This window comes from Nicotiana tabacum, chromosome 13 (assembly GCF_000715075.1).
Source record: "Nicotiana tabacum cultivar K326 chromosome 13, ASM71507v2, whole genome shotgun sequence".
NCBI lineage: Eukaryota > Viridiplantae > Streptophyta > Magnoliopsida > Solanales > Solanaceae > Nicotiana > Nicotiana tabacum.
The window spans coordinates 29,474,396-29,546,133 of NC_134092.1; the positions used below are offsets into that span (position 1 = coordinate 29,474,396).

General features: G+C 35.4%; 6 protein-coding genes across 7 annotated transcripts; 2 read left to right on the forward strand and 4 right to left on the reverse strand.

Moving 5' to 3' along the window:
* The first annotated feature begins 3,715 nt into the window (after positions 1–3,715).
* Positions 3,716–5,330, forward strand: LOC107804443 (10 kDa chaperonin, mitochondrial). The gene is made up of 3 exons (XM_016628338.2): positions 3,716–3,909; positions 4,829–4,968; positions 5,057–5,330. The coding sequence occupies exons 1-3, from the start codon at positions 3,805–3,807 to the stop codon at positions 5,103–5,105; spliced, it is 294 nt and encodes a 97-aa protein (XP_016483824.1). The 5' UTR covers positions 3,716–3,804; the 3' UTR covers positions 5,106–5,330.
* A 12,420-nt stretch (positions 5,331–17,750) lies between these two features.
* Positions 17,751–21,657, forward strand: LOC107804440 (protein disulfide-isomerase-like). The gene is made up of 11 exons (XM_016628334.2): positions 17,751–17,943; positions 18,689–18,719; positions 18,933–19,220; positions 19,318–19,503; positions 19,593–19,718; positions 19,827–19,970; positions 20,059–20,178; positions 20,492–20,609; positions 20,910–21,022; positions 21,118–21,349; positions 21,453–21,657. Exons 1-10 carry the CDS (start codon positions 17,789–17,791, stop codon positions 21,343–21,345), a joined length of 1,509 nt encoding a protein of 502 aa, XP_016483820.1. The 5' UTR covers positions 17,751–17,788; the 3' UTR covers positions 21,346–21,349; positions 21,453–21,657.
* A 1,299-nt stretch (positions 21,658–22,956) lies between these two features.
* On the reverse strand, positions 22,957–24,559 carry LOC107804444 (protein ZW2). The gene is made up of 2 exons (XM_016628339.2): positions 24,192–24,559; positions 22,957–24,092 (listed from the first exon to the last, which is right to left on the reverse strand). The coding sequence occupies exon 2, from the start codon at positions 24,080–24,082 to the stop codon at positions 23,222–23,224; it is 861 nt and encodes a 286-aa protein (XP_016483825.1). The 5' UTR covers positions 24,083–24,092; positions 24,192–24,559; the 3' UTR covers positions 22,957–23,221.
* A 5,545-nt stretch (positions 24,560–30,104) lies between these two features.
* LOC107804439 (diacylglycerol kinase 2) lies at positions 30,105–40,097 on the reverse strand. Of its 2 annotated transcripts, none has more exons than XM_075227872.1 (8): positions 40,060–40,097; positions 37,292–38,498; positions 34,604–34,979; positions 34,252–34,328; positions 33,805–33,924; positions 33,550–33,714; positions 32,178–32,315; positions 30,105–30,715 (listed from the first exon to the last, which is right to left on the reverse strand). In XM_075227872.1, exons 2-8 carry the CDS (start codon positions 38,402–38,404, stop codon positions 30,560–30,562), a joined length of 2,145 nt encoding a protein of 714 aa, XP_075083973.1. In that variant the 5' UTR covers positions 38,405–38,498; positions 40,060–40,097; the 3' UTR covers positions 30,105–30,559. The 2 variants fall into 2 exon arrangements, with proteins under 2 accessions (XP_075083973.1, XP_075083972.1); XM_075227871.1 differs by lacking the exon at positions 40,060–40,097 and adding an exon at positions 39,826–39,954.
* A 4,149-nt stretch (positions 40,098–44,246) lies between these two features.
* LOC142168053 (uncharacterized) lies at positions 44,247–49,752 on the reverse strand. The gene is made up of 9 exons (XM_075228707.1): positions 49,683–49,752; positions 49,546–49,578; positions 49,253–49,444; positions 48,918–49,164; positions 48,728–48,824; positions 47,901–48,630; positions 46,573–47,784; positions 45,042–45,914; positions 44,247–44,953 (listed from the first exon to the last, which is right to left on the reverse strand). Exons 1-9 carry the CDS (start codon positions 49,750–49,752, stop codon positions 44,247–44,249), a joined length of 4,161 nt encoding a protein of 1,386 aa, XP_075084808.1.
* A 4,837-nt stretch (positions 49,753–54,589) lies between these two features.
* Positions 54,590–57,899, reverse strand: LOC107801457 (replication protein A 70 kDa DNA-binding subunit B-like). Its single transcript, XM_075228708.1, has 11 exons — positions 57,750–57,899; positions 56,731–56,813; positions 56,524–56,648; positions 56,350–56,434; positions 56,131–56,266; positions 55,889–56,046; positions 55,690–55,810; positions 55,435–55,629; positions 55,282–55,332; positions 54,945–55,157; positions 54,590–54,727 (listed from the first exon to the last, which is right to left on the reverse strand). Exons 1-11 carry the CDS (start codon positions 57,897–57,899, stop codon positions 54,590–54,592), a joined length of 1,455 nt encoding a protein of 484 aa, XP_075084809.1.
* Positions 57,900–71,738: the final 13,839 nt, after the last annotated feature.

Genomic DNA, 71,738 nt, shown 5'->3' on the forward strand with positions numbered 1-71,738 from the left:
AAAGGGTTTAATTTATTATTGTACTATCCCAAATTGAGCAACTTTGCCTTCAGTTCAACTTTTGATCTACTAATATTACCCTCGCTTTTTAAAAAAAGTTTCAATTTGCCCTTGATCTTAACTGAGCTCCAACTTGAGGTTAATTTCAAACTATAGCCAAAAGTTGAGGATAAATACTTTTTAAATCTCAATTTTTTTTTATATGTGTAATCCGTTCATGTTGTAACTGCATTAGTGACAAGCGCAAATACAAGATAATTTGCAAGTAATAAAAATATTAATGAACTAAAAGTGCACGAAAGCAAGTTTCGAGCAATACAACAACAACAACATACCCAGTATTATCCCACACCGTAGGGTTTGGGGAGGGTAGTATGTACGCAGACCTTATCCCTACCTTGTGAGGATATGGATGTTGTTTCCAATTGACCATCGACTCAGGAAAGTATAAGCACTACATTAATAAAAATATAGACAAGAAGGGACAATACCAAAAAGCCATATAAAAGCAGAATAAAAACAACAAGATAGTAAGGCGATCAACAATGAAAGAAAATAACATAAACATATTACCAACACAAAGCGAGACTGCGTACCAATATTACTATTATGAACACTCTAGACTACCTAATCTACTACCCTAATTCTCGACCTCCATACCTTCCTATCAAGGGTCATGTCCTCGGTCAGCTGAAGTTGCGCTATGTCTTGCCTAATCACCTCTCCCTACCTTTTCTTTGGCCTACCTCTACCTCTCCGTAGGCCCTCCAATGTCAATCTCTCACACCTCCTCACCGGGGAGTCTGTGCTCCCCCTCCTCTCATGACCAAACAACATAAGCCGCGCTTCCCACATCTTGTCTTCAATAGGGGTCACGCCCACCTTGTCGCGAATAACCTCATTTCCGATCCTATCTAACCTGGTGTGCCCGCACATCCATCTCAACATCCTCATCTCTGCTACCTTCATCTTCTGGACATAAGCGATCTTGACTGGACAACACTCAGGCCCATACAACATCATTGGTCTGACCACTACTCTGTAGAACTTACCCTTAAGTTTCGGTGGCACCTTCTTGTCACACAAAAAAACGGAAGTGAGTCTCCATTTCATCCATCCCTCCCCAATACGATGTGTGACATCTTCATCAATCTCCCCATCTCCCTGAATAATCAACCTAAGGTACTTAAAAGTCCCTATCCTAGGGTTGACTTGCGAGTCCAGCCTCACCTCCCCTTCCCCTCCTTGAGTCTTGCAACTGAACTTACACTCCAAGTATTCTGTCTTGGTCCTACTCAACTTGAAACCTTTAGATTCTAGGGTCTGCCTCCATACCTCTAATTGCGCATTCGCACCGTCTCGCATCTCGCCAATCAACACAATATAATCTGCAAATAGCATGCACCACGACACCTCCCCTTGGATGTGGCGCGTCAGTATGTCCATCACCAGAGCAAACAAAAAAGGGCTGAGTGCTGACCCCTAATGCGACCCCCATCATAATCGAAAAATGGTCCGAGTCCCCACCCACCGTCCTCACTTGGGTCTTTACTCCATAATACATGTCCTTAATCAACCTAACGTAGGCAATGGGTACACCTCTAGCCTCCAAACATCTCCACAAAACCTCTCTCGGAACTTTACCGTACTCCTTTTCTAAGTTGATGAACACCATATGCAAGTCCTTCTTTTTCTCCTCATACTGCTCTATCAATTTCCTAACAAGGTGGATAGCTTCTGTAGTCGAACGCACTGGCATAAACCCAAACTGGTTCTCGAAAATAGACACACTCCTCTTCACCCTTAGCTTTACCACTCGCTCCCAGACTTTCATAGTATGGCTAAGAAGCTTGATACCCCGATAGTTATTGCAATTTTGGATATCACCCTTGTTCTTGTATACAGAAACCATCATAATCTACCTCCACTCTTCGGGAATCTTCTTCGTTCTAAAAATGACATTAAATATCCTAGTGAGTCACTCCAAGTCCGCCTTACCTGCACTCTTCCAAAACTCTACCGGAATTTCATCTGGCCAGGTTGCTTTACCCCTACTCACCTTATGCATAGCCCCCTCAATTTCATCAACTCTAATCTACCTACAATACCCAAAGTCACAACGACTCCCGGAGAGTTCCAAATCACCAACAATTTTCGAGCAATACAAGACAAATTTGGACACTTTCCCATTAAATTTTATCCTCCACAAAATGATCAATTTAAAATAATATAAAGCAAGTTCTGACATTTTCCCATTATATGGCTAGAAGATATAATTTATACCGACTATTCTTTTTTAGAGTGGCTATACAGTATAATTTTTTCTTACGTTTTATCATCTCACATCTTACAACAAAACCCAATATCAATATCATACAGTAATACACTGAGCTAAATAGGGGAGTTTTTAAAAAATGACTATTGCTTGGAGGCTTATTGCAAAGCGTAGCTATAATTTAGCTAATTATATTTTGTAGCTACTAATTGCTTGTCATAGGATGTATGTTGTTGTATTCAATTTGTTTGTATTCACTGTATTGAATTCAGATGTATTTGTTCTTATATATTTTATATTGTATTGAATTCATTTGTATTCAAACAACAAAAAATTAAGAAATAAGGTGTATGTCGTTGTATTCAATTTGGTTGTATACACTGTATTCAATTCGGCTATATTTATTCTTAACTATTTTACATTATATTCAATTTCACTCTATTCAATTCAGCTGTATTTAAACAATAAAAAATCAAAGTTACAATGATATTCGACATTATTCAATTCACTGTGTTCATTCGTAGCTACTTTTACACTCCATTCAATTTACTGTATTTAATTCTCTTGTACTTAAACAACAAAAAATCAAAAAATACTGGCATCTGCCTAAAAAAACACCTTCGGAATACATAAATATAAGCAAAAATACAAAAAAAATAAAATTGTATTTGCATTGAAACATACAGAATACACTCAAATTTGAGTGTGTATGTACATAATACAATATATTTGTATCATTATATATATGCGACTCAATAGCAAAGAAGAAAAGAAAGTTCGCCGGAGATGGAGTCTTCTGACCAAGCAAAACACAATATATATTGTATTAAAACTAAAAATGGTAACGAACAAAAATTCGGCCAGATTTGAGAATACACTATCACATTATATCTATCAAAATCCAGTTAGATATGAGAATGAGGCTTCGAGGCTTTTCGTCACCAGAGACAAACGAAAATCCGACAAGATCTAAGAGTATACTAATTCGAAAATCCGACCAGATGTGAGAGATCCTTCACTGTAGCCAAACATTAGCCAGCGATGACCGTTCACTGGAGAGGACAAAGCTTTGCCGGCGTAGCAGCAGAGACGAACGAGATCGGTGGAGCAGCGATGACGGATCAACGGTGACTGATCAGCGGCGACATACGAGATTGAATCTTTTGGGAAGCAATGAAAAAAAGGCGCTTGTGTGTAGTTGAGATAGGATTTGAAAGAAGGTATTTGCTATAAAACTCAAAAAGTAGCTATGTATTATAATTACTTTAATTTAAAGTGTATGTATTTATGATAAATATAGTGTATAACTTAGTTATGGGGTGTAAATTTCCCAACTATATAGAAACTGGGCCAGGCAAGGCCCAATATCAGAAATACGGTTCTGCTAAACCCAGTCCATTTGGAAATACCCTGTTAAAACCCTAAACCCCAAGGAGGAGACTAGAACCTTCTACTCAATTCGTGAACCCTTTTCGCATATAAACCTTTGGTCTGCTCTTTCACCACCACACAAAAAAACAAAAGCAGAAATGGCGAAGCGTTTGCTCCCAACACTCAACAGGGTTTTGATCGAGAAAATCACCGCCCCTGCTAAAACTAATGCCGGTATTCTTCTCCCTGAGAAATCCTCTAAGGTGAGTCACTTTTTCAGAAAACATATAGTTAGAGACACTTCTAATTTGTTGAGTAATCGAATGATTACTTCGCTCTGTGTGTTATTATACTATTGAATATTCATCATTGCTTTATTATTGCTACCGTTTTCCATTTTTGGGGACATAATTTGGTTGTCGGTTCTATAGGTAGAATAAATTTAAGATTAGAGAACATTTAGTTTTGAAAATTTCTGATTTGCAAGTGTTCGAACGAAATGGGTTCGAATAGGGAAAAGAGTAAAATTAGGGTTCACATAGCATAGCCAAGAACTCAACTAGTTTGGTTTGGGATTGGGGATATTCTGGGGGTATTGTGTGTTATTTAAGTGTTAAATTTGGAGAACCTGTAAAGTGTCTTGAGGCATTTGACTGAAATGGATCCAAATTAACGGAACTGGTGTTTTTAAAAGTGGAAGATGCAAAGAGGCTCAAGGCCTGGGGCTTGAAGCGAAAAGTGAGAAGTGTAGAGCTCACAATTTATGACATTAAGAGATGCTAAACATATGTAGATTCAGTATTATAACGGATACTTTCAGTATCCAATATACATAATGCCTATGTTAATTCAACTCCTTGAAGTTGTGATACAGTATTATGTATCAATTGCGATTAAAGAACTAATTTCAATATCCAATAAATGATAATGCCCATATTAATTCAACTCCTCAAAGTTGTGATTAAGAGAACTGACTGCATCTCGTCAAGATCAGTATGTGCTTCATTAGTTGAAGCACATGGCTTCAGAAGTACTCGTTTTGCATTTTAATAACAGTGGCCGAACAAATACAGGGGATATATTTGATTGATACATAGTTGATTGGTGATCAATCTGTTACTAGTGTTCTATTGTTTTGAATTTTACCTAAAGTTGGGATATGTTGGTGTTTGTGAATTTCAGCTGAATTCCGGTAAAGTGGTGGCTGTTGGGCCAGGGCTGCGTGACAAGGCAGGAAACTTGATTCCCACTGCTGTCAAGGAGGGTGACACTGTCTTGTTGCCTGAGTATGGTGGTACACAAGTCAAGTTGGGGGAGAAAGAGTGAGTGTACTTTGTTACTTGACCTTGAATTGCTGTTAAGTTTTCAATTTCGTTGATTTTCTTAACATTCTTGATGATTTTCTGGCAGGTTTCATTTGTACCGGGATGAGGATATTTTGGGGACGCTTCATGACTGAGATCATCTATATATTTGAGTTCATTCAAACCTTGAGGTTAAACTTAAGGGGAAGTGGGGTTTATTTTGGATGAATTTGGTTGAGTATTGGAATTGTTGAATTGTGTTTGATCTCTAATGCAGTAATAGTTGAATAACCTTTGCAATTCTGTTCTTTTAGTATTTAGTGACTCGGAAACTTTTTGTATCTGCAACTGAAAATGATGAATCTCCCAAGTTAGACTGATATTTCTGCTTTTATCTTCTGAATGCAGCTTTAACATAGTTGTCTAGAGAGAGAATCCTCATAAACATTTGCTTACACCTAAGTTGCGCGGCCTTTTTGTCTTTGGTGCCGCACCCGTCTAGACACGGGAGCGTGAGCGGGATACGTCCCAGATTCGGTCAACTAACTTTGCATACTTTGACCTGTGTCCATCGACAAATTTTGGGGGAAATTGAGATTTTGATTTCTCAAAATTAAAAATAAAACAGATTTAAGACATGCGAAATGACATACCTTCAATATTGTAGTACTTGTCTTATATTTTGCTGCTTTGTGTTCAGAAAAATCAAGAATTTAAGGGGTCGTGTTCTGAGCTCGGACTTATAGTTCTATTTTTTATTATTTTGAATTTTTTAGCTGAATTCTCTCACCCGTATCCATACTTGGATTCGCACCCTGAATCTTAAAATTCAAATTTTACCGAATCCGACACTCGGATCCGTGCCTATATCGGATGACCGCACCGGAGTCCGAACAACTTAGGCTTAGACCTTTATTTTTGGGCGTGCTTGAATCGTTTCTTGTTTTTTCTCTCTTCCTAGTTTTGTGTTTTTGTATGAAATACTTGGTTTAAGAAATATGGAGCTAAGAGAGGAAAAAGGACTGAATTACTACGGAGTTGATATTGGTTGTGTGGGAAGTTCTTTCTTTCGCTTCATTTTGCTTCTTTGTAAATGACCTGTTAAGTAATACTATTAAATGTGATAACTGGAAAGGCTATCTTCAGCCTGTTTTGCTTCTTGTTATGGTAGCATTGGGTGAAGATCAAACATCTGAACAGCGTTGTGATATCTCTGCTATAGAAACTAACAATAATAACTAGAGATAGGTGCTTGTAGCTGTCTTTTATGTTGGCTGCCGGAATTCGGTCTGCGCTTTATGAAGCTCTATTGTTATTTGATTATTGGTGTCTATCATTGTGTATATAGGCTCTGTGGCTGTATGTAGGCTTTATTGTTATTTGATTACTGGCGTCTATTATCGTTTTTGGATGGTTCGTTGGTAGTATAAATTTGGTACAGAGTTAGGTAAGCTGCCGAACATGAAACAGCCGGCAACTTTAAAGTTATAGTAATTGTTGGTAGTAATTGTTTTCTTGAGCCGGACGTCTTTCGGAAACAGCCTCTCTACCCTTCGGGGTAGGGGTAAGGTCTGCGTACATATCCTCAGACCTCATTAGTGAGATTTTACTGGGTTGTTAATTATTGGTAGTATAGAGTTTAATGGTTTGCTATCTTTTGTAATTTGTCTGCATCTGTTTCCCGAATCAAAGTTGGTTTAAAGAGAACTTTCAGAATTGTGGTTTCAAGAGTGACATAGCTTGTTTGGCCAAGCTTTCGAAGATTATTTTTGTTGATAGGCATTTTATTCAAAGTAGTAGTTTTCAGATAATCGCTTTAGAGTATAGTAATATGTATCTAGTCAATTCATTTAAAAAGTGTTTTTTTCATATTTGATAAATATATATAACTTTTTTTCTACTCTTCTGTAGACGATGGACTTGGTTAACATTGTTGTGCTTCTTTTATGCGCGAAATAAAATAGCAGGATTCGAGTTATCATTCATTCAGATGATAAAATACTTTGCCTATAATTAAAGGAAAATGATAATTTATAGACGTTCTCAAAATGAAAGCTGGAAAAATATATATTTTTGGTATATATATATATATATATATATATATATATATATATATATATATATATATATATGAACTAGTGAATAACTTCTATAAAAGCACAAAAGGAGTAAAATAACAACTCTTCGAATGCATTATTAGACCTTTTTGCTTCATTGCAAAATTGTACCAGTCGAAACTCTATCATAGTCTGGTCTATTATAATCTTTTGTTGATAACAACATTTGAAATTTATGTCTTATATGACTGTTATAAACATAATATTCAAAAACTCACGTTTTCAATTTGTTTATGCTACGAAAGGTACTAGAATTATTTAATTTAAAAATTTAAAACAATTAAAATGGTGAAAGATGCGGTAAAATAGCAAAATACCAAGAGTTTCCGACTACATCTTTTAGTTTCTCATGTTCCAAGTTATCTTATTTTTGGTACATACATGTTCCAAGCTATAAGAGTGTTTAATATTCTAGATTCCTTGTTGGAACTTACAAAATGTATTAAAGTCATGTCTTCAATAAAATATAATTTATAGATTGTATTTTGGTTATTATTATAAATAATAAATATATAGATATTTGAGTAAAAGTGAATGAAGAAGGGGATCGGGATATTGTGCTAGGCGAATTGGAGCATTCCGAGAGTCACCGTGACTTTGGGTATTGCAGGCGTATCGAGGTTGATGAGGTCGTGGGAGCTATGCGTAAGATGAGTAGGGGCAGAGCGACCGGGCCAGACGAGATTCCGGTGGAATTTTGAAAGTGTGTGGGGAGAGCAGGTTTGGAGTGGTTGACTAGGTTGTTTAATGTTATTTTAAAGGCGAAGAGAATGCCGAATGAGTGGAGGTGGAGTACGGTGGTCCCATTGTATAAGAACAAAGGTGATATCCAGAGTTGTAACAATTATAGGGGTATCAAATTACTGAATCATACCATGAAAGTGTGGGAGAGGGTAGTTGAAGTGAGGGAGAGGATGACAGTGTCTGTATCCGATAACTAGTTCGGGTTCATACCGGGTCGCTCGACTACAGAAGCTATACACCTTGTTAGGAGGTTGGTGGAACTGTACAGAGAGAGGAAGAAGGATCTGCACATGGTTTTTATTGACCTAGAGAAAGCGTATGACAAGGTTCCTAGAGAAGTTCTCTGGAGATGCCTGGAGGTAAAAGGTGTGTCGGTTTCCTACATTATGGCGATTAAGGACATGTATGATGGGGCTAAGACTCGGGTTAGGACAGTAGGAGGCGACTCTGAGCATTTTCCGGTTGTAATGGGGTTACACTAAGGTTCTGCGCTCAGTCCGTTCTTATTCGCCCTAGTGATCAATGTGTTAACACACCATATTCAAGGGGAGGTGCCATGGTGCATGCTATTCGCCGATGACATAGTTCTGATTGATGAGTCGCGAGCCGGTGTTAACGAGAGGCTAGAGGTTTGGAGACAGGCTCTTGAGTCTAAGGGTTTCAAGCTGAGCAGGACGAAGACGGAATACCTGGAGTATAAATTCAGCGCTGAGCCAGGGGAAGTGGGCGTGAATATGAGGCTTGAATCACATGTCATCCCGAGTAGAGGCAACTTCAAGTACCTTGGTTCAGTTATCCAGGGGGAGGGGAGATCGACGAGGATGTCACACACCGTATTGGGGTAGGATGGATGAAGTGGAGGTTAGCATTTGGAGTCTTGTGTGATAAGAGAGTGCCACCAATACTCAAAGGTAAGTTCTATAAAGTGGTGGTTAGACCGGCCATGTTGTATGGGGCTGAGTGTTGACCCGTTAAGAACTCACATATCTAGAAGATGAAAGTAGCAGAAATGAGGATGTTGAGGTGGATGTGCAGGCACACTAGAATAGATAAGATTAGGAATGATGTTATTTGGGAGAAAGTGCACGTGGCTCCCATTGATGACAAGATGCGGGAAGTGAGGCTTAGATGGTTTGGACATGTTCAAAGGAGAAGCCCAGATGCTCCGGTACGGAGGTGTGAGCGGCTGGTTGTGGAGGGTACGAGAAGAGGTAGAGGGTGGCCTAAGAAGTATTGGGGAGAGGTGATCAGACAGGATATGGCGAGGCTCCAGATTTCCGAGGACATGACACTTGATAGGAAGATGTGGAGGTCGAGTATTAGAGTTGTAGGTTAGGATGTAGTTGAGTCTTGACTTACTTCGTACCATTGTGAGACTAGTCAGGTAGGGTTTTTGTCTAAGATATCTAGTGACAATGTTGTGTTTTACTACTTCGCTTTTCAGTGCATGTCCTATTTACTAGCTATCGCTTTTGCTTTGCATCTTTCTTTTGCATTTCATGGTGTTCCTATTTTTCCTATGATTGTTGTGATGATACTAATATTGTCTCCTTTTGTCCTTTTGTCTTTTTGTTTTCTTGAGCCGAGGGTCTTTCGGAAACAGCCTCTCTACTCCTTTGGGGTAGGGGTAAGGTCTGCGTACACACTACCCTCCCCAGACCCCATTAGTAGAATTTTACTAGGTTGTTGTTGTTGTTGTTATAGAGAGTAATTTTATAAAGCATATAGTGTTGGATTTATGTTATAGGTAAAATGTTGTAGTATAGGGTGAAATATAACAAAAAAGTCGGTTCCAACAAAATGTATATGTTACATTGATATGATGTTATCATCGCAAACATCAGTTATAATCCGCGGCAAAAATTATTTATATTCGGTAGCTGCAAAAATATATAAAATTTATATATATATATATGTATGTAAGAAAATTTTTTCCGGCTATTATTTTGATAGCGGCTATGCAATATCATTTTCCCTTATAATTATCTATGTGTGAGAGATTTGCTCCTCAATAAATTATACTTATTTCCCCCTTCATTAATCTAACTACAAATTTATGTTCATATATATACTTTCAAGCCAAACCCCACTAATGAGGTTAGGGGTGCACATGAATCAGGTTGGTTCGGTTTTTATCAAAACCAAACCAACTATATCGGTTTGGATTGGTTCGATTTTGTCGGATTTTTCGGATTTTTTGTTACTTAAATATTATTTCAATCTTACTTTGTTAAATTTTTTATAAGTAAGTATATGTTTAGTAAAAATTTAAAAACTTGACAAACATATTATCTATTAAAATATTCTTATAGGAGAATTTTCTTAGTAACACATGATAGCTAATTTTTTAGTCGTCTGACAATAATTTTCGTTGATGTATACTTTCAAGGTTAACAAAATTTAGTAACTAAACATAAAAATCAAGATGATACCTAAATAATAATAACCACTTCAAATTCGAAAAGATATAAGAATTTAATAGATCTTAACATATGAATATGGAAGAACAAAGAGATTGATGCATTTCAGTAACACTTGATAAGAAAGTGATCATACAACCCATTATTTAAGGTTAATAAATATGGAGCACTTCATATTCTATTTAATATTATATCCCGTAAGAGAATCCCAAATATTTCTAGATATTTTTTAAAGAAAATTCTATATAAAATCTTAAAAGTATATATAAAAATTATATATTTATATGTCGGTTTAGTTCGGGTTTTTTAACTCAATACCAAACCAAATCAAACCAAACCTAGTCGGGTTTTTTAATCGGTTTGATTTGACTTTTCGGTTTGGTGCAATTTTCCGGTTTGGTTTATACACCGCTGAGTGAGATTATACTGGATTGTTGTATATATACTTTCAAGCTTAACCAAACCTATGAAAAGAATAAAATAATTCCTAATAATTTTCAATATAAAATGCAAAACTGATTACGAAACCTAAAATAATGATATTGTAATGGATCCATATTTCTATTATATAGAAATGAAAAGATGGTCGACCACGAGCATATATGTCATTTCATAAAAACTCATGTATTCTTTGCATTTTTTAAAGGCAGAATACATAAGTTACCCCCTGAGGCCTAAACTATGGACCAAATCTCTGTTACATACTTTTTGCGAATAAAAATTACCTTACACACTCAACCTTTCTATAATGTAACTAAGACACACCTTTTTTTTCATGACAAATTTACTAAATTATGTTTAATGTCACGCACCAACTAGGTCATGACACGTGTCATTAACTTAAAATAATAATAAAAAATATAAAATTATACATATACCCTCGTCTTCTTCAACCACATCTCTTCCACCTCCATCTTCCCCTCCGACCACCACAAAAATCATAACCACAATTCAAACCAAAATTTGTCAGATCTAACATTTCAGAAGTAACACTATGCGGCGATGGTCATAAGAGATAATGCACAGATAATGAGACCTTTAACATATAGTACAAAGTCTAAAACAAATTCGAATTCACTGAGCAAGATAATTCGAAGACAACGAACTAAAATTCGAATTTATTGACCAAGATAATTCAAAGACAAAGAAATAAAATCTCAGTCAAGAGAAAGCAAAGCAAAAGTGAGTCATATATCTTGACGTCTCTGCTATGAGATTAACACCAAAAAGTTCTATATTTTCAATCTCCTTTTACCTGAATATGGTGGAACCCAAATTGAGGGAACATCGGTCCTTAGAAGCCTCGACTCGTTTTATACTCTTTAATAGCATCTCCGGCAACATATTCGACCACGACGATGTCGCATCACTGGAATCCAAATTGACGGCACCGTCATTTTCAGCTGTTAATTTGTTCGAATCTCTAAGAACATCGAATTTGCTACTAATTTTCTGAAAGTTTCTGAAAGTTAGGAGCCCAAGTGATATGATATTTGGATTGTAAAATCATGGAGAAGAGAAAAGGGGATGGCGGGTCCAACGAAGAAGACAACATGGATGACAAAAAAAGAAGATAAAATATAATTTTTGACATATGCCACTTAGATATACACTTTTAAAAGTGTTTTATAGTGTTAACGCATTCTTTTTGCATGTAAATCACGCGTGTGCCACGTAATAAAAAGGTATGTCCTAGTTACACTATAGAAAAGTTGAGTGTGTAAGGTAATTTTTGTCCGCAAAAAGTGTATAACATGAATTTGGTCCATAATTCAGGGGTAACTTATGTATTTTGCCTTTTTAAAATAACACCCCTCATTACATTTCTTAACAGGTAATGTTTGATACACGTGGACCCCACATTCCCCTAGCTAGTAGCCACAACTCTCTTTTTTCCATGAAGTACTGTAAACCTCTTTTCTTAAATGCACTGTATGTCAGTGTCAATTAGACAATTTTTGCAGGAAGTACTTGATAAGTAGGGATTTTAACCTGTTATTTTGTTCTCTTTTACTTGTGTTTAGGGCCAAAAATGCGTGAAGGTATTCCTGAAAACTAATGTAACATGATTGCTTGCGGGGATTGTTCAAAATGAGCCAAATGAGTCATAATCAACTCATAAAGGAGTCAAAACTTGAACAAAAACCAAGACTGGGCCAAAAGATGTGAAACGCGGACCACACAAATATTGTGCTGCCACGAAAGCTATAATGCGGTCGCGAACACTATTTCGAGGTCCGCGAAAGAAAGATTCAGAGAGATGAATTTTTGGGTTAAAACATGAACGCGAACCGCGTCAAAAAGGTGCGGTCGCGAAAGTCCCTGCGCGGCGGCGATTGGAATTATGCGGACCGCGGTTGTTGAAGTTCAGAGAGCTTATATTTTAAGCAAAAATAAGAAGTGCGGTCCGCGTCAAGATTATGCAGCCGCGGAAGTCTCCTACGCGACCGTGATGAAAATTACGCGGTCCGCGAAACCCAGATCCAGAAGTGAAAAACGTGGACCGCGATCAGAATTACGCGGCCGCTAAAGCAGGAGTGCTGTCGCGGTCAAAATTATGCGGCCGCGTAAACTCGGCAGGGGTATTTTTGTTCGGAAATTTCAGCTTAGTATAAATAGAACTTTTTGTTATATTTAGGTTATGTTGTGTATTTGTTGAGCACGTGAGACGTCTGGAACTTCCCTTTTGGGCAATTTTGTATTAGATTCACCTTTTAACATTAGATTTTCATCTTTTAATCTAGTATTATGAATTTTATCTTCTTTTCATCTTTGATTTCTGCTATTTCTATGAGTAGCTAGACCCATAGTTATGGTTGTGACCCAACCCTAGGGTGGGTATTTGATGGATACTGAATTTTAGGGCTTGAATGTTTATGAGTTAGTGATATTTAGCCTAGTTCTTGCTAGAATTGTAGAATTAGTGGTTGCAAGCACTGGTTCATGCCTTTATAACTTAGTCTCTTCTTGAGAAAGAGGTACTAAGTCTAGTAAAATTAGGCTAACAAGGAATTGGGGTGAACTTAAGAGATTGATAGCCCCAATTAAAGGGTTAAACCTAGAGATAGTAATACCCGACTTGAGTTAATATCACGTGACTTGCATGAATACCCATTTGGACTTGAGAAAGCGAAATTTGGCAAAATCACTCAAACTATCGAGAGGTATAGAGTGAGTACTTGGGTGAGATAACTATATCACGACCCCAAATTAATCAAGCTTGCCCTAGATTATTACTACCCGTTAGATGCCCACCCAGGTGAAAGTCACTATCCTAGTCCTTTTATACACTTGAAAACCAACATAAAAAATATTGTACTTAGCTTTAATCATTGCATATAATAGAATAGAATTAGAAGTAGAATCAAAACTAAAATGCATGGAAGCGTAATTAGGAACAAAACACGCATCTAAACTTAGATATAAACCTAATTCCAAATCAATTAACTCCCTATGGATTCGATCCCGACCTTGTTGGGTAAAACTGCATCGACCATCCTCGCTACTCAATAGTAGTGTAGGCTTGGATTCAATCAGTACTGTGAACTTTTTTTTATGTAAAATTATTAATTTTGTTTTAGTCAAATAGAAGTTTCCATAGAGAGCGTAAAATTAATTTTTAAATAATAGGGCAACAAAAATTTACAAAATTTTCATATTTACCCATACTATTTTAAAGCAGTTTAAAAATAGAATTAAATGGTTTAATATATCCACACTATTTGAAAGCGATTTCAAACTAAAATTTTTTATATTCAAAAGTAATTTTAAAAAGTATAGTTTGTTAAACCTCAAAAGTTAATTTAAGTAATGAAATTTGTTCCTACTGTACTGGGAGTCTATCTCTTATATACTGAATTGATGTAAAAATATAATCTAGGGGTTACACATTACCTTCCCCAAACCTCACTTGTGGGATTACATTACACTGGAATTTTTATTGTTATTGTTGTTGTTGTTGTTATTGTTGTTGTCCATTCTTCCATGATAAGTTTTCAATTGTCAATAAATTGTCTTAGATATTTCTTGTTATAATTTTTATATTATTTCATTATGAAAATTAAAATGCGATAATTCTATAAAAAAAAATAGAAACATTTCTCCCACCTCCTTAAATTGAGGAAAAATTAAAATCTGTATAATTTATGTAGACTTCTATCAAATATTTATTATTTTATCACCAGTTAACATCATTTTAAATGAGTTATAATAAAATATAATTTAAACTACTATATTGAATTCCTACAATTTATATCATGTAAAAAATATAATAATAAAAAGGCAATGTATATCATGTTAATATTTGTTTTAGTGCTATTGTTCTCTTTGTTTGAAGTAGTAAATTGCTTCATTAGGAATGCAAATCCCCTTGGAAGTTCTCTTTGCTTATTGAACTAAAAAAAAAATCTTAATTTTGATGTATACAAGATATGAAGTAAAATCATAGTTTTTTTCCGTCTTTTATCGTATTATAAAGAATGAGATTTCTTTCATCAAGTAGCTAATCGGTCCCACTGTCGAAACACTTGCAAGACCAATTTGGATGTATTTCAGATTAGTTTATGTAAGATAGATTGGTATTCTTTTGATTCTAGAAAATTATATTAATATAGACGACACTTGCTACTTTTTAATGTATTCTCTTTTAAAAAATATATATATTCAAATACAATGGGGAAATAATATCATTGATATCAATTTTTTAATTTGATGTTTGTGTTTGACACTAATCAGAGGTTAAAATGAGTATTATAGCACGTAATCTTTTTATGTTAATTGAAACAACTTAAACAAGTTATAATTTGTAGCTTAATTTTATGTAAATTATTAAAATAAATTAATTGTAAATTGTGACCCCAATATCATTTTCAATCCATAATATGATAATGATAATTTATTTATCAAAAATTTAACTGAGCACCAACAAATAACATTTTTAAAATGAGAATATTACATAAATGTCTCAAATAAGTTCCAACTTACCAACCTCTAACCATTAATCATAGACTTATCAACACTAGCCAAAACACATATAAAAATTAAAAATCTAAATAATTAAGGTTCTTTCTCTCCAAGAATCACACACAAAGATCTCTTTCCATATTTTTAAGCGTGATCAGTAACATTAGATGCAAGACGAAAAGAAATAAGGTTCTTTCTAAGTAAAAGGGGACCTTTTTCAATGGGTATGGTTGAAATTCATTGAAAACATATAGATGAGTCAAATATACGATTTTTGAGGAAGATTGGAGGTGATTTGGTATCAAAAATCGTAGTTAGAATTCAAAAAATTCTTCTGCGACACATGTATCAAACATGTATCACACATACAAATATATATGGATATACATGTGATACACCTTTTATACAAATATGATACACAAATGATACACAGTATGATACACATCTCATTTTTATCAGGTTTCATCTTCTATTTAAGATTTTCAATTCAAACCTCAGTCAAATCATCCCATAACTGAGATTCAAACCCCTTAAGATGTACTCAATCTAATCTACTAACACTCACTCAAAAGAAAACAGAAATTTAATATTTTTTTGGCTACAAATAACTAATTGGTAACATTTCTCTAATATTAATAATATTTAATAAATTGGTCAATTTTTATAATAAGCTACTTATAAAAGCACATAGCTGGTAATTTTCCAAAGAAATTGCAATATTGAGCCCGTATACGGGCCTTTCCTCATCTAGTTTACCAAATGAAAAGATAATCTGATATTCAACCAAACTGAGGAATTACAACTGATTTATGGAACAAAAAAAAAAAAGAAAAATAAGAAAAGGGAGGTTCCAGATTGCTATTACAAAATAGCTAATGAAAAGAAAAGACCAAGTTCTAGCTTAGCCTAACAACTACATACTCATGCTATTTGTATCTCCTCTATTTCCTTCAGTACTCTAAGAGGTCGTTTGGTTGGAAAGATGTTATCCCAGGATTAATTATCCTGGGATTAGTTATTCCATCTTTTGATGGGGATAAAAAATACTACAATCCCGGGATTAATTATACACAATTTTCTCTCAATCAAACATGTGATAAACTCTTCTTAAATTTAGTCCCGAGATTAATTATTCCTTGTCCCTCATACCAAACGAGCCCTAATATTTTAATGGATTTTCTCAACCCGAATCCCACATCACATATTGGTATTTTCTCATTTTAACAACTAATCCAAATACCAGCCCAATAAAATAATCGGTAAAGAGCCTGTTCATAACAGATATGCCCTGTTTAGTTTTAAAAATTGCCAATAAAATAATACTAAAATTTTGAAAAGATATATGAGCTTATTAAATCTTGTGCTAGTAAGAGAAAGAATAAGGAGATCGCAATATTTAAACAAACACTTGTTAAGTAAGTGAAAATACACGTTAGAATTAAGTTTTTAAATTAAAAAAAATGGATCATCTATAATAGCCATATTAAATATTTAAATTTTAAGCAAGATCACATATATGTCTAGTTCAAGAAAAAGTTAAACAATTTTTAATATAACTTAAGTGTATTTATATGTTGATTTGGTTGGATTGTTTATTGATATTTGATTTTTTGGTTCTTTTTGGTTTTTAGTTTTTCTTAAAAACTCATACACAGAAGAGCATAATTGTTCAATCTTGAATAAATCGATAAAATTAGTTAATCAATTGGTCAAACATTTGACTAATGTCTTATTAACTGATTGATTTGTGTTCTTGTTTGTTGAATATAAATATATGACTAATTATCATGACAATAAGCAGTTAACTATTAATTAATTAATAATAATATAATACTAAAATTGTTAAGCAATTTTTAGTTTCAATTTAAAATAATTGTTTGGGCTTACGCTCCAAAGAGAGTCGCGCCTTATGCTTAAGGGATTATGCCCGGAATATTGGGACTTACACCTTGTAATACTTACGCCTCCTTTCCCACTTCAGAGAGTTTTAGCTCACTACATTTGAGTCTCGTTCAAAAAACGCATTTAAAAACACTTATAGTATAGCTTTAAAAATATCATGTAAAGTCAATCATGGGATGAAAATACATAATCCACAACTTAGGTAATAGAATAACAATATCATGTATTCCAATCTAAGTTTGGAAGTTAATTGAATTACACTTTTATATTAACTAAATAATGAATAATTATTTTGCCAAATTTACGTTAAGCAAGTTATTAAACGTCACAGGAAACAAAAAGAAGCAAAAAAGGAAAATTTTTTGACATAATCACCATGACCGCACACAGAAAAGGAAAAGAATTAAAAGACTTGAATTTATATCCTATTTAGTGCTATGTAGTATTTAATTTAAATCAGAAAAATAGTAAATATGACAAAACTTAGAATCAGATTCTCCTTTCAAACCGTTAAATTCTTTTGACACATGCCAAGACCAATCAAAACTTTACACGTCATTTACCAAGCTGACATGGCCATCCTCCCCTGTGAATTTTTAACATTATAAAAGACAGCTTTTTTCTCAGTTTGTCACATCCTCCTTTTGTTATTAGATATACACATAAAAATACATATATTAGAGAGAGTGAAAAATGGCTTGGAGAAGCATTTTGGTAGTTGTATCAGTTGTTTTTGCAGTTTGTGTAGCAGTAGAAGAAGAAGAGCATGTGTTAACATTAGACCATACAAACTTCACTGACGTTGTATCCAACCACAACTTTATTGTCGTTGAATTCTATGCCCCCTGGTAATTTCTCACCCCGCTCGTTGACTTTTATGATTTGTATGTAGAGACGTATTTAGGGCAGAGTCGAAAAAATATATTAAAATGCATAACTTTAAATTCTGAATTTGACTCTAGTTTTATAAGTAGAAAATGATCTGTGTTTAAGTTTGTTTTTGAATATGTTTCTGTTGATTACTGTATATAATATGTCGTTTTAGTTTTTACATTATGTGTTATAATTTAACGAATTTTTTCTGTTCTATGAAAGTCACGATTTTAGTCTTTTTATAATAATAATTATTTTTTAGTTAATTCTTAATTTATGGAGTATTTTAATTTGTGTTTCAAACCGAATAAAGGGACTTGTTTTTAGCCATCTTGATGTGTGAAATGACATGATATAAGTCCGTGTGACATAGATGGTGAATCTTTAATAGACTCCAACCATAGATGATGGGAGACTTCAAACCAAACATACATATTATATAACCACCTTATTTAAACGTTCACATGTTCGAGATGTGACACCTTTATTTATTTATTTAGGTCTATAACAGCTTAAATACTGTGGATTAACTCTAATGTTCTTTAGGACTCTGTAGATGGCTTATTTAGGATATCTACTCGTGGATATTCTTCTATGTTAAATATTTGAACTTATTCGAAATTGATTCTTAATCTCTTCAAGAACTGTATTCATTTTATTTCTATATTAGTTCCTTTTTCAATTTTCTGGAAATCTGATAGTCCCTTTTTAATATAACAGGTGTGGACACTGCCAAAAACTTGCCCCTGAGGTACTAGCTTTCTTCTCTGAAAAGAGGGACATCATTCTATTAGAATATATTTATTTGACATTTTCCACATTCTTGATAGGCGAGTAAGGTCTGTGTACATACTACCCAACCCAAACCCCACTTGTCGGATTCAGTGATTGTTGTTGTTGTTTCCACATTCTTGTAAGCCATTTGATTCTTAATAAAACATTTTCTTCTCTTTTTGTTTTCCAGTATGAAAAAGCTGCTTCAGTTTTGAGTAGTCATGACCCTCCAATTGTTCTAGCTAAAATTGATGCGAGTGATGAGGCAAATAGAGGACTCGCAACGCAATATCAGCTCAAGGGCTTCCCAACTATTAAGATTTTTAGGGATGGAGGAAAGAATATTCAAGAATATAATGGTCCTCGCGAAGCAGATGGTATAGTAACTTATATAAAGAAACAATCAGGTCCTGCATCTCCTGAAATCAAGTCGAAAGAAGATGCTGCAAATGTCATCGATGAGAAAAAGATCATTGTTGTAAGTGCTGTTTCTTTTTATCACTTACTCATTTCTCATTGTTTAGCTTCTTTCTCAGCATTCCATTTGTTCCTAAAATGCATGGATTTTCTTTTAGGTTGGTATATTTCAAGAACTCTCAGGGGAGAAATTTGAAAACTATACAACATTAGCTGAAAAACTACGAGCTGACTATGACTTTGCTCACACCCTTGATGCTAAACTCCTCCCTCGGGGCGAGCCAGTTGATAAGCCCACTCTTCGTCTCCTTAAGCCATTCGATGAATTCTTCGTTGATTTTGAGGTTGTATTTGTTGTTCCTTTAACGATTATGTGGTTTGATATTGACCTGTTTCTTCTGGTTAGACTGGCACTTAACCTGTACTTATGCAGGATTTTGAAGTCGAAGTAATGGAGAAGTTAATTGCAGAATCTAGTATTCCTATTGTCACTTATTTTGACAAAGATCCAGAAAACTCAATTTATGTTAGCAAGTTCTTTAATGGTATCGGCGCAAAGGTACTTTAGTCTTTGCTGCTTTAATATTGTGAAATCTACACTTTCTGATACAAGAAGCTATATCCATTCTATTTCAATGACTAACTACTTAAAATTTGTTATATGCAGGCAATGCTTTTCGTGAACTTTAGCACTGAGCTCGACACATTTCAATCCAAGTATAAGGATGTTGCTGTGCTCTACAAGGAGAATGGTCTGAAGGGATTGAGCTTTCTCTTGGGAGATGTTGAGGCTGGTGAAGGTGCATTCAATGTTAGTAACATGCTTTAAGCCTATCTGATAATTAGTATATTGGCTTTCCAAATGACCATATAAACACATGTTAATTATTCGTTTGCAGTACTTTGGGCTGAAGCCAGAACAGGCACCTCTGATCATAATAATGGAGAATGATGGACAAAAGTATCTCAAAGCACATGTAGAACCCGATGCCCTTGCTTCTTGGTTGAAGGATTACAAGGTGATGAATCTGCATTTTTTACTTGGGATAATTACTTTATTGAGCCACCCTCCAAAATAATAGCCACCAAATGTATATATTTTGTATATTAAGTATAAATATACATATAATATACACATGATATACAAAATCATTAATCAGTGTATATGTTGGCTAGCGCCTGTAATGGGCGACGGGACAAAAATGAAAAAAGCCCTTTTGTGTTTATCAATAGAGCAGTATGTCTTTTCATTTGGAGTTCTCTACTGTCAATTGATGGCTTGCTAATTTCCTGTTTTTACTCAATATTTCTTTCCTTTTTGCGTTGTTGCAGGACGGAAAATTGAAGCCATACGTAAAATCACAACCTATCCCTGAGGTTAACGACGAGCCTGTGAAGGTGGTTGTTAGAGATACTCTCGAAAAAATGGTTCTCAACTCCGGGAAAAATGGTGTGTTAGTGTTTCTTGATTATGTATTTCTACTGCAGCTGCTTAAGGGGCGGAGGCACAAGCCGAAATACGGGTTCGGCCGAACTCAATAGTTTTTGCTCAAACAATGTATTTAGTGTTTAAAATTCATTAAATATGTACAAATATTAAATTTAGAACCCAGTCACTAACACTTGGAAACATCGTTCTAAAATCCAGAACCCATATGGTTGAAATCCTGGCTCCGCCTCTAGGCCTGCTTATCTAAGAACTAATAATGTTTTCCTTTTGTTTTGACTATTATTTTTTCCTTTGTTACAGTACTACTAGAGTTCTATGCACCTTGGTGTGGCCACTGCAAGGCGCTCGCTCCAATCTTGGATGAAGTAGCTGTCTCGTTCGAAAACGATCCAAATGTTCTGATAGCAAAATTAGTAAGAATCTTTTACTTATTCCTTCATTCTTTCTATGATCATTAAATAGTCTAAACTATGATCATTATGTTAATTGTGTTGTTCTTCTTAATCAGGATGCAACTGCAAATGATATCCGTACAAATGAATTTGACGTTAAAGGATTTCCAACATTGTACTTCAAATCTGCTTCTGGTAAATTGTCTCAGTATAATGGCGAAAGAACAAAAGAGGCCATCATTGAATTTATTCAGCAGAATCGCGACGATAAAACTGCTCAGTCAGAAGCTGATTCCACCACATCAGAATCAGTAAAAACAGATTCAGCAAAAGATGAGCTATAAAGAGGTAATAAATTCTTGTTTTTTTTTTTCCAACCGATGATTATAAATATTACTACAGTTTATTGATCAAGGGAAGTTCTAATATGTTTCTATTTTCTTATGTTCAGGTTTTTGGCATTCTTCTGTCTCAATAGAGAGTACTCAAGTTTTGTTGTGGATTTGCTGCTTTTTTTTCTCTTTTATTTGAGTTTAGGTGTTTTTTTTTTATTACAGTAAAATGGTTGTATCATGTGCACCATTTTATTATGTATGAGGTGCAACTGAATCTAAATTATTATTATTATTATTATCAATTCACAAATTCCCAACTTAGCATTAATAGTCTTCACTTCTCTTTGCTCAATGCTCCAGTGAAATTCAGTTCTCTGGTGAATAATTACTTATTTCAACTAAAAACATAGATTTTAAATTGGTATTGTTGGTCATGAAATTATGACACTATTAAATATCGCACTTTAGTAAAACCATATTTTAAAAAGTACTCAATTACATCTTAATAAAAGAAAAAGACATTTAATTTCAAAATAAAGTCTATACAGTTTTCCATATCTTCTTATCTAAGTGGGTGTTTGGACATAAGAATTGTAAAATTCCAAAAAAGTGATTTTTTTAGTTGAAAATGGTATTTGAAAATTAGAGTTGTGTTTAGACATGAATACACTTTAGAGTTATTTTTGAATTTTGTGAGTGATTTGAAGTGAAAATTTTAAAAATAACTTGGAGTTTTTTAAATTTTCGAAAAAATTCAAAATTCAACTTTAAGTGAAATTTGAAATTTTTATGAGAAATTTTGACATGCTAACTTTGAACTTAATTCTAGATCTACCTTTACTTCAGATTTGTTACGCATTTCTTTTTTTGGCTGAAGTCATTTGGTTGTTATTTAAGATTATCTCACTGACAATTCCTTTTTTTCTCTTTTATCTTTTTGCTTGATGTCAATGAGCTGGTTTTATATGCATCACCTCATTTATGCATGCAACTGACTCGCAATTTGCAATTAGAGTAGCAATTTTTAACAATCCTTTCTCTAACATTTTTACTTCTTATCCGATACCCGACATTAACTCAAATTCACACCAAGTAAGGTCTATTGAAACTGATTTTTTTAAATAAATATTTACGTGTTTAGATAGACGTACTGAAATTGATAATAAACAGTTGATGTGTTTGGTAAAAAAAGCTGATAAATAATTTTTTTATTAAAATGACTAAAACATCCTTAAAAACTTTATAAAAGATTATAAATTTAAAAAAAAATTTTGTAAAGAAAAAAATGAACAACGAATATGGAATGAAAAGTATGTTAGAAAATTTATTTTGAGAAAAATATTTTATGAATTAAAAAATATTATTAAGGATAAACTAATAAAAATCTTAATTAAAATAAAAATGCTTATAAGATAAAAATCCATAAGTTGAGGGGACCAACTTATGACACTGATTTTAGCTTATAAACACTTGACTTATAAGCACTTTGAGTATTTATCAAATGTGTAGATAAACCAAAAAATATTTATAAGTCAATTTGACCAGCTTATAAGCTTAGCCAAACACCCTCGTAATCTTTTACTTTCTTAAACTCTCAGTTCAATTTAATATGCTGTCATATAAATACCCAATAAAACATAATATCATATATAACGAAACAAATAGAGTACATGGTTTGACGGAGACTTCCTACCCTACTTTATGCAAAAACAACAATAACATAAATGAAATTAAAAGGACCTAAAGACTAAAGTTCTTCATTCTACATCAAAATCTTAGCTTATCATGTTTCTGCAACACTAATAGAACTGAAGAAAATCCACATAAACAGAAATGAATAAAAAGGATATGGCGGGTGCAGCGGTAAGTTCAGAACCCGTAAACCTTAAATTCTGACTCTGTCTCTGTTATTGAGGACGCCATGACCATGGTTGCGGGAATTAACAGCAACAGTATCTTTCTTCATTCCCCAATCATGAATCCTCAAATGAAGTTCAGCAGCAGCAATCAAGAAATGAACAGCTTGAATTGGTTTCAAAATTCCCAAAATCTCCTTTAGAGTCCTCAGCCTTAAATCATCAGCTTTTTTTAAAGCCTCCAATAAACCTTCCTCCTTTTTAGCAATATTTGTCTTCACTTTTTCCTCCTCAGTCTCCTCTACTTGTCTTCCCTCTTCCCTCATTAATTCACTCACTATATGTGATAATTCAACCATTGATGTATCTGCCACTGTTTCTTGAACTTTAGCTAATCTTTCAGTCAATTTTTTCTCTTCCCTTAATGTCTTATTTTGTAACTCATCAATTTTCCCAAGTTGAATACCAGAAAGATCTCCTAAATCCCCTCTACTAATTCCTCTAAATAAATCATGAAAACCAGCTTCAAGTTGTAAACCCGATTTCGAATACAATAAATGAAAAGCCATACTTGGTCTCCACCCTCCAATCCATAAAAAAGCATCTTCAAGATTACTTCTCCAAGTTGGATTTAACATACCTAAAACATCTTCTTTAGCACTTCTTGATTTTTCTTTGTAATAATTCTCATAGTGGTGTATGACACGTTGAATCAACGGCGACAACATTCTACGATTGTTTTCTTCTACGCCATTGACTTCTTTTGAGGCGCGCACAAGCTGTTCCAAATCTTGGTTCTGTTCAACAAGCCATGACTCGAAAAACTTGTGAAATGTCTCGCGATTTTGAACCCCGTTTCTGCTATTATTGCTCATCAAATGTTGGTCCATGGTCTATATGCTGTTGGGAAAAAAAATACTCCTATTAGAGATGGAAGTACTAATTAAAAAAAATTACTTAATAAATAAATAAGATGCTAGAATTGGCAAGAAAAGATACCGTTTTGAGGGGCACCCTATGGAAGACGCTGACTTCAGAGTAGATTTCCAAAGTGCAAATAGCATAGTAATTAATGTCCTATGATTCTCAAGATACGACGAACTATACTTAGAAATCTTGTATTGTGTATTCAAAATCTTACAACTGCCTCTGTAAGAGTTTTGAGATTTTTAGTGAAATATAAAGACTCAAAAAGGATGAAGCCTATTTCGTGAAAAATATGTCATACTTATTACAAAGATTAGACACATCTTTTCAGAAAATACTGTGTCTTTTAAACTATAGGAACATTAAATTTTCAGAACCAAGTATATATAGTATATCAGTAAGTGAGCATACCTGTTTGTTTGCATGTGAAAATAAAATTTAGATTTTAAGAACAAAAGGTTCAAGATATTTATAATAACGGTAGAGAAAGCCGACAAGAAGTAAAAACCAGAGCAGAAGCGGTGGGCTAAGTAAGGACTCAGTATCTAGCTGGACTTTGTAATTTGACAGTCATAATATTAAGTTCTGTTCATTGTATCTGTGGCTTGAAACATACATCCAATAGTCAACCACATACTAATTTGTTTCTAGTATTATTTTCCGCATCAATATATGTGACACTGTAGAGTTTAAGAAAAATAAGGTGATTTTTTAAACTTTGTGGTCAAAATATGCTTTCATAATATTTATCTTATCTATACTATTTATAAAGAATATGAGAAGCAAATCAATGTGATGATATCAAGTGTCACAACAAAAATTTAACATGACAAATTAGTTAGGTTTGTTAATAATTAGTTATTCTTTTTTAATTTGAATTAAAAATAATTAAATATTTATGTAGATATATGTAAAATGATAAGACTAGTTTATTTTTTGGGATGAGAAATGTTTTGAATAATAATTCATATGGTCATGATATATTTATAAGATCATATAACTAAAAATATTATAATAGATAAAACTAAAGACAAAAATATAAACAATAATTTCAAGAATAAATAAAATATATAACGATATAATTTAACTTATTATGTACTAATTAAGCCAATTGACAAGTTAATAAAAAGTCATATTAGTAAACGTATAATACTAAGTATTTATTAATTTAATAATAATAAAGAATAAATAAGGAACAAATAATTTTTTGATTACTATATAATGTATCCTTTGATTTATAGATTCTGTTATATTTCTGTACACTAAATTAAATAATAAAATAACTACTAATTTATTAAAATAGTATAATATATTAGATCATAATTTTATAAGATTAATATTCTGTCATATTATCCGTACATCGCGCGGGTTCTAACATTAGTTAAGGATAAAAATGAAAAATTTAAGAGAAATATATATTTTAGACACTTCCAAAAATAATAGCCAACAAAATGTACGTATATTTTATACACTTTTCGACTATCGAATGCAATTAGTTACAATCGATCGGCAAGTTTTGCATTTTGTCCAAATATAAAGTTAAATTGTTTCTTAGATATAGAATTATATTATTCTTGAGCAATTTATGCAAAATACCTATTGACCTTAAACTAATTACTCTTCTCTACCCATTTGAAAACTAGTTACAATATGTACCTACCCAATTAAAACTAATAACCCAACCTACCTACCCATCCCACTTTTCTTACCCATTTGGCTTAACATAGCTTGATTTGGCTTGAATTGGTTTGGCTTGATTTGGATTGAATTGGCTTGGCTTGACTTGATTTGGTTTGGCTTGGCTTGACTTGACATGAAATGGCTTGGCTTAGCTTGGCTTGGTTTTAGTAACTTAGTTTGACTTTATTTGGTTGGAAGGGCCGGGCATTTAAAAAAAAATAGGTAGAAAACTTTATGGGTAGGAGCGAGTAAATAGTTTGTGGTGAGTGGGTATTTACAAAAGATCTTCATTATTCTTTTGGAATAGACTAATAAGAAAATAGTATCACGTTTGATCTTTAAACAAATAACCAACTGAATTTACTGTTTACTTTTTATCCAGTATACGTAAATTATATATTAATTATATACGATTATACATATATTATAACTATTTAGGTTAATTCTACTCGAGGGAAACAGTTTTTTCTTCACTAGCAACACACTGTTTTCCGCGGAACTTTATTTTTAGCACCACAGACTGTTAGTCCACATAACTTTTTTCTTATAGGACAAGAGATAAATTAACCTAACCTCCTATTATTTATTTAGCTAGCAAAACTCGATTGTATAAAATCTCTCCTTATGATATATTCTTGCAATGATGAATGAATTTAACTACCGTTTGGGGATAAGGCTTAGCTCACATGATGAATGTCTCATCTTTTACCGTTGAGGTAGAGGGTTCAAACCTCATTAATAGCGTAACATTTCCTCTCCTTCTCCTTCCTACATATTCCAATCAAATGAAGAAAGAGAATTATTTTGTAATAGCTTGTGTTCCGCCTTATTTTGCATGTCCTAATTTTATTATGTTGAACCAGTATATTTATGCTTGAACTAATTAATTTTAGAATAATAGAGTAAAAGTTAGATCAGATGCATGCCTTGCAGTGATAGGGATGATTATTACTATTAAGCCGTTTGGGAAGTATTACAGTTTTATGTTTTATTCCCTCTATTTAATTCTTGAGATACACCAAATAAAAAATAGAGTAATGCAGTAGTAAAAGATAAAATCATACAGGAACGGCAAGATCCAGATGTCTTCATTTTTCATTTTTCAAATGGGATGTAGTACAACTGGAAAATACAACAATACAAAGTAGAAATCACTGTAAGTACAATTTGCCTTGGCGGTGAATTTAAAAAAGAAAAAGAAAAAGCAAATGCTTTAATCAGGATTCATATTTTGTAGGCAAATTAAACTTATTAAATTCTTTACATGCATTATACTATGTATATTATAAATTATGGGATTCTGGACCACAACAAGTGGGCATATATATATATATATATATATATATATATATATATATATATATATATATATATATCTACTCATAGATTTTCTTCTATATTCATAGTCTTAAATTTGCACCGATCATTGTGCCTGTTATGATGTAGTTTGTTCCACTACTTTTAGCCTTTTCTTATGCCAATTGGATTTGTGGCGGATTTCAAGAGGATGGGTATAATATTGTGAAGAGTCGGATCTAAAAGTACGTGTTTAACTTTAGTCTTTTACTATCAAAATCAATAACACTTTTGAAATTATAGGTTCAAAATTATTATTTTTTTAATAATTTTCACGTATATATCAATGTTCTGTGCCGAAAACAAGACCATCTGAAACGAGATTTGAACTGTCAATTTTACTCGTAGAGGTGCATCAAATAATTATTGTATCATAGAAGTCTTTGACCATGGTTGCACGCACATATATTTAAATAATTTTAAAAAAATATACGCCCGGGGCTACTTGTACTATATATATCTTCCTTTTCTAATACTAGTAATTGTGTGTCCTCACCAATATGCTTAGAGAAACCAATAATCTGCTATTAGCACTATTCATCAGGCAAATATAATTGTGAACCACTGCTTTAGGGAAGGCAATCAAAGTTGCAGATTGTGTAGCAAAGTTTGCTACTTTTACTAATGAGAGCTTAATCCTTACTCAAATCATATCAGAAACTCTCTAAAAATGCTAAAGGCCCTTTTCTTTTTTCTTTTTTTGTTAGTTGAGTTGTATAGGAAGTAGGACTTGACATAAACCTCCCTTTAATTTCCTGCTTTTGTGGTGATGGAATCACCGATGTTTTATTATTTCTCAAATACAACACTACTTAGACTTCTATCTGCGAAACTTTCTTTTTTCGTCAATTCCTTGACTTTTTGCTGCTGAGTCCTAAATTTGTTTGATGGTATATATTGAATACAAGAGTTTAATAAGGGAAATAAATTTGTTTTTCATACACACCGAACAAGCATTTATTAAGGGATTCGTAATGCATATAGTATTATTTTTATCGGGTATTGTATTAGGTTCACTCTATTGAAAATTGCATATACATTTTGTGCTTTAACTTGCGTTGTATAAATTTACAACTGTATCCACGGAGTTTTATGGGATTTTCTATTTTATTTAAATTGAAGATCAAAGTTTCAAGACCTTTTTTTCTTTTTCCATGGACGACATCACCTCCGGGGCGTACACAGAAATTTTTGTAAGCGGTGTCAAAATTTATAAAAGTATAAAATAATAACTTCAATTATTATACTTCTAGACAAGAAATATTCTCTTTCAAATATTTGTAGAAAAATGTGCTAGTTGAGGTTTGAAACTCTCATCTATTAGAGCAAAATAAAGCATATACCAATGCACCAAGAGATAATTTATGTCAAGTGATGTCATTTTTTCCTACTTATTCGATTTCTCACAATATTAATATATATATTTAGTAAAATATTTCGACGAAATGGTGTCGTGTGACACCGCTTCACTAAGAGTGCATCCACCCACCTGGTTATTAGTGTTAAAAAGAAATTCTAAAAGTAAGTTTAATCCAGATGGCTGCTGCAAGAGTAAGTTTAATCGCAATTGCAATTGCAATTTATTTATTCTGGATAGTTGTGAATCCATATCAAAGTTGTCCAAATTCATTCAGGTTGTGTAAATCCAGCATATCAAAGCATTGCAATTTACAGTTCTATAATCGCAAATAAATAAATAAAAACTAATACCAAAACTAGCCCAAATATCATTTTGTAACACATCTATTTTGCTAAAACACAAACATAGTTCAAATTTGAGACTTAAGCAATATTGTAATATTTTAATTCCTTTAAGTTGAAATTTAGAGAATCAAGCACCTTAACTCGATTTAGAAATTACTATTAAATATAATTTGTTGGATTGGGTCAAAGGATTAAACTAAAAGCGCCATGGACAGCTATTGAAGTTTGCTTAAACTTACAACAACAACGATCCAGTAAAATCCTACAAGTGGGGTCTGAGGAGGATAGTATGTACGCAAACCTTACATAATTGTTTTTTGTATAATTTTTTTAATATTAATTATCATTGGGAATGAATTGACGCCAAACTAGTCCAACTCACCTTCAAACTTCGTTAAATTTTATATATTGTCATATCTATGTGTTTTCAAAAATCACAATAATATCCATTGGAAAAAAAAATTACTTATATTTTTTGAATGTTATATATCATTTGTAATTATTTTTGGGCTATTTTTTGTAGCATAATTAAAATAGCTAGTTATTGATAAATAGTGTCTTTTTTTGGTACATTCTCGTACGATTTCCAAAAAAAGAAACAATACCAAAGGGATTGAGACGAAGAAAGTACTTTTAACCTAGTACAACTAATTAGATGATGCATTCATTCAAGTTGCAATGAAGCAAACCAAATAAACAACAATACATTACCTTAAAGGCTTAAACTAACATGGTGGGACCCATCTTTTGTCATTCTCTATTTGGGAATATTCTTAAAGGTACTCCCCCCTCCCCACCCCCCCCCAAAACTTTTCCAACTTTCCTATGTGCGTAATAAAGTAGTTTCCGTAAACTTTTAAGACCACATATTTCAAAAGTCTTTTTTTTTTTAAAACTTTGTGATAAGTCAAACTAAATTGAACTAGTTATTAGGGGCTTCTATTGAAACATTACAAAACAGTTGTGATAAATCTTGACTACTCTTAACTTTTGACCGTTCGGTTACAATGATGTTATTGTTAAAGAATATTGATATGCCTCTTGATGTTGTACAAAGCACAACGTAACACTTCCGGTGAATAAATGAGAAAGTTTATGCCAATCGAATAAATATATGCCAGTGCATAAGTTTTTTCCATGCGCAAACACTATAGCAACATAATTATATACTTTGGGATTTCCTTTAATCTGCCTCAAGCAAGATAGGAGTTACAGAAGAGCTAAAGAAAGATATAAAAGAACAGGTTGATCATAAATAAGTAGCTATAGTATGTCATATTGTGAAAAAATCACATCAAGGTTTTTATCATACCATCTAAAACTGTACCTGGTAAAAGAGGCATTTGTACGATACATCATACAAATACAAATTAAAAAGAGGAAAAAAGATACCTTTGTCAAATGTCAAAACCACAATGAATTCTTTATGTTGTGAATAGTTAACGAGATTGCCTATTGGTAGAAACTAGAAAACCACAGTCGTATACTCAAAATTTGCATTTGGAACTCACATCTCCTATAGTATCTTTTCATTCTCTTTAGTGTATAAAATCTCTTCATTCTCTTTAGTGTACAAAATTTTCCCTCAAGCACAAACTACTGGTTAGAAAAAAGAAGGAATGGGAATGGAAAAAGGTTGTGTTTGTATGAGCTGATTGAGGTCAGTCTATGAAAGTGAAAATATTGACCAAGGGCGGAAATCAAGAAAGCTGGAGAGCAATCTGCTGAAGAAGTACCTTCTTTTGAGCAGCAGTTATGAGATCTTTACATTCAGCATCCACCAAAACCTCTGTCATAATTGCAGCCGCGTGACCTCTAGGCCCGTTGGACCCTGACGCCTTCTTCAGCATGAACATCTGGAAACAAACAGTATGGAGATTTAAGAGGCCAGATTGAAATAAGAATTAATCCTTCTAAATTTGATCCAGAAATTCCCTTTTGAATTTCAATGAGAAAGACAATTAACTCAGCAAGCGAGTTACAAACACATTTGTGCTGAAACTTGAAAGTTGCATAAAACTTTGGATGGAAGCATATAACTGGAAATTATTTTCATAGATCACAACTAGAAGAAAAAGTCTGAGAGACATAAATTACGACATTTTAGATGAAATACGGAAAATTATTATTTGTGTTTGACACTTCAAAGAAGTTATATCCACATGTAGAGGAACCCAATGTTGTCAAAGGCGATTATTTGTGTTTGACACTTCAAAGAAGTTATATCCACATGTAGAGGAACCCAATGTTGTCAAAGGCTCATTTAAGGCGCGCTTAAGCTGTGAAGCTCAACAAAGCTCAGGAAGGGTGCTTCGCCTCGCTTACGATGCGCTTCAGTGTAGGCAAGGCACTAAGGCGTGTGCCCTCTTGCCCATGAGTTCTATATTGAATCGAGAGTACTAAACAACAAATATAATTTGCAAATAAGTGTATTAGTTGTTGAGGAAAACATTATAAATGAACTTGTTTCTTTTTTTTTTTGAACTACACATAATTATTTTAACTTTTTCCTTCATTGCGCCTGTTTTAATAAAGCCCGCACTTTAGTTGCGCTTTGCGCTTAAAGCCCCCAATATATCTGGAGGGCTTTTTAGAGCTTCTTGCCTTTGACAACGCTGGAGGAACCGAGATTGCAATGTACCCTGAACTCAAAATGCTAGTAGAAAGGAGATAATTAGACACTACAAGCCTCTTCTGTAAAGGTAATAGAATTAGTTGGATTGTAATTCATGAAAATTGATAAATCTTCAAGCACCATTAACATGGAGCAGTAACTATTTCAATCAAAAGAAATAAAATCACCCAAAAAAATAGCTTGCGTGCTTTACAGCAGAATACCAAGCTAGACTAAGAGTGAGCTGGGCCACCTTAGGATGTCACAACAATTTAGGGTGAAATAACTACTAAATAAATAAGCTTAGATTTACTCATATGCATCAAAATGTGGAAAGAAAAGGGCACACAACCCATTTTGTGGTGTCCAATTTATGTTGAGTTCAGCCTTGTGCAGCATTTAAGTGTAAAACCAGAAGAAAATAGATACTAATACCATGGTATGCTCTTAAAGCAAATAAAGATGGGTATTTTGAAGTTATCAACAACCTGACTCTTTGTAAAGTCAAACGCCATAAGCAAATAAAAGTTTTCCCATTCTTAAATCTACAGTTTCAGAAATATCCATTTGATCAATAGTCAGAATTCAGGCCAGACACATACCAAGATCAAATCATAAAAATATCAGCACCTACTTCATTAATTTGTATATAACGTCCTGTCATTTCAGGATTTTTGTGAACTAGACCAAGGAAATTTAGATACCTGTTCATGATGTGTTATTTCTAAACAACCCGGTTGCTGTATGAAAGGCTCCCCATCAATTTGAACGGGGAAAGGACTAGAAGCATGTATCTTTACAGTTCCCCCTTGGGCTAGCCTCCTCGCTTGAGAAAGTCCTACCTACAAGTCAAAGATTGTAAGAAGGAAAGTAAAATAGTAGAAGAAGACGGAAAGCAGGAGGGAGGGGGGGGGGATGAAAGATGCAGACTAAGGTTAATCTCAGTAAGTAGTTGAAGGAAAATGCTGTCAGTATACATACTTAAATTTGGATATTCAAGAGAGAAGTTTCAAGAGTAAGTGCCAGGGAAGCAGGCACCTAGTCCTCAAGAGTGTTCAATGTCAAAAGGTTGATATGTAAAGATCCAGATAACACGTTACACACAGGTACATAACAAGGTGATAAAGACACGTTTACATGTAAGTATTATTTGGTTATCTACATCTGTTTATGTAAACCATGAACCACAAATTTTATCATTGAATGTTGCTGCTTTGAAGGTCTAAGTTTTTCAGAAAGGATGCAGCTTTTCCATGACATTAATTAAGAAATCCAAAATATTCTAATAAATCCACATCAGCATCCAAAAGCTGTACAACAAGAGAAGCAGGGAAGCAGAAGGCAAGAGGAAAACAGCAGGGCAAGGAATCACGTTTTCTTGCCCTTTTTCTCTTCTTTTTTCTGTCTTCTCCAAAGGCAAAATAACCAATCTACTTTAATTGGGTGACAGCCTGATAGGAAATTCCATACTCGTGTCTCCTAATCGTGTCAGGTTGACATGGCACATGGGTGGTTCAGGCAAAGCAACTCCATGTGTGTCTGATATGTGTGTGTGTGAGAGAGAGAGAAAGAGAGAGAGAGAGAGAGAGAGAGAGAGGAATTTTTTATAGAGATTTTTGGTGGGCGGAATAAGTTTGCTTAAATTTTGCTTCTTCAATTGTTTAACAAGATATTTCTGGAATTTGTTAACTCATTCCAAATGGTCAAAACCAAGTTGCTAAAGAAGAATTTTCACACTCTTCGTAGTCTTAGTGAGAACAATCAATTGCGAGCAGAAAGGCAAATGTTAAATCTCCAAGCCAAAGATCACATAATGCTATATAACGGAGGACTAACATTGACAAGAAAACATGTACTATTTAAGAAGGAAAGAACAATAAGAGGGGAGAATTCGCTTTGACTAAACTATTCCCTAGATACACATGTCATGTTATTTCGCAATTGAATCAATTTAGAAATTTAAAACAGAAATCCAATCTACAAGAAAATCTTCCAACACATGCTAAAATTCTTAGATGGGTCAAAAGCAAAAGTGAGAATTTGATGAATAGATAGAAAAGAAGAAGCTTTCCACACCTGTAGCTTGCCAAGGTGCCATGCTCCAGAAACACTAACAACTTCAAGTACTTTGTCATGCATCGACTGGTCGTTGAAGTCATCGTCATGCTCGAAATCATTTTGCCACAGATCAACTCCACCCATATAGCTACCGATATTCAGCACAATCAAGCCCTCAGTATCCTGATCGAATTATAAATAAGGGGATTGATTAGGAATTACAAATGGGAAAGCAAGAAAAAGTTTGACTTCCAGATTTTGCAATGTGTATACCTTGGGGATCTCTACGTCCTTCCCATCAACTTCAAGCCATACTTGCCATGGCAAATCTGCACAAGTTCTGCCCATTATATCTCTAGCACCTTCTTTTGCATATCGCAATTTATTTACAAACTGTAGGAGAAACTTGATTAGACACACACACACACACACACACACACACACACACACACAAAAGCAGCAAATTGCGAGATGAATTTAATTAATATAGAGGGAAACTAAAGCATAGTGATCTATTGACAACATGCAATCAGAATCAATTATCTTCAACAATGTCCGTTAAGGATTTGCCATTGTTTTTCTGCATATTATTTCCCATTGAAATATATGGGCAACTGGAAAAATGATTCCCAAGGGCATATAAATATATACACTCACATATTAAGTTATAAAACAATTGTAGCTTAGAGATCACTGAGGCACAAAATGGCATGTTCATACCTGACTATTAAACTTCTCAGGGTTTTCTTCCCTGTTCATATGAAATTCATATGCAACCTTTGCATCACATCCTATACCTGTAGCAGAAAAGCTTCCGGTAATTAAATAGATCCAAAGGTACTAGTTAAAGGACATGCAAGTGGTGTCTAGAGAGCGCATTGCTGATATATATATACTAAAAGGCAGGTCCAAGCATCATATCTAAAAGTAGCACAAATAGAAGGGTCTTTTCATTGTATTCTTGGCTAGCATCAAAAGCCCCCTTCCCCCCATCCTATGGCAGGCAAATGGCATCCAAACCCCAAATCAAATAAGAAAACAAGTCACAATGTGGAAACAGATGGAAGTTTACCCAAGTAATTCAGCATGAACTTTGATTGCACCTTAGGGGTGTCATGAGCAGATTTTTCTTCAGTTATGTTGACTTTCCAACGATCAAGCATTGTAACGGCAGCATGGTTCAAATCGTGCAGAAAGGGTCTTAATCCACCTTGCCCTTCAACCATTGCAAATCCACCACCCCATTGCAGGACTCTAGACAAATCATTTCCAGTTCCCAAAGGAAGAACTGCTACTGGTGGAGGTGACTCAAAGTTATGCCGCTCAATAGCATCAAGGACCCAAGCAACAGTCCCATCACCACCACAGACCAAGACCCGAAAGTATTGCAAGTTACTAAATAATTCTAAACCAGCTTCAGGTCCTTGGGACTGACCAAGTTCAAATACCTGCATTTATGAAAATGAAGTTTTTATGCAATCTGAACGTTCGAACACACAGACAACACTTGCCATGACGGATAAATTACAAGACAAAAGGAGGATAACTGTTTTTTTTTTTTTTTTGATAAGGTAAAAAGGAGGACAACTATTGAAAATGCCTTCAGGTAATTTTCTAAGATATAACTTCATAATTAAACAAACAACTCCAGAACTTAGAATATTCCAAGTTACAAAATGAACTCAAAATAAGGAGGAAAATGAGGATGGAGATAGATGGTCAGCCATCACTTAGATCACATTCTAAATGAAGAAGACAGGTCAGAGAGAACGAGCATTAGTGACTTGGATATGACGTCCATCCTAATCAAAGTAAAAGGTAGGGCCAAGATCTAGCTCAAATAGGCATAACCATAAGCTGTCCACTGCAGCTACTAAATAACAATTCCACTAAACAGAATGGGTAAGTTACAAACTATGACAAAAGCCTTTTGCCCCAACTTTAACTGTCATTCTTTCTGTTTTGGGTAGTCCAAAATTTGTAACCACATTCCTAAAAAAGGGAAACTTGCTCCCTTCACTCTTCATATTTTCTCAAAAGTTTATATTAAGCCCACTTGTAATATTAAAACAAGCAAATATTTCAAAAAGTTAAGCTTAACTTCAGAGTTGCAATCACTTTCATTTACATAATGCAAAACTTCAACTGTTACCTCCACAGTTGTGCCCTAAGAAATTAGCATACCTTAATTAGACCATAAGAATTATCTATTAGATGATTAATTTTGAGCTAGGTAACATGTTTAGGACATGAACTGTCATTTAGATAAAGACAAATGATACCAGAGGCCGTTAACTATCTAAAAAGTCTAAATTAGGCCTTTATATAATATTAATCATAAATAAGCCTTAAAGCTCCCATTTAGCTTCACACAACCATTGGTATCATATACTATTGGCAGAGTATCAAATTTTCTGTAGATTATAACTTCATAATAAAACAAACGACTCCAGAATTCATATTATTCCAAGTTACAAAATGAACTCAAAATTACGAGGAAAATGAGGATGGAGATAGATGCTCAGCCATCACTTAGATCACATTCTAAATGAAGAAGACAGGTCAGAGAGAACGAGCATTAGTGACTTGGATATGAGGTTTATCCTGCTCAAAGCAAAAGATAGGGCCAAGCTCTAGCTCAAGTAGGCATAAACATAAACTGTCAGCTGCGGCTACTAAATAACAATTCCACTAAACAGAATGGGTAAATTACAAACTATGACAAAATCCTTTTGTTCCAACTAGCTGCCACTCTTTCTGTTTTGGGTAGTCCAATATTTTGTAACCACATTCCTAAAAAAACGGGAAACTTGCTCCCTTCACTCTTCATATTTTCTCAATAGTTTATATTAAGCCCACTTTTATATTAAAACAAGCACATATTTCAAAAAGTTAAGCTTAAATTCACCGTTGCAATCACTTTTTTTTTACATCCTGCAAAACTTCAACTGTTACCTCCACAATTGTGCCCAAAGAAAATAGCATACCTAAATTAAATCATAAGAAATATCTATTAGATGATCTATTTTGAGTTAGTAAAAAGTTTAGGACATGAACTGTCATTTAGATAAAGGCAAAAGATATCAGAGGCCCTTAACTATCTAAATAGTCTAAATTATGCCTTTATATAATATCTAATCATAAATAAGCCTTAAAGGCCGCATTTAGCTTCACACAACCATTGGTATCGTATACTATTGGCAGAGTATCAAATTTCTTAACATATTGGTATTTTTCTCTTGCTATCCAAAGCGGTGCCAGTTGTCTCTCCAATCTCTCTTTATTTGCAACTAAATTGCAATAAGAATAAGAATAAGGGAAGAAAAGAGAGGGCTCATATTAGTTACATATAGAACAACAAAACAAGCAAATTGCGGGTTTTCCCTTTTTCTTAAAGTTGTCGGAGATGATTATAGCGTTAGAATTTACAAACAGTTCCTATTTCTTCTTTTCCTGCTCTTATTGCAAATAGCAAATAGAGGGAGCAATAGGATAAACTGGCACCAACTTTCATTGCAAAAAAAGGGAAATGCCTTGAATTAAACACTTTGATAAAGGTAGATGATATATGTGGTTCTATATATAATTTAAGAGTTCGGCTCTGACCAAAAGAGTACAAGAGCCTAGTTAAGCCATCTAGATAGTTTAGAACATACGCTATCATTTGCTCATTAGCTAATTATTCCAGTTATTCCCTTTTAAACTAAAGCTGTGATATGCAGGAGTACTTGCAACTCTTAGCCTTAAATTGAAATTTCACCTGAACAGGATTCAACAGCATGTTTAATCTCCTTCTAAGAGCAGGACCATTTTGAGCTCCGCTTTTAGTGTTAATGAAAACTAAAAGAGGTCTAGCATCATGAGGCAAATCCACTAGCGCATACTTTTTAGATCTGCCCAAGATTCTACTTTCCTGCTTGTTCCAGGCCAACCCATTCTGGCTACCTTTTCTGCCACCCAGCTTGTTACATTTTATAGAGTAGCCGTTATTCTTCTCATTGTTGGAAAGCTTCAAAGCCACCAGGGATCTAATCACATATTCCAAAGCTCTTTTTGCAGCACAACTGCCTTGCGCTTTACCATTTATGAGGTCATTTCCATGTTTGTTCCGATGACGCTTTCGTCTGATGTGCCCATTGGTATTCATTTTACCTGCCAGAGAACTTAAGATTGCACCATCTTTAGTTTCAGCTTCTACATCTTTAACATAGAGTGGAGAAAGAATAAGCCTTCTGAGAGGACCCAGATCACAAATATCACCAGATTCTTCAGACATCTTGGCATGGCATTTGACATGTATCAATCGTTGACACCATAAACAATACCAAGTTGGAGATGCATCAAGGAAAGGCACACCACAAGGTTCATCACAGTAGAAACAAAAGGCAGACATCTCAGGATTCTCATCCAAGTCGGTCCATCTTTCAGACCAATGGTGCCGGACATGGCTTAAACCAGCCTGTGCAACACACTTGCAATCCTTTGTGGCAAACTGAGAACAACGAAAATGGGCTGCGACACCACAAATAGCGCAACGATGAACTGGAAATCGTGATGCAGCTTTTGTACCTAAGGTATGCGGAGAAACGAGTGATGTGAGGCACACGCTGCATGTGGAAGGCTGTACACCATAAGCAAAATCTTCAATCCATGTATGATGGGATAAGGGAACCTTCAGCTTCTCCCACACTTGCTTCTTTGCTACAGCAGCAGCTTTAACCCAATTGAGAGATGTCTTCCGTTGCCATTTAAGAAAAACATATATGACTGCCAAGAGTCCAAGAGATCCGGTAACCAACCATGCAAAGATATAGGAACCAAAATAATACCAACTGTTCAGCAACCTCAATAATGAAACACTGATATCAACCATTGTTAAGACAATGTCTCATTATTCTTCCTCAATTCTCATTAGAAGCCTGGAGACAATTTGCTATGGAGCCAATTCTGGTAATTGAAACCTTAACCTGCCAAAAGAACTTTCTTTATTTACAAAACAAGAGAAGCAAAGTCTATTTCCCCAAAAAAGAAGAAAGAATCCAGAAAAGTTTTAGTAGAATAGTATAATATCACATGAATGTGCCAGAAATATTAAACTACATCCAGAAATATCTCATACACTAAAAAGCAAATAATCACCAAAGACAATTGTATCCGTAAATGAGCAAGATAAAAGACAATGCATCGAAACTTCTCCTGTCCAATTGCATTTCCATCAGAGAATTCTATCAAATGATATCTCAGAACTGAGACGAGGTAGGTGAAGCTACACATGATATAGAATAAGACTATTGGTTTGTGAAAACATAACAAACGAGCTTGTCTTCCATAAGGGCCATTGCGCTATTGTAAATTCTAACAAACATGATTTGACCTCAATAGATTCTAAAACAAAATTCAAGCACGTATAGTGGAGTTGCTAGTAGGTACAAGTAATAAGCCATGTTTTAAGGTGCAATGGAACAGTGCAAAATATTATATATCCATCATAATTCATAGGTTATGACATCCATTAGAAATAAAAGAAGTAAATTGAACTGAACCTCAATCGTCATTTGGGTTTAAACACAAAACTCAAAAGAAACAAGTCCCGAAAAAAGGTCCACATTCTACACCCCCACCCACCACCACCACCACCACCTAATAAGAGGGTGGCAAGAGAGAACCATGAGGTCTCAAGTTTAAAGTTCAGTGGAGGCAAAAAAAAAATAACTAGGTGATCTTTCTCCGTCTGCCTAAGCCATGGGGGTAGAGTTACCCAGTACATTGAGGTAACAAGTAATTGATGGAATAGTCGAAGTGTCGCAAGCTGGCCCAGACACCACGGTTATAAAAAGGGAAAAAAAATATGGTATGGAGTAGAATTGCCCCAAATCACCACTGTCCTACATCATTCAAAATCCTCAATAATTTTGCACTTTATGGATAAAAAAACTGCCTAATTCACAATGGAAACCTAGATTAAATTTGTGTACATCCCAAACCACACAACCTTAAAACTAAACTGATACTATAAAGCTATACTATACAATCAGAAACCAAATAAAAAACATAATTTCTATCAAGATAAATACCCATAGCCATCACAAAAAACAAATAGATGTCTATCTATATTCACATGAAACAATATTAGCTCATATCAAATCAATCAATCAATTAATCAGCATACAGAATTGGTCTGCAAATTGAACTTAGATCTACAAATTAGAATTACATACATATATGAGGACTGATTCAAAATACATTATACTAAAAAAAATAAAAAGTGGAAATTAAGGGTGCGAGATCGGGAACCTGAATAAGCGGCAAAAGGGATTTGTGGATGAAAAGGAAAAGCGAAATGGGTTTGTCTCAGAATTCGACATTTAATGGAATATTCAGAGATCAGAAAATTTCTGTAGAATCTGTATTTATACGTAAAAATGTCAATGTACATTGGCTGAAAAAAAGTTTCACGTGAAGAAAATTCTAAGTATTTAAATTTAAAAGGAAAAATAAAAAGAGAGAAGAAGAAAAAGTGAAAGCAACCTTTAAAGGCGGGACTTCGATCTCTAAAGCTAGAAACACGATCAAAAATGTATATATTTCTCGTTAGTTTTCTCTTTTTTCTTAATCTTTTCTTTTAGGGGATTACTAAATGAGAAATTATGATACTTTTTACTTTTCATTTTATGTGGTTAGGTCAGTTAATTCAATTTTTTAATGTAAATTGGAACGTAGAATATTTGAATTTTCAGATCGCAAAACATTTACTACAAATTACAATCCTCCTTTAATGTTTATTTACTCACAGGTTTAGTTGATCCAACTTCACGTCTGCCGACCCTTTTAAATTTCAACTCGAGAACGCCATATGACTTTTGTAGTTTGTATATTATAATATGTTGAATTGAACTCAGGCCTATTTAATTTGAACGGGCATAATTAATAGTGAAGTATTTGTAGTGTTTGTATGTATTACCAGGGAATTGGGTCAAAAGAGTTCGAATGAACTCGCTTTTATCGAATTTATTTAAGTGAACTTAATACGCTGGTTGAACACAATTGGCCAAGTCGTGGCAAGATGGTCTAGGGTGTAAAACGTTATTTGGTGGTCTGGAGTTCGAAACGTAAATACAAAATCAGTCGGCATTTTTGTTTAAATTTCTCTTTTATGTCACCGTGCCTACTGCAAATGTGGACATGCACGTCCAGTCAATGCTACCGCAACACCTTATTAGTTTATTTATTCCAAAAGTGTGTTCTATTTTTTAAAATCTCCATTCTTCTTTTTCTATTTTACTAGTATACTTACCCGCGCGATGCGCGGATAGTTTTAAACCAAAAAGAGCATAGAGAAATATTAGAAAGAGATATATATTGCAAACTATATTTATTGGCTGCATTAAAAAAAAATTAAACGAAAAGAAAAATAGGTGAATCCTATCGGGCTATCTCTATGAATTTGTTGTTAGGGCTATCTAAAGATGTTCATATGAAATGAAGGGTCATTTGTTTAAATCAGTCGGCATTTTTGTTTAAATTTCTCTTTTATGTCACCGTGCCTACTGCAAATGTGGACATGCACGTCCAGTCAATGCTACCGCAACACCTTATTAGTTTATTTATTCCAAAAGTGTGTTCTATTTTTTAAAATCTCCATTCTTCTTTTTCTATTTTACTAGTATACTTACCCGCGCGATGCGCGGATAGTTTTAAACCAAAAAGAGCATAGAGAAATATTAGAAAGAGATATATATTGCAAACTATATTTATTGGCTGCATTAAAAAAAAATTAAACGAAAAGAAAAATAGGTGAATCCTATCGGGCTATCTCTATGAATTTGTTGTTAGGGCTATCTAAAGATGTTCATATGAAATGAAGGGTCATTTGTTTCCTCAACAAATGTCTTTTGAGTAAATGTCAGCCTCAGGTTGTGTGCCGTAGTCCTCAACTTCAAATTATTTGGTCCGACTACAAAGTAGTTCATACGATATAAGCGAAGTTCATGTATCTTGTTCCTAAAAAATTTAACAACATACTTTCCGATTGAAGCATGTATACGATCACCCTACAAAATCAGATTCCTTATTAGTGCACAATTATGAAGCCAACAATTATAAGATCGTATATACTGTCATAAGTGCCTAAAGTTGTCCTCAAGATTTGATGTCAAAAACCTGATTGCTTTAGTTTTTGAGATATCGTGTAACTATCTGACGCAACAGTTCAATACAATGACAACAGATATTTACCTTAAGTATCTCATTTGTTACCCCTAGTCTTCCAGCTGCTAATGTAGCCCCACCAGCAAGAAAGCTGGAATGATGATATATTCCTCTCTTCTTCTGAAAGGCATTATAATAACAAATATTTCACATTATTAAAAGAAAAACAAACCTTTTTTGCAGGATAATAATCAAAAAAGCATTTTCGCAGTAACTTTTACCACTCACCTCGGCTGCATAGAGTTTTTTGAGTTGCTCATTACAAAAATCCATTTTGCCTCTAGCAACCCATTGGTTGTATCAAGACGATTTCCAGTGTGTTTTTGCACAATTTTCCCTTGCGCCACTATATATTCATAATGTTCTCTCTTGCTGAGAACAGAAAGAAAACGATGAATAATTAGAGCTAAATGGTAATATCAAATAATGAAAGTAAAGAAATTATACAGAGTTTACTCCTTGACTTAACAGAAAAAAATACATATTGTCTCCTTTTTTAATCAAGGATAAAAGGAACATATGGAACATGCCATAGAGGTAATTAATATTAGTAGTGTATAATAGAGCAGATCATATATATATAAAGAAAAACCAATGTCTGTGCATGTATATGAGAAGCCATTTGTATATTGATGCTAAACATTATGATTTGCATTGCAATAAGTGACAAAGATTTTGCACATTCTGCCAAAGATACTTAATACATTATTTCTAAAGCTTAGATCATGGACATTCTTTGAGGTCAACCTTTTTTCCATCTCCATGATTCCTACTTCGAAAACTCTTCAGAAGTGTAATGTGTTCCACATCTGCTTTGAGAAAGAATAGTTTGGCTGCTTCATGTCTAATAATTTGATGCTTATTGATATCTTTAACAGACCTGGATAGTGCATCAGTAGTATTTTTAGTAAGTAATTGACCCAATACATAATTGACTTCATGTTTTACTAAAGCAGTGTTTCAAGTTACAGATTCTTTATTCGTGTCCAATATTATTGTAATGTGAAAAAAGAACAGAATAACAATGATACATGCCCTGTTCTTCTTTAAAAATAGCGTTCCTCAAGTCTTAGACAGAGGAAGAAGTAGAAGGACCAGATGGTTTGTGGATAGAAAGTGTGATAAAACCATTGTTCAGGAACCGTTATTAGTTATTACATTCTTCAACTCTTTCATTTGTCTGACAGACTATAACTTGTTTTTCTGAACTATTGAGCTGGAATTGCAGCAAAACTTGTTTATATCAGGAAAATATTACTTTATAAACCAATTACATGAAGAGTGTGAAGAATAATAAGAATAAAAATGAAATGTAACGCACTTACATTGCGGATGTCATTAAATTTTAAGAGAATAACACAACATTAAGAGTAACTTAATTAAGAAGCCATTTTAGCAGTTATTTTAAGTAAAGCTGTCAAAGAGAAGAAGAATCATTCTTGACCTTTATGGGTAAAATGAAAAAACAAAATACACAATTTAAAAAAGAATGAGGCCTCACCAGTCAATGACAACCACTTAGCCCAACAACATATTTGACAACTCCCTGAAGCCCGACCAAAACAATCTTGGTTCTGTTGTTTCTAGTCACAATAAATTTGGTGTGTCTCGGATGAACAGACAGTTCCTTATCACCACTCTCTGCACGGAAAGGCGATAACACCCGAGATAGACATAGTTGAGCCTCCAGTATTTTGCACGTCTAAACAACTAACTAATCACAATGAATTTAATGAAGATAACAATAAAGATCAGTTTAGGTTAGGTACTGTTACTCTGCCACCAAACTGCAGAGCTCTACATGATGAATAATCCTTTCTCCCATGCTCCTCATGTCGATCAGATAATCAAATAACAATTTTTTCTAGCCATGAGAACAAATTAACAATTCGAACATTAATTGGAGAAGTCATCAGTAATGTAATAGTGACTTTGATCATACATTTCCTGCCAAAGTAAGAAAGAACATAATGGAATAATGAAGTAGTAGAACTTAGGAATAAGCATATTGAGAAACAATCTTGTTGTATCACACCAATAAAAGACAAACAAAAAAATTAGTAGGTCGATTAGTAGTCAAAAAAATGAGTATATGGAAACATCCATAATTTTATTTTAGCCAGCCAAAACATATTACAGTTGATGCAATATCACAAAATCCACTTGATGAATTACCTTATTCAAACCAATTTTGTACATGACGTTCACTGCTTCTTCACCAATGCGATGTAAGAAGTAACGTTATTCCATGTTATGGCAGATGATGACCAATATAGAGAAATAGGAAAATATTTTTAAAAAAATACCGAAAAGTAAAGCGTACCTATTACATGTTTCAGAAATCACATCAACAGGAAAATATTTTTAAAAAAATACCGAAAAGTAAAGCGTACCTATTACATGTTTCAGAAATCACATCAACAGGAACTTTTTGCAGTTGGTTAATGAATCTCAGCAACAAAAGTAGTACTTAAACCTCCAAAAAGATATTGATTATCTTTCGAGTGTCAGACTAAATTTCGAAAAACTTCTTTAAATACAACATTTGTAGCTTCAGTAGTTATTTGCCCATCGTCATCACAAACCAAAATTTTTAATCCTTTTCTGCTTGTCACCCGAGAAAGAGCAACATATAGTTGTCCATGTGTAAAAACTGGTTTCTTCAAAAATAATCCCACGTGAGACAATGACTGTCCTTGACTTTTGTTGATTGTCATGGCAAAAGAAACAATGATTGGAAATTGTCTTCGCTGGAACTTAAATGGAATTCTAGCATCAGATGGAGTCAATGTCATTCTTGGAATAAACACTTTCTGTCCAGCCATCTGTCCTGCTAAAACCTTGGCTTCAATGACTTGATTTCCAAGTTTAGTTATGATCAACCTTGTTCCATTACATAATCCTGCTGACTGATCAATATTTCTTAATAACATTACTGGAATACCAACCTTTAGAGTAAGAGCATGATTTGGAACTCCAGAACATTTAATTGTATTTAAGAATTCAGGAGTGTGTACATGTTCCAGTGCTGAATAAGTATTGTCAGAGCTGCAGATTGTATCAGAACTCAAATATGATTTCTCAGAACTTTGATTAAGCGAAATCATATATTCGTTGACTGATTCCACCATATCAAGAGTTGGAGTAAGAATGGCTCTCTGCTGGAGGTATCCTATATCATTGCAACGACTGTTGAAATCCGGATATGTACTTTCTACAATTGCAGGATGTTGGATCAACAGATTGTTTTATCAAAAGATCATCTGGTATTTGGACTTTTTCATTGCCATCAACAGAAGTACCAACTATACCATCGCCAATTGCCAAAATCCAATCTGAAAAAACTCTCAACTCATCTAGATGTGTCCCTATTTCATTACCTTGCAATCTCATATTCTTTGTTAACTTTAAGAGTTGACAGTGAGGCCACAAATAAGAAGAATTGAGAGAAGCATTAACAATATCTTGCCTACTTCCTTTTGGAATGACAGGTAATATTTGTCTGAAGTCACCACCAAGAACAATTGTTTTACCTCCAAATGGTAGGTGTAAATTGGATGCATCTTTAAACCTAAGAATATCTCTTAAAGTTTTATCAAGAGCTTCAAAACAATATCTATGCATCATGGGTGCCTCATCCCAAATAATCAACTTTGCCTTAATAATTAAATTTGCTAAAGGAGTACCTTGCTTGATATTACATGTTGAATCTTCAGTTACATTTAGAGGAATCACAAATCTTGAATGAGCTGTTCGACCACCTGGTAACAACAGAGATGCAATCCCGCTAGATGCAACAGTTAACACAATATCTCCTCTAGATCTTATGGCAGAAGACAGAGTTCTCCAAATAAAAGTCTTGCATGTTCCTTCAAAACCATATAAAAAGAAAAATCCACCTTTGTCTTCATTCACATCTCTTATTATTTTTTCATAAACTGACTTTTGCTCATCTGTCAAATTCTTTACTAATTGTTGATGTTCCTCCACCAAAGCGCGTTTATTATAACGCAATTCATCCCGTATTAATCTATTACTGTTGTCAACTTCTTCCGTATTATAAACAGGCCTTGGCATTGTTGGAAAATCCTGAAAACTTCTTCCACAACCTTTCAAAAAATTTTCAAGCTTTTGCAAACAGCGATTTTTCAATTCTTCATCTGTTAGGTCAGCTTCTGAAATAACATAAAAATATAAAATAATGAAATACAATTAAATGTTAAAGTTTAGTTTAGCCACATGAGATTAATAATAAGATTAATGAAAAAGTATAGTGTTCAATAGTAGTTTACATGAATTTAAAGCACATTTAACGTACAAAGAATTTGAAGGAATAATATAGTCCAAACCATGTAGTTCATTTTATTTTTAAAGTGTACTAATAATGTGAAGATGCATTTTATTATTCGTAATGTATCAAAAAAGTCAGTTTTGATATCCAAAAATAATGAATTGAAATATTTTCAATTAAAGTAGAGAATGCATAAGAGCGATTTTAGGCTTTTCCGAAGCTTTAGGGCATTAAATACAATGCATTAATTTTTTATTAGTATTTATGTCTGGAAAGTGCATTAATTAGTACCAATATTATTCCTATGATCTAAAGAAAACACTATAGTAAAAAGACATAAACATAACAAAATATTGTTTAACGAACCTTAAGTTCTGGAATGAATTTTGTATGAAGTTGAAAAAAAATATAAAAAGCAATGAACAATAAGATTAATATGAATGAAGTAATTAAAAAGAAAATTAATTAATAAAGTTAAGCAAATCAGCCATCCTTCAGAAGTATCATATCATAACTCGAAATTGTAAGCATTAAATAAGTACCTGGGTGATCCAATATTCTTCTTTCTTCATGAAGGATATCTTCTGATAGTAAATGCCATGTTGCTTGCCAAACACTTTCTGGACGTGACATTGAATTTGATAAAAGTAGCATAGCAAATAATTGCCTAAGATATGATGCCATTCCCCAATTACTTGCTTCCATTATAGCATCCACGTATTCCTTGTCATCGTCTAATAAACCCAGAGTATAACATGCATCTCTAAAAGTCTCATGATCACAACCGTTGATATTTTTTAAATCCTCATAGCTCTTTGGACCTTTAATGACATTCAACAACAATCTAAGGTAATATTGCTCGCCAGATCCAGGTGGAACAAAGAATATTCTCCCAATAGAAAATGCAGATGTTCTTCTTTTTTCCCATCTTTTTAGATTTTGTTTCCACACAAACTTTAGAGGGAATTCTGCATAAGTCAATTCTCTTGCTTCAGGAAATGTCTTATTAGCTTCAAACCAGCTTAAAAACATAGATTCCTTAATGGTTGGTCTATTGACAACTGCATCAATTGGATCATCATCCGAAAATATGACTGTCTGATTATTTGGTAGGTGAAAAGATAGCCTTTCTACCGATGGTTCTCTATGGTGTATTGGGAATTTAAAAATTCTCCAAGCAGCTTCGCAAGGTGATATGTATCGGCAATCACAATACATATTTATTTCATCAACGACCCCCGAGTCTTCATTATTTACACTTTGAGAAAAAGCTGCGGTGACACGATCATTTCCTTTATTAACATACTTAAATAAGTACTTAATGGATCGTGATTGATTACACCACTCCACGTTAATATGTGCACCATACTTCAATAATAAAAATCTATTGTGTGGTACAACATACCTATTATCCAAGTCAATACCTACTCTCTTTGCAGTTCTACCATCATCCCTTCTTCTATAAATTGGATATCCATCTTCATCAATTGTGGTTGATGACACAAATTTTTTTGGAAAGTGCTTTGTGCATCTACCATTTTGCATGCACGGAGAAGATTTTCTAGCAGTACCACAAGGACCATGCATCATGAAATTTGTAACAACATTATAATAATAAGGATCTACTTTTTTATCTGGTAATTCTGCTGAAATTATTCCATCAATATCTCCGACATTTGGGTATTTATTCAGAAGAAAAAGCAAGATGTGTGCATGAGGCAAGCCTCGCTTTTGGAATTCAACTGTATAAATCACTGAAGAATAAAGATATAATTAGATCATTAAGTTTATATATTAGTTATTTTTAATATTAGCATATAACAAAATTAATGTAATAATGTAATAATTTTCTAGAACATAAAAATTGTACCTGCTTTTACTTCTCCAAAAACTTTATTGTCGCGTAGATCCTTTATCATGCGATCCAGCTTGATTTTGAAAACCCTTGTTAAAATGTCGGGACGATCTTCTGGAGATAATCCCCTACTCTCCACAAATCTAGTAATCTCTGGCCATTTTGGGTTACAAGTAAATGTGATGAACAGATCAGGGTACCCCGCCCATTTGCAAATTGCCATGGCATCTTGATAATTTTGCAACATGTAGCGTGCACCTCCCGTAAAGCTGGAAGAGAGTATAACTCTTTGTCCTTGAGAAGAAGGTTCTATGTCACCATGTAAAACAGCATCTTGTAACCCTTTATAAAAGTGTGCTCTCAATTGTTTTTGATGAAGCCTAATGAACCTCAATCGAGAAGATTCCATCATTGTATAACCATCTACCAAGAATTGCTGAAATAATCTTCTAGCTGACACAATTGTTGGAACTTCATCCTTCCTTTCTTGAATTTTATATGATAAGTACTCACGCGTGCTAACACATTTCCTTCCACTGGTCGAATCATCAATATCATTTAAAGGAATATCTTCTCGGTATCCGTCTTCACCATACGGAAATAGTAATGGATATTGCAAACCTAAGTATGCTGCATTTAATTCATTTACCCTTTGTAGTTGTCCAGATTGGCTTTCAACTATGATATCTCTGTCAGACCTTGTTTGTTCAAAATCTCCAACGATCAAAGCAGCTACATTTTGAAACTGTTGGTAAATTGTATCTTCTTCCATCAGAGCCTCTTTTCCCTATCAATCTAAGTCTAACATTTGAGGTCCGGTCTGTTTGAAATTGATCTCTTACCATTCTAAATGACTTTGCAAGAATATTGTTGTCATCAAGCATTTGCTTCAACTCATTCACAATTTCAGCATGAAGTTGATTGTTCATTTCACCACGGCTGTAAAGAAAAGTATTGAATTCAACTAACAATGTATGTCTTATAAAAAATATAATTTAAAAATATTTTGAGTAAGCAATTGTCTATGCTAACCTGATAGCATGAATTCTATTTTCCACCTCATTTTCTGTATCATAGATATACAATTGTGCAAATTTTGGAGAAGATCCCTCCGGAGGCAATAAGCTTCCAATCTGATGATAATTTTGCCCAGACAATCTGAATGTTCTAGGTCCCTTTGTTTTGTTGACAGAAAAATCCACCTTTCCTCCCATTGATGTAAATGCAAATATAGAATTATATGTTCCAATGTTCTCTCTGAAATGTTTGCTTTTTGCACCTTCATGAAATTACATTTGGCTAAAGCAGATATATATATGCAAAAATTATAGTGTCATTATTTTAATTAAATGAATTTATCTATTAACCTGATCCAAACAATAAATCCTTCAAAATCGAAGGAGGCTCCTTTGGATTTGGTAGCTTGATTTTTCCACGACCACAACACAAAGTGAAAACTGGTTTTTTATTTTTATACTTCTTGTCAACTCTTTCCTCGAACCAGAAATATGCCCCACAATATTCACATTCATAATTGGCATCTCCTATATCCCAGTATTCTAGTTTTATGAAAGTAAAATAAAGAGATAAAGTTAAAGTACTTATTATATAGAAAGTAAAATTATGTTGTATATGTAACTTTAAAATACGTCATACTTACCTTCATTGGTCATCCAGCTCTCTACTTCATCATCTATAAATAATAATAATTAGATCTTAAAATTTGAAATTTAATATATTTGGAACTGTTAATACATTTTAACATTATCGAACATTGATGAGTTTATATGTGAATACCTTCAAATACATCGTCATCTTCATTTGCATCATGAATTTGTACGTTGGATTGCATATGACCTTGATGCATAAATTAAAAATTAATAAACTTGTATGTATGACTATGAGTTGCGGTGAGTTAAATGGCATACCTGGTATATCACCATCAATATTGTCATCTTCAAATTCTAAACATAAATATTAATTGTTAGCCTTTTTTTCAATTTCATATTGAACAAAAAGTATAATGCAATACTGAATTTGAAATTATAGGGGTGCATTTAAAATAATGAAAATTGCAAAAGTAGAACCCAAATAAAAAATAACTCATAGAAGTAGAATTGTAAAATAACAAACATGTTGTACTTGAGAAAATAAAGAGAAGCAAATAAATGGCAGCAAATTAAAGTTTAGTTTTTTAAATAATTCTGTTGCCCATAAAGTTTCGCATATAAGTTATACGTATATAAATTAATAACTTCATTATTTATGTGGAGATGTATATAGCGGCACAAATAATTGACTTCCTCAAATTTCAAAAATAAGTTAAATAACTTAAACATAAATATTTACCTTGAAATAATGGTATCTCATTTAAATCCGGTAGAAGATGTTCTTTCTGCAAATTTGAACTCGACAAACCATATCGCAAATTATGCTCTGGCATTGATTTTGGATATTGTGCTTGAGAATAAGAAGATGAAACTTGTCCACAACTCTTTATGGGGGTAGTACGAAATCGAGGGAAATTTAGACGATTTGTTATATCCGTTAATGATTGTTTTGTTTTCCCTTTTTGAGAAGCATTCCCTATGATAGTAGTATCAACAAATTCTGTAAACCATAAAATAAAAACAAAAAAACTAATTGTTAGAAGTGGAAAAAGATAGGAAAACTATCAAACCAATATTTATATCCTAAATTCTATGTAAACAAACTTAATATGTAGCATTTTTTATATTTCATGGTCAAGAAAAAGTATAAGTTTATTGCAATATTGACCTTGAAAAAATAACTCTATAGCTGGGTTTAACTTAAAAAATAACTCTTGATTTTTGTGTTTTAACAGTGTCACCGTTAGTTTCAACCTCATTCCATTAAGTTAAACTAAAGGTAGTACCTTAGCAAACTTATGAAATTAAAGATGGTCAAGAGTATATATAGAGGTCAAATACAAACCGACTCCTATCAATAAGGTTTAACTTTGGCTAAAATCTCGCATTACAAACATGAACTAAATCTTACTTCGCCTCTAATTAGTCATACTTCCAATGAAACTGTAAACCCCCTATCAAACAACATGTTATATTAGATGGCCAACAAAACTTCATTTAAAAGTATTCTAAAGATTAAGCCTAATCAACCAAACAAATATTTTTAAAAAAAAAATAAACATCACAAAAGAGAAGATAAATCGCTTAATAAAATTTTGAAAAGTAGAACGACAAAAAAGAAAATTCATACAAAATAATAATTCTATAATTATAACAAACATGTTGTACTTAATAAAATAAACAAAAGCAAATAATGGCAGCAAATTAAGCTTTTATTTTATAAATTATTCTACTGGCCAGTCCATTACGCATATGAGAAAAAAGTATATAAATTAAAAAAATTTATATTTTTGTTGAGATTCAGTATAGCGACACAAAAGTTTGACTTCCTCAAATTTTCAAAATAAGATAAAACAAAATTTACACAAATATTTACCTTGCAATAATGGTAACTCATTTAAATCTGGTAAAAGATGATCGCTTTGCAATTTTGAAGGCGACAAATCATATCGCAAATGTTGTTGTTGCATTGAATTTGGATATTGTTGTTGAGACTGAGATGATGAAACTTGTTCACAAATCTTTATGGGTGCAATACATAATTGAGGGGAATTCAGACGATTTGTTATGTCCGTTAATGATTGTTCTGTTTTTCCTTTTTCAAAAGCATTCCGTCTGATAGTAGTAGAATGGATAAAGTCTGTAAACCATAAAATAAAAAAACAGGTAACTGTTATAAGTGGAAAAAGGTTGGAAAACTATCAAAACCAATATAATGAAATAATCTATAGGATGTTTAAGGACAATAACTATTATTAAAGGTTAGTATATAAGAATTGATATGCTGATTAGAATTGTGATTTTTCTCTACTTGCAACTGAGTAAAACAGGTATAAAAGGCACTAATAAAGACGACAAACCTGTACGACTAATCATCAAAAATACTTAAAAATTACAAATGCTCTAAAATTTTAAAAATGCATAAGATGCACGGGATGGGTAAACATATCAAAAATGATAAAACATATGACATAATTATTTTAAATTTATGCAATGATATATCAAATAATGCATATTCGGAAGAAAGACCATACACAGCATAATAGAGAGTACTATGGTGTAAGGATCAGAAAATACGTCGATATATAGGACACATGTTTTTTAAAATTATACTTAAATTTGAGAATCTAATGCATCTATGAAACTGAACAAATAGTAGAACAAAAAGATTTAGTAAGAGACCGAATTTACGTCCAATTGTTTAAAGAACTGCAAAATTACTCATGATCTATATAATGTTAAAATTTCATACCGTTCGAGGAAAATTTAGCCTGTTTCTGTTTCTGTATGCATATTCGATTTTTTCTTGCGAGTTTTTTCTGTTCTTCCATGTCAAAGTGCCGTAAAAACTGAATTTGTTGCGAGAAGTTGTAGAGTCTTTTGCAAAAGTAAAGTGGAATTTTGTAGGGCTTCTTGGCAACCCCTCAGTCTGTTGATTCCAAAGCAAAAAAAACTCTATTTTCTTCTGATAGTGTAATTCAATATCGAAAATTTCTGAAGCAACCACAACAGGGTTGACTACAACAATTTTAGAAGAAAAACTACTGTAGACAAACGTAAAAGCATGAAAGCGCTGGATACATATCAAAAAAATTGGCTGACGTTGAGGTAGGCAGGAGTTGGAAAATTGGGGTGAGAAACTGAATTAGGTTTGAGAAGTTGAAGAGTCTTCAAGAAAAGCTAAAACAGAGAGCAGTTGACGATAACAGGGCATATCTGATGCGCCTCTTTTTCCTTTATATTTATTATTATTATATTTTGTTTTTTTATTTTATATCTTTTTTAGTGCAGTAGTATTTTTAGTTTACTGTAAGTCCCAAAGACAATTTTTTAAATATATTTTCGAAATAATTAAAAATTAAAGTACAACAGGAAACTTAATTTTTATATTACCAATATATTTTCAACTGATTGAAGAATGAGTTAGCCCATTGTTATTAATTCTTAGCAAGTTCTAACTCTTACCAAATTCTCACTTTTACTAATATTGTGAATATTTACAAATCGTTATGTTTATGTTTGTTTATCCATAGGAGAGACGAAATTCGTCTCCCATGTTGCATATTTTAAAGGCGGTGTAGGTTGTGAAATTTGATCGTAAGAGCATGTTTGGAATATGTATGGTTTTTTCCTTTTTCTTATCTTGTTAACATATCACACATATGCTCTAGTTATATGTGATGTAATATCATAAGAAATTCAATATTTTTGGATTTTCAGGTTGCCAAATAGAAACATAATGGCTAAATAGTCTTCAGATGAAGAGAGGTAAAATTTGTAATTGTTGTTGTTCATTTGTCGTATGAGAAAATCGTAATGGTTATGCAACTGGTGGTGGGTGGGGCTATTGTTCCTGCACTATTTGATACCCCAAGAATGAGTTGGTTGAAGAGTTTGAAATCCTCATAGAAGAGTTTGGAATACCTTGCAAATTTATAGAAGGTTATCTAGTGATGACACATTATCGATGCTATAATTCATCTAACTTTTGTCTTCATAGATATGAAGACAGTTGTTCGTGAATATATAGCAAAAGGCTTTAATAATTCTGTGGGAAATTTTACACATATACATTCTGTCCAAATCCATGAAAATGGTTGGATTTGGACAGAATGTTCTTCCACTTTGTATTGGCTTTATTGGCTATATGGTTTATTTTTTTCATGGTTTTCTTTCAATATCATTTGACTTACTCTATATTCATGCTTCAGGTTGGTGAAAGAGTCATAAGTGCTTTTAAAGGGTATAAAGAATCTGAGAGTGCCTTGCCTCACATGGACTTACAAATCCAACGTATTCCATTGATTCCAGCGACGTCCGAGATGATATTTTTGGAATACTTGTCCCCTGTCCTTTTCAGATTATATAGTAATTCTTGGCCTGTTTTTTTACTACCTTTGTTAGTTAAATTGAAGTAATCTGCTCATCAAGAGTAACGTCCCTTTTTTTTTTTGTGGCCAACGTGATTTGCCTTTGTTGTTGTTGTGATGTATAAACGCTAATCTACATAATCACATCTCAATTTATGCAGACTACAGGAATAGAAATGTTCTGATTCAACTTCAAGTGCACAAAGTGCTCTGTAGAGATTAATTTGAGTTGATTTAGTTTCCTTTTTATGGAAATGTTGAAATTGCGAAGCACGATGATTGGAAGCAAGAAGAAGATAGGAAGGCTCTTCAATTCTTGAAGGTATTTAGCATCTTTATTTTGGAACCTAAAGAAGCATGACATTTTTCTTGGGACAGACTAAAAAAAGAAGGTGTACCACATAAATTGAGATGGAGAGAGTAATTTATGTTATTTTCTGAAAAAGGTTCTTCTTTGGGGTAGGATTGTTGATTTTTTGCTTATTGTGAATATGCTAATTTCGAACGATAAGCATTGTCTGTGGATTACAAAAAATCCAGCCAAAGTAACATGAAATAATTTTAGTTCTTGAAAAAAATATTGAGAAATCAATATCTGAGTGTTGGTTGCAAGTTCCTAACAACAGTTGCTCCCCATTATGCTTTGCCGATAGTAAAAGAAATGATCTTTTACCTGCTTTGGTATCTGATTATCTACTAAATGCTTAATAGAAATGTTCTGATTCTACTTGAAGTGCACAAAGTGCTCTGCAGAGATTACATATAAGACAGATAGAAAATTTTCTGACAGCAAAGAATGAGACAAAAATGAAAGCACAACCAATAATGAAGCAGATAGCAAATCTCTGAGGCTAGCAAATCTCTGAGGCAACAGCAGCACATTCATTCAACATAAGTAATAATTAAATTCATGATTAATAAAGATAATATGAAGTTGCATAGGTAGAGTCATTTCACCAGATCACATATCAACAGCAGCACATTCATTCGACATAAGTACAAAATATACAATTGCATAGCTAAAGGCATTTCAGTAAAAGCAATCAGAGATTCTTTTCTTTCTTAACGACTCTGCGAACCTTGTTGCTAGAGAGTTGAGAATTGAAGTCGTCATCTGGTCCTACTGCTGATGTCTTATTAGCGGATCTAGTCTTCTTGTCATACGTCTTCAAAGGAGATATTTTTGCATTGCAAGCATCACCATCTTCTAACACGGACGATCCACTTTCTGATACGCTTTTCTCGATGGGAGTTTGCAAAACAGACTTCAGCTGAGTTTCGGCCATAAGATCCTTCCAAAAATAAAAACATTTAATAGCAGTTGGAGAGCAATACTGTTGCTAGTTGCATAATTTTGACTCATAATTGTTAACTAAATAAATAATGATGTAAAAGTTTAAATTTCATAAAATTTACCCCGAAAAGCTTATCTCCACTTGAGCTTTGTCCATCAAAAAACTGTGGATCCTGTTAAACAGAAAGAAAAAAGAACATTCATTCATCCTATGAATGCAAAATTATTTATACCTAAATTTTGTATGAGGAGGTTTGTGAGTAAAAAATGTTTACAGTGATAGTATCATCGAATAAACTGTGATTGTATTCCTTTAGAAGGTCATCATCATCAGTAAGCTTAAGAACTTTGTAGACTTCGACCTGTGACTCAATATTCTCTTGCTTAACAATAACCTTGAACATGAATTTTTTATAAAGAATATCGTCCAGTTCACTTGGATAAGAACAGTCAACATCCGCAATTGAAGTCTACACCAAATTTCATAGGTTAGAAATATATTGATAACTAAATTAAGTTTAGTATTATACCTCAAGTAATCTTTCCTTAAGTTCTTTTGTGGACTTCCCTATAAGCTGCATAGCTTCGCGATTCCAAAGCAACAATGAGATAAAAGCGGTTCCATCCATAACACGAACTTGAAGCCTATACCTGCAACTCAATTTTGATTAACCTTATGCATATTTTTTTATAGATAGAAGAATTTAAATATACATAAATAGTAATTACCTGTGAGTAAATGAAAATTCTTCTTCATTGCATTTCTTACAAAAGTATTTATTTTCAACTTTATCAACCTTTCTACTACACTTGTTGCATGCCAAGTATGACCATCCCTGGTCAAGTTCCAAATTAACCAATTTTGCCGCAATCCAATAGCTACATTCCTATTTAACAAAAATAAAAAATTATTGTAAATGCAAAACAGAAAACATAAGATAAATATAATTGACAAAGTAAATTAAACTCACTTGCGTGCACTGAACTAAATCCCTTATAGTTTTAAACAGTACAATTCCTTTGTCTAACTCATCTCTAACAGAGTAACTTTGCTGAGAACTTGTTTGAGTGATTCGCTCAAAGTTTGATTGACGTGCTGCAAGTAATCTGCATAAGTCAAAAATTGTAATTTATAAATACTATTGTTATTTTTTGTGTACATATAGAAAAGGATTATACACTTGAAAAACCTGGATTTAAAGTCAATAGATTGCGGCAACGTAGAATTTATCCATATCTTTGTCTGATACCAACAGCTACGCACTGAGTAATTACCTGTGTATCAAATGAACTATAAATATAAATTTGAAATTTAAAAATTTTTATAAACTAAAATTCAAAATTACATGTAATTTCTGGTAAACCTCGAAATTTTTGAGCTTTCATATGCTGGAAAACAACAATCAAAGGCTCATCAGTAGATTCATTCAAGTGATGTTGAATTTGATCCACAAGTTCGCTCCATAAGGTTGCCAAAATCCTGTTCCTCCTATACGTTTCATGGTAAGATTAATAAACACATATATAGGTAATTTATTATAAAGTATTGTTTCTATTTTTGAATTACTTACTGATCATCTTCGAGCACAACATTAATAAAGACACTTTGGTTGTCTCCTTGCTTGTAGGTCTTAACATCTTCATAGGTCACAACCTGACCAATAACATCTATAAATATAAAAGTTAGTCACATAGTTTTACAAATACCATTAGTTCATTAAAAATGAAAAGAAGAATTACCGAGTAATTCTGTCTGATCGACATCATGTTGATTTGTTAGTTGGTCAAAAGAGCGCAAGTTAAAGATGTTCATATGAAATGAAGGGTCATTTGTTTCCTCAACAAATGTCTTTTGAGTAAATGTCAGCCTCAGGTTGTGTGCCGTAGTCCTCAACTTCAAATTATTTGGTCCGACTACAAAGTAGTTCATACGATATAAGCGAAGTTCATGTATCTTGTTCCTAAAAAACTTAACAACATACTTTCCGATTGAAGCATGTATACGATCACCCTACAAAATCAGATTCCTTATTAGTGCACAATTATGAAGCCAACAATTTTAAGATCGTCTATACTGTCATAACTGCCTAAAGTTGTCCTCAAGATTTGATGCCAAAAACCAGAATGCTACAGTTTGTTCTATATCAATTATGAAGCCAGCATTAATTAATAGACAGAAAGAGGAATACTTGTACTACACATATTTCATATATAAGCGTAGTTTCTGTATGTTCATCCGTTGATAGTCTAAGCAAGGCAACCAATATCTAATATTTGCCAGATTTTTATATTTTGAACAATACCTCTGTTATTTTGAACAATACATCTGTTATTATGTACGAAGATGCAACTTAACTGATTGTCTATATGTATATATTAGGATAATCACTGTCTAAAGTTATCCTCAAGATTTGAAATCAAAAATCAGAATGGCACAGTCGGTTCCATATCACTTAAAGAACTGTTTATATGGAAGTAGAAATTATTGGAGCAACTTCCTAGACATTTGAGTAATGCGGAAGAATGAATTTTCATATAGAATGCGAGTACTTTACGAAGTTTAAACCTATGAGAAAGTTGAATATGTTACCTTAGAATCCTGTAAAACCAATTCAATTGAATACGGTATTTCCGGCTTAAAGCGATCCGGCATTACCCACATTCGAACAACTCTAACTTTGAGATTCCATTGCATCGAGTTGCCTGAAATTTGTTTGATATCATGAATTTGTGTGGCCATATTTGCAAATCAATTGTAATCAGACTGGTATACTGAGTAGATAAAATACGAAGTTGAAAAGGTTTTGAAAATATACAGCGCATAAATCATGCAGTTATGTATGTGTAGATAAAATAGAGATTTTTGGTTGGAAGCCCACGTTTGGGAGCACGATCAGTCGTGGAATAGAAGAAAAACTACTGTAGACAAATTGGGGTGAGAAACTGAATTAGGTTTGAGAAGTTGAAGAGTCTTCAAAAAAAGCTAAAACAGAGAGCAGTTGACGATAACAGGGCATATCTGATGCGCCTCTTTTTCCTTTATATTTATTATTATTATATTTTGTTTTTTTATTTTATATCTTTTTTAGTGCAGTAGTATTTATAGTTTACTATAAGTCCCAAAGATAATTTTTTAAATGTATTTTTGAAATAATTAAAAATTAAAGTACGACAGGAAACTTAATTTTTATATTACCAATATATTTTCAACTGATTGAAGAATGAGTTAGCCCATTGTTATTAATTCTTAGCAAGTTCTAACTCTTGCCAAATTCTCACTTTGAAAAATTATTCGTCCTTTTTTTTTTAACTTTTATTTATGTATAAAAAAACTAATTGAAACTTTGACACGGTAGTTGTTGAGTAAAATAGGGTCAACTAAGAAAGTGGGAGGATTCTTTTTATTTTTTAATAACAGCCAGCCCAAATAAGGAGAAGGAAATTCTATTTTTAATAGGCAAGTGTATCAATAAGAATAACTGCAAAAATAAAATCGTGGAAGGACTGGAAACAAAATCGTGGGTCGATTGGAAGTTTTTTATATTTTTTAAATTTAACTTTATTTTGTTGATTTGTAGTTTGAATTTGAAATTCCAATTATCTTGGAGAGTTGTCCTAATTTTTTACATGTGTTAGAATTGTGGGTATTCCACTTGTCAGCCTAACATGGTTTTGCCTTTGTTATTCTATATAGATAGATTTTATATTTGATAATAATTACTCAAATTCAGTAGGAATTATTCTACTATATATAACTTCAAAACATCAAAAATTTCTCCAGAGTGAACCAAACATCATTTTGCCTAACATTAAGCAAGTCACTAAAATTATTTATAATTACTTGTGTTTACCCTCAAAAACGGATAACAATTGAATTTATATGTGGTTTTAAGGATATGCAGATTAATTCAATTCAAACATAAAACAAATAAAGGATGTAATAAATTGTCAAACCAATCAAGAGGAGTGATCCCGGACTTAGTAATAGCTTAATGAAATATCTGCCTTCGATCCCGGGCTCACGTTACTGGTGATTTGATGAACAAAAATAAGAACTTTGAATAACAGAGTAAATAAGAGTATATTGCCTTGATATGCGTGTTACAATGTGTTTAATGAATAACCAGACCCCCTTTATATAGTAAGAGAGGTTTACCCTAAGTACAATTTCATAAAAGGTAAAAATCTTCTGTTAACTAATTACCGGTTCTCTGCCGATACGTGTCGTGATATCCGGCTGGTCACGGATATCATGACCTTTTGTTGGTCGTACTCGATTATCTGGTAATGCTCTCCGAGGCTTTTGGGATTCGAACCAGACCTGGGGGTCATGGCCCCGATACTCCCGAGGGCAGGTGTTTTTCCTGGACCCCGGATTATGGGGCTCTTGCCTCGATTCCGGTTTCTTGCTCCGTTCGCTTCATCAGAAATCGAGGCGTCCCATGGGCTCGGTTTCACCCGTATACAGATAGTTTCCTCGTTTCTCGGAGAGTAAGTTTACGGAAACGATGAGAAACGACATAAGCACTTCGATTTCGTCTTCAATACGCCGTGACAGAAATGACAAAGAATCTAAAACGTCCTGTCAATCGCGTCATAATGACTTCAAACGCGTGTCGGCCATCGGCAGACCATCCCTGGACTCGAAACAGCACGAAGCCTCTATAAATACTCCCCACCTTCGTTTATTTTTTATCTTTTGACCAAGCTTCTACCTTCAAAACTTCAGGATATCACTACCCTTCTTTATACTCCAATATTTTTACCTCAGTTCTTCAATATTTCTAAGCAAATTGTAAGCTTTCACTTATTTTCTATCCAAACCAACACACTTGATTTCTCAGCAAAGCTTTTGCCTTTCATCTTCCAACCTTTCTTCATATTCTTCAAGCTTTTTCCAGACAACAATGGCGAAAACTTCCAAAACCATTCCCCAAAACGTTGCTTCTTCATCTTCACAGCCGACCACCGAAGTCGAGGAGATCGCCCACGATGTGGTTGACCTCGAGAGGTTCGCTCCGGGCACGGCTACCGATGAACTGGAAGCCAACATCCCTTGAAAATGTTCGTCCCCAGAGGGTGTTCAGTCGCGGACGACTTTAAGGTCAAAAAGCCCTCATTGGTGCAAGGCCAATGTGAGGTGGTATCTAGGTACATTTGTTCCATCACCTAGGTCGTCCTTCCTACGGTTCGTAAGGACTGCGGCTGGGCGGATAAGGACATAGTAATCCCCGGGCCCGATAGTGATATTACTACTCATGTGGAGGGGTATCTGAGTGTTTACACTTATCTCTTCACACTAGGCCCGGTGGATCCGGATATTCTGGACTTCTGCAGGAGGTATGAAGTATGCTTCGATTTGATCTACCCATCGTGGTGGAGGATCGTAATCCTCCTCCGATTCTTTGTGAACAAAATCGACTTCTGCTTGTTCACCATCGATCATCTACTCCGCATGTACAGTCCCTGAATCTTTCGGGGGGACTGATAAAACTCGTACGCTGGGCTAGCAAAGCCCCATTTTCAAACATCGATGAGGACTGGGATCGAGGCTGGCAGGGACACTTTGTCCGGGTGAGGACCGCAAACTTGATCCCTGTCGAGTTTAAGCCATTCTCCGAGAAGTGGAATGTATCACATAAGTATAACTTTATTTTAAATGTCTATTTTATGTTTTATCTCCCCTTTTCTCATCGATATTTGTTGTGGTGCAGCCCTTGCTCGAGTCCCAAACGCCATTCCTTGGCTCAAGGAGTGGATCGAGGGCATTTGCTCGCAGATGCCTTATTCTGAGCGCTCGTGGCATGAAATCTCGAAGGGCCGCTGGGAGGTCCGTTCCCACGGTAAGATTTCTTTCCCGAATAAGTAACACTAGGCTCCCATTTTCAGCACCATGTTCTCATTCCCTCTCTTTTCCTTTTGCAGGATTGCCTAAGACCATTGAGCTTACGCCTTTATTAGGGGGCGAAGACCTGTCCGTCGATCCTTCCGCTTCGGGGCAACCCGGGGCCGCAGCAGGAAAGAAGAAGAGAATGATGGCTCCAAGTTCTCCGAGTTCAAAAGAAGAAGAAGAAAAAGAGAAGGTTGGCCCGTAAGCCAAAGGAGATTTCTAGCTCCCAAGCGCCTGACTCAGACTCGCTTTCCGGCTCAGGGACGAGCCCAAGGAAGGTGATATTTTTGTGGCCTGTGAGCAGTCCTTCCCCGAAGAGTGGATGGCAGCCGAGGGGGAAACAACGGAGGCTGATCCCCCTCAGGTTCAAAAGGCAGATGTATATGTGAGGGTCAAGACCTCTCGAGACGTCGGCTCCGCTCTGCCCGGTGTTATAGAAATTTTGGGGTCGCCTTCGTTTACTGAGTCTATGTTCGACGAAGCCTGAGCAGTGAAGGAGCGATCCAACGAAGGGGCCCGTGGTACGAACAATCCCCTCCGTTCCTTTTTTGAAGGTGTGGACTCAACCGTCCTGGAAGACTTCTCCGGGTTGGGTGATTTGGAGGTGCCAAGAAAAGACCCATCTTCGGAGGTCGGCGGGCTGAACTCGAGCCCTAAATTTATCAACCAGTTCCTCGCCCCGAGCATGGATCCTAGCCGAAAGCGGTCGATAATCATCACCGTCCTGGAGGATGCCCGGGTTCTTTCCTCCCTCGTTGGAGTAGCTAGCTATCTCTGGTGCCTAGTAACCAAAGAAGACCAGGCAAAACTGAATGAGGTGGATACGCCGTGCTTGTTCAACGACGCACATCAAGCCCTGAACCGGGTTAGGCGTCATTGCATGCCTTCAATCTTCGGATTTAGTTTTTGATATCTCTCAAAGAGCTTGCTGAGAAGAGGGATATGTATAAGGCTTTCAGCAAGCAACGCGAAGAAGAAGTCAAGAGTCTCCGGGCTGAGTTGGATGCGGCTCAGAAGAAGCATGCCGACCCGGTGAAACAGGTAAAGATTTTTTAAGTTAGTGATGATGAGTCAGACATGGTGACTAATGGCCAAAACTTGCAGGTCCAGCAGAAGGTTAATAGGATCGACCAACTCCGAGCCGAGATGAACGAGGTCAAGTCCATGGTCGAAGGGTGGAAAGGAAAAAATGGACCTATTGGCTTTGGAGAAGGAGACTGCCCAGGAAAAACTATCATCGATGGAGGTCCAACTCCGAGTGGCGAGAGAGAAAACTGAAGCACGGGCTCAACGAATCGAAGACCTCCAGTCTCAACTGGGCTCGGCCATTGCTAAACGGGATGCCCTCGGCAAGGAGCTCGAAATAGCGAGGTTTGTACCGGAAATAACCAGGGCTGATACTGAAGAGATGGTGGCCCAGTACAGGGCTGATGCCAAGGCAGCCTAAGACCGCCTGAAAGTTACTGTTGAGTACATAAAGTGGTTGTCCCGAAGGGAGGCTCTCGAGGAGGTCCATGCCCGGCGTTTCCACCTTTCGACCAAGATCGAAGATGCGATAAGACTTGAGGCCAATGCCAAGAAGTTGGCTGACCCCGAGGTTGAGGAAGGCTTTGAGGGCTCCGGCGAACCCGAGGATGGAGAAGACCCCAACGGCTCCGTTGACGAGACGGGTTCTGGTGAAGATCAGGCTTAGGTGCCTTAGGGATTTTTCTTTGTTTTTGCATTTTGTTCATTTTGTTGAGTCCGTTATCATTGTCCTTTCTAAAAGACTTATTGGAATGTATATGAGGCTTTTTTTTTTCTTTTGCAATTTTTGAGTTCGTTTCTTTTGGCTTCCCCTTTATGATTGCAAAGATTTCAAATGCCTTAGCACGTAATAAAATGTAGTAATAAGGTCTTGTTTGGAGGTTCGAACAAGACTCATTCTCGACGCAAATGCTTTTTAAAACTTATGGGGGGCTCGGTATGACCGGAAGCTTTTCCCGAAGTGCTTGTTTAGATATCTTTAGATTATAGTTTTGCCGAGGGTAGCCTTGGAACCGGTTTAGAATTTTTGAAGGCCTTATATTTTGATTACTAGCTTCGGATGTCTCCGAGCCGTTTCTAGGATGGTCGTAGCCTTTTAAGTTCAGGTAATGCTTAATAGGCTTAGTACCTCCGGGATTCGATACCCGAGCCATCCGAATTTGCCTTAGACGACAGTCCCCGAGTGGGGGTAGCTGTAGCCTTTTAAGTTTAGGCACTGCCTAATAGCTTCTGTGCCTCCGGGCTTCGATAGCCAGAGCCGTCTGAGTTTGCCTTAGACGATAGTCCCCGAGTGGGGGTGATCTCTTGGATCCGGATAGAGGCAGCCCTTGGGCTCGATACCCTTTAGGAACAAAATATAATAGTCTTAAGGAGCAAAATATGTATCTACAAGGTAGAAACTTTCTTTCATTCCTATGTGCAATATACAAGATTGTAAGTGTGTACAAGCTTCGTGTTATGGCTTAGGTGGTCTACGCAGGCATGTTCACTTGACCGTTTGGCCCTTACAATAAATCCTATCCACCGAGCCCAAACTGTTCAAGCACAAAGTTTCCTTCCTTGCTAAAATCATTACTCGAGGGTGATGGCCCCCAGTATTTGAGGTTGATCGTTGAGAGGGCTCGGATACTATTGATGTGACCATCAATTCCGATTCATAACCGATCTTTGATTCTAAGTTAGCGCGATCCACTGTTGCCTCGCTACAAACGTTGCCGGAAAACCCATTTGGGACAAAACTGGTTCAAGGAAAAAAGAGTGCAACGCGTGCTTTCAGGCCTAACAACTGCATCATTCTTTGGGTATTGCCTTTAAGTGTTAGTCTAATTCGCAATATATGTAAAGAAAAGAATGAATCGGGTCGTACCTTAGCAATAGTATCGTTTTAAGTAGGTTACTTGTTCGGTAGTTGCACACCGTTCCCTGCTTCGAGTTTGTATGAACCTTTACCGGTAATCTCGATAATTCAATATGGACCTTCCCAATTTGTTCCCCGCTTCCCTTCGTTCGAGTTTTGAGTGTTCAATGTTACCTTTCTTAAAACCAAGTCCCCGATATTAAAGTGTCGGAGGTTGTCTCTCCTGTTGTAATGCCTTTCGATTCGTTGTTTTTGGGCGGCCAACCAGACGAGGGAAGCCTCGCGCCTCTCATCCAGTAGTTCTAGGCTCGTGCTCATGGCCTCACCATTTAATTCTTCGGTTGTATATCAGAACCTGAAACTCGTTTCTTCTACCTCGACCGGTATTAGCGCTTCGGCACCGTAGACTAATGAAAATAGGGCGGCCCGGTGCTAGACTTTGAGGTCGTACGGCATGCTTACAAGACTTTAGGCAAAATTTACTTCTATTTTCCTTTGGTGTCGGTCAACCTCTTCTTAAGGTTTTGGAGTATGGCCTTATTTGTAGACTTTGCCTGCCCATTCCCACTGGGGTGATACGGTATTGACAAGATCCTTTTGATCATATGGTTCTCGAAAAATTTGCTTACCTTACTGCCGATGAACTATTTCCCGTTGTCACATACAATCTCGGCCGGCATTCCGAACCGACATATTATGTGGTCCCAAATAAAATCAATAACTTCTTTTTCTCTGACTTTCTCAAATGCCTAAGCTTCAACCCATTTAGAAAAATAGTCAGTCATAAATAATATAAATTGAGACTTACGGGGTTCCTATGGTAGGGGACCGACGATGTCCATTCCCCATTTCATGAATGGCCAAGGTGACAAGACCGAATGCAGTAGCTCCCCGGGCTGATGGATCATCGGTGCGTGCCTCTGACAGCCGTTGCATTTTCGTATGAACTCCTTCGTATCTTTCTCCACGTCGATCCAGTAATAGGCAGTTCTGATTATATTACGAACCAACGATTCGGCCCCCGAGTGGTTCCCGCATGTGCCTTCGTGAACTTCCCTCAAAACGTATTCGGTGTCTCCCGGTCCCAGACATATGGTGAGTGGGCCATCGAACGTTCTTCTGAACAGGGTGTTATCCTTAGACAGACTGAACCTGGGTGCCTTCGTGCGCATAGCTCTCGATTCTTTAGGATCCGAAGGCAGTTTTCCGGTCTTCAAGTAATCTATATACTTGTTTCTCTAGTCTCAAGTTAAGCTTGTCAAGTTTTTCTCAGCGTTGCCTTCTTCCACTACCGATTTCATGAGTTGTACGACCTTTCCCGAGCTGAATTCATCTTCATCAACCGACGACCCCAAGTTAGCTAGAGCATCGGCTTCATTGTTTTTATCTCGGGGTATATGTTGCAGGGTCCACTCCATGAATCGATGTAGTATTACTTGTATCTTATCCAGGTATCTTCGCATTCATTCCTATTTCACTCCGAATGTCCCATTGACTTGATTCACCACAAGGAGGGAATCGCATTTGTCTTCGATCACCTCGGCCCCCAGGTTTTTAGCTAGTTAGAGACCTGCAATCATGGCCTCATACTCGGCCTCATTGTTAGTTAATTTTACAGTTCTAATAGATTGCCTAATTATGTTACCCGTGGGCGGCTGCAACACGATGCCGAGTCCGGACCCTTTTGCATTCGAAACATTGTCCGTAAAGAGGTTCCAAATCCCCGAGGAGGTCCTCGAGGTTAACAACAATTCCTTTTTCGGGTATTAAGGCCGGCGTGAAATCAGCCACGAAGTCTACCAAAATTTGAGATTTGATTGCGGTTCGGGGTTGATATTCAATATCGTACTTACTAATTTCTACGACCCATTTGGCCAATCATCCCGAGAGCTCGGGTTTGTGCATTATGTTCCTTAATGGGTAAATAGTCATGACACATATGGGATGGCATTGAAAATATGGTTTTAAATTCCTGGAGGCGCTTAGAAAAGCGAGCGCCAATTTCTCTAGGTGAGGATACCTTGTTTTGGCCTCGCCTAGAGTCCTGCTAACATAATATATAGGGAATTGCGTACCTTCTTCTTCCTGGACTAAGACTCCACTCACTGCTATCTTGGATATTGCTAAGTATAGGTACAACTGGTCGTCTACCTTTGGAGTATGGAGTAAAGGCGTATTTGAAAGGTACCGTTTGAGTTCTTCCAAAGCTTGATGGCACTCCGGAGTCCACGAGAAGTTATTCATTATCTTCAATAATGAGAAGAACTGATGGCTCTTATCGGAGGACCTTGCAATGAATCGACCTAAGGCAGCTATGCGCCCAGTTAGTCTCTGAACGGCCTTGACATTGTCCACCACAGTGATATTTTCTATGGCCTTGATCTTGTCGGGATTGATCTTGATTTCCCGATTGGACACCATGAATCCGAGGAACTTCACGGACCCGACTCTGAATGCGTACTTCTCCGGGTTCAGCTTCATGTGGTATTTCTTTAGTATGTTGAAGGTTTCTTGCAAATGTTTCAAATAGTCCTCTGCTCGCAGTGACTTAACTAATATTACTAATATTTCCCTATTTTCTCTTCGAACGTCCGATTTACTAGGAGTTGGTAAGTGGCACCACCATCTTTTAGTCTGAATGGCATTACGTTATAACAATAGGTGCCGTATTTAGTAATGAAGGAAGTCTTTTCTTGGTCACCCGGATCCATCCGGATCTGGTTGTACCTGGAATAGGCATCGACAAAGCTGAGTATCTCGTGGCCGGCCGTCACATCGATCATGTGATCAATGTTAGGCAAAGGAAAAGAGTCCTTAGGGCATGCCCTGTTTTAAGTCTTTGTAGTATACACACATTAATTTATTTCTATTTTTTTAGGCACTACCACTACGTTTGCTAACCAGTCCGGGTACTTAACTTCCCAAATGGAACCTATTTTAAGGAGTTTGGATACCTTGTATTTGATGAATGTGTGCTTGACTTTGGACTGAGGCCTCTTCTTCTGTTTAATCGGCATCTAAGCTCAACTTGTGAGTAGTTATTTCCGGCAGGATCCCTATCATGTCAAGATGGGACCAAGCGAAATAATCCATGTTAGCTATAAGAAATTCAATGAGTTTTTTCCTGAGCTCGGGAGTAAGCCCCGTTCCCAGGTATACCTTCTGATCGGGCAGGTGCTCGATCAATATGATTTGTTCCAGCTCCTCAACCGTCGACTTGGTTGCATAAGAATCGTCAGGGGCTATGAAAGACCTGGGACTCCGTAATTGTCCTTCTCGTATGCCCCCTGCTTTTCTGGTTCGATCAGGGCTGGTGTCGGTGATTACTATTTGGTTTCTTCCTTGGTGACCGAACTCGGGTTCTTCGATGTTGAGAGTGTAGATATTAGGACCACTTCATCGACCGCAAACATCTCTTTTGCGGCCGGTTGCTCTCCATAAACTATTTTGATCCATCCCGGTGTGGGAAATTTCAATGCCTGATGTAGTGTCGAGGGTATTGCCCTTATGTTGTTAATCCAAGGTCTCCCGGACATAGCACTGTATCTCATATCTCATTCGATCACGTATAACTTTACTTCCTGAATGGTTCCAGCAGTGTTTACTGATAGGGTTATCTCCCCTTTAGTTGTCTCACATACCATGTTAGACCCGTTTAAAACTAGAACTGCAGGCACAATTTGGTCTTGTAGACCCAAGTATTCTACGACCCTCGATCTGATGATATTGGTCGAGCTACCTTGGTCAATTAACACAGGCTTAACTCGAGATTTGTTTATGAGTATAGATATTACCAGTTTATCATTGTGTGGTCGCACGATTCCTTCAACATCCTCATCGTTGAAAGATACGATTCCCTGCGGTACATAATCTTGAGTCAGTTTTTCTCTTGTAATGGACACTTTAGTGCGCTTTAACGTTGGCCCCTGGGGGACATCAACCCCATCAATGATCATGTTAATGACGTGCTGAGGTTCCTCTTGCTCGATATGCTTGTTGGAGTCCCTATTCCTAAAGTGATTTTTGGATCGATCACTCAGAATCTCTCAAATGTGTCAGTTGTTGAATAACTGGGCTACTTCCTCTCTCAGTTGTCGGTAGTCTTCGGTTCTGTAGCCATGAGTGCTATGATATTTACACATTTGGTTGGGGTCCCTTAGTGCAGGATCAGATTGCAATGGTCGAGGCCACTTAGTATCTTTGATGCATCCGATGGCTGATATGATGGCGGCAGCGTCGACATTGAAGTTGCACTTCGATAACCTTGCTGCTTCCTTAGACCCGATGGGTATGTCAAAATCGCTTTTTTTGATGAGTCCCCGATTATTGTGACCTCAGTCGCTCTTTATTTCACTTCTCACAGTGTTACGTCCGGACCCATTACCCCTTCGATCTCCATTGTATGGTTGATACCGGCCTCTATTCGATTTTGGTTCACGATCAATGTCTCTTTTGGATCTGTCGCCAGCTCTAAAGGGATTAACGGACCCATAAAGGGCCCCGAGTTGATCGTCTTCGACCCTGATTTTTGATTGGTACAGGTTATGGACGTCGGCCCAAGTTACTATCGGGTTTTCTATCAAATTTTGCCTCAACTGCTGTGAAGACAATGAGCTTCGGGGATTGAGTCCTCGGGTGAAGGCCTGAACGGCCCAATCATCTGCGACCGGAGGCAGGTCCATCCGTTCCATTTGAAACCTCGATACGAATTCCCTGAGCATCTTGTTATCTCTTTACTTTACCTTGAAAAGGTCTGATTTCCTAGTCTCGACCTTGATGGCCCCGGCGTGATCTTTTACAAAGGCATCTACAAGCTTAACAAACGAGTTAATAGAATTAGGGGTAAGTTGTGATACCATATCATAACTCTTTTGACAAGGTCTCTCCGAACGTTTTCAACAGAACATATTCGATTTCATCATCTTCCAAGTCTTTTCCTTTGAAGGCGCACGTATAAGAGGTCACATGTTCGTTGGGATAGGTTATTCCATTAATCTTCGGAATTTCGAGCATACGGAACTTCTTTGGGATCGGCTTCGGAGCTGCGCTCGGAGGAAAAGGCTTTTGGACAAATTTTTTGGAATCCAGGCCCTTCAGTATCGGTGGTGCTTCCGGGATTTGGTCGACCCTAGAGTAATAGATCTCCATTTTTTTGTCGTTGACTTCGATTTTCTTTTCTCTCGATTCCACCCGTTTTGTCATTTTCTCAAGCATCTTTATTATCTCGGGGTTGGTCCTAGGCTCTGCTTCACCCGGTCTTTCTGCGGCTGGTTTATTTATGCGGGCATTTTCCCGGGACGATTCGGGCTCAACTCTACTGGGGGTTCAGCTTTGGTTATGCAATTAGGTTATCGTTGCATGTTGAGCCTGTAACATTTCGAAGATCACGTGCAAGTTGATCACGTCACCTTCTCCGTCGTGTGTACTCCGGGCTATCGACCGGGCTCACCCATGAATGTTGTTTTCGCGATATGTAGGCAAGTTTGCTTCGATATCCACATGTGAGTTAGCATCGATCAGATCAGCGACTGGGACTCCATTGGGGTTAGTGGGGCACCTCATTGCTGGGTACCACGTTGTTGGTTTCACCATGGTGGCCGGACTCAGCATCCATGTTCAAATGGGCAGATTGGGAGTTCGACATTTTTAATCTGACATGAAATTAAAAGCTTAAAGAACAAGTATAAAATAGAGTGTGTTATGGAAATTTGTATCAAATTTTCACTATTATCCTTATCCCCACGGTAAAAACTGACTCAGTCCCTTCATAAAGTTGTCACGCCATCCATCGTTGGGAAGAGTTACCCGGTTCACACAAAACTACCTTTAGAAAGAACCGTGGCATTAAGAAAATCAAAGGCTTATTGTCTACAAAAACTTAAAAAGAAGCTACTAAATCAAGAAGGAGCTACTAATTCAAAAAGAAGCTAGAAGCTACTCACTTAAACACTAACTAATAAGAAAAGAAACATAAAGAAGCTACAAAGCAAAAACTATCGAAAGAATAATGAATAAACATAATGAGGGAGAATGAGAAGATATATACACAATGAGAGGAGAAGAGAGAATATATACAGAATAAGGAAATATGAGAAAATATTGTTAAGTTATTACAAATCAATTATCTCAGAATCATCAAATATAATCAAATAAACTTAACCCCCGAATAAAAATAAGCATTGTCCCCAATGCTTAACAACATAAGAGTAAAGGAAGGGTAAGATTGAAGAAATCTCCCTATGGCTCCTTGGCCATCTCTATGTCCACAGCAACGTCACCGATCTCAGTCTCATCCAGCTGGATCTCATCATTCTCAACTCTAGGAGTGACTGGGTTGGGGAACATCTGACGCACTGCCTCGATAGTATCAGCAGCAAGGCCTGGCTAGTTGGTATTGTAGGTGCTGTAGGATCTGGGCTTGGATGGTGTGGGTCAATCATCATATCAAATGGAATATCTCCAGCTGCAGCAAACTTGGTAACCTGTCTCCGGATCTTGTCCACTGACTTCTTGGAGGCCTAGGACTTTCTCATTTTCTTAACTTGTTTCCCAGCTCTTCGATCACTGACCCTTACTGTACCAATATAGCCATGATAGTGTTCTGGTTTTCCAGGAGCTTCTTTAGAATGCTTTCCACTAATAGGGGCATCTGAGGTACCGATATAGAGGACTGTGCTGCAACAGTACTGGATAAGTCAGACAACTTTACAGTGGTTGTCTGCATCCGGTTGTTGAGGCTCGCCAATGTCTAGGAGACTCGCAGCGCAGAGAGTGGAGCATTAGGCATGGGCACCGGATTCAAAGCCGAGGTAGAACCTGTGACAGGGACGATGTAGGAACTGAGGATAGTGGTTGAGGCATATCTGTGGCACTCGATGAAGGCCCGACCGAAGTGGATAGAATATCAACTGCCTCTGCAACTACCACTAATGGCTCATCAAACTGGCCTGTGGCGGTAGATGGTTGACCCTTTCTCTTAGGATTGTGTGCATCCATCATTGAGTACCATGAGAACGACTTCTTTGCCTGCATCTTTATATCAAAGTCCCCCGGCTCTACCCTCGCATCCGTGTGATACTCTGTAATGGTGTTAGAATACGGGTAGGATATGTCAGTTTGCCGAGCGACCACAGAGATATTGGCCGACATCACGGCTCCCACATTGATGGGGGTACCCGGCCATGATGAAAGCCACTAGAACTGCCCGCGGGAAGAAGAAGGTAGAATGGTAACACCGGAATCAAGTGTATCACAAATGATAGGTCAGATGCAACCGATCCACTGGATGATTGGGATTAGGGGTATTCAAAACCGAACCGAAACTGAAAACTGAACCGAAACCGAAGCTTAATGGCTTATTGGTATCGGATTAATAGTTTAAGGGACGGGAACCGAATTGAATTTTTTTTATTAACGACTTATCAGTTTGGGGGCGGATTATTCAATTTTCTTAACGGATTATCCGTTAACCCGTTAAGAATATATATATATATATATATCCTAATGATATAGCTTCTATCAAGTGTCAAGTATCAATTCCCAATTTCCCATTAACAAGTGTTGGTATTGGTAGCCAAAATACATGCCTTTTGTTTTCTATTTTTCCCGGTTAGTGCCTTAGTGGTCATCACTCACCATTGTATTAAATATAGAGAAAAAGATGTATAGTACAATTTACTCTCTTAGAAATTTAGAATTTAGAAACCCTAAAATCTAGACTTTCCAATTTCTCCAGCCGATGCCTCTCGCTCTCTCCTCCCATTCTCTTCTCAAGGGTCTTTCCTCCATAGCTCTATAGCTCTAAT

Coding starts and splice junctions, on each gene's coding strand:
- LOC107804443 (XM_016628338.2), top strand. CDS start 3,805: ATGGCGAAGCGTTTGCTCCCAACACTCAACAGGGTTTTGATCGAGAAA. Junction 3,910..4,828: donor TCCCTGAGAAATCCTCTAAG/GTGAGTCACTTT, acceptor TGTGAATTTCAG/CTGAATTCCGGTAAAGTGGT. Junction 4,969..5,056: donor GTCAAGTTGGGGGAGAAAGA/GTGAGTGTACTT, acceptor ATTTTCTGGCAG/GTTTCATTTGTACCGGGATG.
- LOC107804440 (XM_016628334.2), top strand. CDS start 17,789: ATGGCTTGGAGAAGCATTTTGGTAGTTGTATCAGTTGTTTTTGCAGTT. Junction 18,720..18,932: donor GCCAAAAACTTGCCCCTGAG/GTACTAGCTTTC, acceptor TTTGTTTTCCAG/TATGAAAAAGCTGCTTCAGT. Junction 19,971..20,058: donor CTGGTGAAGGTGCATTCAAT/GTTAGTAACATG, acceptor ATTCGTTTGCAG/TACTTTGGGCTGAAGCCAGA.
- LOC107804444 (XM_016628339.2), bottom strand. CDS start 24,082: ATGGACCAACATTTGATGAGCAATAATAGCAGAAACGGGGTTCAAAAT.
- LOC107804439 (XM_075227872.1), bottom strand. CDS start 38,404: ATGGTTGATATCAGTGTTTCATTATTGAGGTTGCTGAACAGTTGGTAT. Junction 34,329..34,603: donor GTTCATGCTGAATTACTTGG/GTAAACTTCCAT, acceptor TTTCTGCTACAG/GTATAGGATGTGATGCAAAG. Junction 33,715..33,804: donor AGGACGTAGAGATCCCCAAG/GTATACACATTG, acceptor TAATTCGATCAG/GATACTGAGGGCTTGATTGT.
- LOC142168053 (XM_075228707.1), bottom strand. CDS start 49,752: ATGCATCAAGGTCATATGCAATCCAACGTACAAATTCATGATGCAAAT. Junction 48,631..48,727: donor TTGCAAAGTCATTTAGAATG/GTAAGAGATCAA, acceptor ATTTACCAACAG/TTTCAAAATGTAGCTGCTTT. Junction 47,785..47,900: donor TTTTGGAGAAGTAAAAGCAG/GTACAATTTTTA, acceptor TTTATTCTTCAG/TGATTTATACAGTTGAATTC.
- LOC107801457 (XM_075228708.1), bottom strand. CDS start 57,899: ATGGCCACACAAATTCATGATATCAAACAAATTTCAGGCAACTCGATG. Junction 56,435..56,523: donor GAAAGCTCAAAAATTTCGAG/GTTTACCAGAAA, acceptor TTTGATACACAG/GTAATTACTCAGTGCGTAGC. Junction 54,728..54,944: donor CTCAACTCTCTAGCAACAAG/GTTCGCAGAGTC, acceptor CTGTTGCCTCAG/AGATTTGCTAGCCTCAGAGA.